Source organism: Coptis chinensis, chromosome 2 (genome assembly GCF_015680905.1).
Source record: "Coptis chinensis isolate HL-2020 chromosome 2, ASM1568090v1, whole genome shotgun sequence".
In the NCBI taxonomy this organism is placed as follows: domain Eukaryota; kingdom Viridiplantae; phylum Streptophyta; class Magnoliopsida; order Ranunculales; family Ranunculaceae; genus Coptis; species Coptis chinensis.
Genome location: NC_141457.1, coordinates 66,007,635 through 66,079,723, shown reverse-complemented (window position 1 = coordinate 66,079,723; position 72,089 = coordinate 66,007,635). Strand labels below are relative to the sequence as shown.

The 72,089-nt window shown below is 37.5% G+C and overlaps 3 protein-coding genes across 3 annotated transcripts; 1 reads left to right on the top strand and 2 right to left on the bottom strand.

The window, feature by feature from the left end:
- Positions 1-20,912: 20,912 nt before the first annotated feature.
- On the bottom strand, positions 20,913-22,163 carry LOC147517235 (uncharacterized). Its single transcript, XM_086593528.1, has one exon. It carries the CDS (start codon positions 22,161-22,163, stop codon positions 20,913-20,915), a length of 1,251 nt encoding a protein of 416 aa, XP_086449654.1.
- Positions 22,164-29,780: 7,617 nt separating this feature from the next.
- LOC147517234 (glutathione S-transferase F13-like) lies at positions 29,781-31,288 on the top strand. Its single transcript, XM_086589559.1, has 3 exons — positions 29,781-30,062; positions 30,195-30,243; positions 30,575-31,288. The coding sequence occupies exons 1-3, from the start codon at positions 29,916-29,918 to the stop codon at positions 31,024-31,026; spliced, it is 648 nt and encodes a 215-aa protein (XP_086445685.1). The 5' UTR covers positions 29,781-29,915; the 3' UTR covers positions 31,027-31,288.
- An 11,830-nt stretch (positions 31,289-43,118) lies between these two features.
- LOC147517233 (ran-binding protein 1 homolog c-like) lies at positions 43,119-43,997 on the bottom strand. Its single transcript, XM_086593527.1, is given in 5 exon segments — positions 43,119-43,184; positions 43,269-43,469; positions 43,558-43,655; positions 43,657-43,683; positions 43,837-43,997. Coding segments are annotated over 4 exon segments (387 nt in total). The 3' UTR covers positions 43,119-43,184; positions 43,269-43,368.
- Between the last annotated feature and the right edge of the window lie 28,092 nt (positions 43,998-72,089).

Below are 72,089 nucleotides of genomic sequence, written 5' to 3'. Positions count from 1 at the left end.
GCCACGTGTCCATCCTCTTTCTATTTCCTTTCTCGCCTTATGCCTGTAAATCATTTCAAATATCCCTGACATTTATCGAGATATTGGCCCTTATGCCAATATCTCAAGTTTTAAAATATTGAAAGAAAACATATCTATGAGTACGATATTTGCCCACTACATCGCCCCCTCTCGAAATCTTGAAATTTTTATTTGAAATTTCAACTTTTCGAGAAGCGGTTATATCAGATAACGGATATGAGAACTATCGGGCCCAAATAACCACCCAGTCCAATGTTTCAATATTATAAATTTAAACCTGAACCGTTTCTCCTGCTTTAGGTTCTTCAATACGCTTCCAAACACAAAAACTCTGGTCTTCTTCTTCAACTTTCCAGAAAGCTAATCTCGTTATCTTGAAAACCCATCACTCTTGCAACTCATAAGGTACATTCTTTCGTCCTGCACTTTGTTAATCTTTCTAAAGCATGCACTAAAATACTTACTTTAATAATAATAGATACGACAATTTGTTTTAACTTTAGTTTTCAATTGAATCCCTTAAATCTGCATGTGCTTGTGTGCTAATGCTTATGCAATGACATATAGTACTACCTTAAACTTCAAAACATGTAAAAGTTCGAATCTTTTTATTCATAACATTATTTGCTACTTTTTGTTCATTCTGGCTTAACTATCGGCATATATTAAGATATTTTTGAGATATATCTATACATCGGTATTTTCGATGATTCAACTCTTATATCGACATTGCCAATACTATAATATTATGCTGGTAATAATATTTTGTAAATTTTGAATTGACGATATTAAAAATACCTTTGTCATTCCTTCTTTGTGTATAGTCGTTTCAATGGCCAGTGAAGATACTCTCTCTGATGCTAGTCTCCATTCTGATACCATATCGGATGATATTCTTTCTGACGATATACTTCCTGATGATAGACCTTACAGCCAAAACTTTGCTTCGACTTCCACCAATAAATCTCAGCCCCAGATTTCGTGGGACCTATCTTATGTTGTAGAAGGCGTTCCCTGCCATCCCTTTGAAACCACTAACTCTGAATCTGAGTGTGATACTATAGAAGATACCAGCCGATGGAGCGACGGTCTTTGCGGTTTTTTCATTAAGCGACCAAACCTAGCTTTAGTTCAAATCGCCTATCAAATTCCCTCCACCTTTTATTTACAGCATTATGCTGGTACTCGGGCTTTTACTCAATGTCAGAGTGGTACCAAGAATGGAATCATTGTTACTATCGGCCAACTCGCTGCTGGATTGAGATTTCCTTTATCCAACCTTGATCGTGAAGTACTGAACCATCTGAACATTTCCCCTGGTTAGGGTACGGGTAACTTCTGGAGGTTAATGTTTGTCTGTAATTAGTACAATAGCCACCTCTATCCCGATAGATATGAAGCCGATCGGATTAGGCTATCCGATATTCTTATGCACTATAGATTTTGTGAAAAGATTATCAGATATTTTTATCCCAAAAAACATACCCATAGAAACATTAGGGGTATTCTTAGGAAAAACCGTAATAGCGACAAACAGTGGACCCAGTGTCCGATTGATGTTATAGGTGATTGGGATTGAAGTACTGAGGCTTTTAGAAGGGATTGAAGTAGATGTCAATATTAAAACTGGGGCTGATAAAGAAGGGAATCCAAAAATCATTGTTCCCCTTCATGATATCTCCAACTATTGCGCACCTCTTCATGTACTCAAACACTGAGCTCTTCAAAAAATGGGTCAGTCGCCAACTTCCACTCCATCTCCTTTAAACAATTCCTTAGACGATCTTTCCTTTCTCGTATCTTCCTTTGCCTCGCATGGCTTGCCTCCTAAACTTCCCAAAAGTTTCTATGACTATTTAGATAACAATTGTACCATGACTCCATATCTTTTTCCTGAGATTAAAGAAGAGGTTCCTGACTTTTATGAATATCCGATATTGCAAAGTATATTTAATGAGCATCTTTTATTGTATACAGATATGGCTCCTCGAATTCCAATGAATGCCAACGTTGGTCGCTACTTATCTGAAAAAGGGAAAAAGAAAACATCTGCACCCGTCTCGCCACCAATTGCTGCTGACAAACCCTCTGCCCCTTCTTCCATTCCTGATCAGCATACTCCTACTGCTACTAAGGACCAACCTCCTACTTTTTCTCATCAAAACACCTCCATCCCTCCCTCTACTACTACTGTTCATTCTAAGAAAAGAAAAACCCATGCATGGGGTGAGAGTGGACTTGCCGATGGTCAAAATCTTGATTCTATTCCCTCAGCCGATGTCAGCCAACCCTTCAGTCCTGTGTTTCTCTTCACTGATGGTAGCGATATCCCTTTAACAGCTTCGCTCTTTGAAAACACTAATAAGGATGAGTTGGGTGACGCATTATCTAGTAGCTGTATCCTTCCCAAAGACAAGGTAGCTGCTATGAAAGTAGATCCAACCGAACGCCTTACTCAGTATTGCGATCATATGGAGAAGGTATTCATGTCTTGTCTTCTCTCATTTCTTATCACTTTCGCCTTTTTACTTTGTGCTTATCTGCTTTTGATATTTTTATAGGCGAAAGTGCTTGCCATGGCTCAATTCGATCTGCTTCATAAGCAAGAATGCGAGATCGGGCGTATTAGAAAAACCCTGACCTCTTAGCAATCAGAATTCAATAAATTGACCCGAGAAAATAACGACTTCAAGAAGGAAATCCATCAATTATTGAAAACTGATATGAAGCTGTAATCTGAAAAAGCCGAATAAACTGGCTGAGCATGCAGAGGTTGTGAAGAAGATGCTTGAAGACTTTAATTCCGAGAGAAAGAAATGCGCCGACGTCTCTGAAGCTACTGATGCTGAATTTAATGCTGTCATGGCCTGATAAAACATAAAAATAATAGTTTTACCTACGAAATAAAGCGATTAAACTTACAAACGCAAGTAAAACTAAAACTTTCTTATGAGCCTATATTTATCAAAGTTTCTACTCTCAAATATATCGAAATAAAGTGGAGTAACAAATTCGTTCCACTCCTAGTTCTCTAGCATGTGATGTTTTCTAGTTAACTAATCGATCAGTCTTAAGTCAAATGAGAGCTTTACGAAGGGTGTTATACTACGATACAATATGAAATTGATTATTTGAATTTAAACTACGAATGCTATGGAAATATGATTGTTTTTGAATCTAGATAAAGGATTAGAGGGAATTGAATCCACCTCGAATCCAACTTGATAACCTAGTATAGATTCTTGTATCTCGATTCTTACGTTCTTACGGCAAGAATTTCGAGTTCTAATCCCTAGTGTTCATGACATTTCTACCAAATACTAACTAGCATGTGAGGTCGCCCACCCATTCTCATGGCGAATCACGACCTTCTAGAGTGGAATAGATTCTACAACGCTTCTACACTAAACCACCAAGTTTTCATCAAAGCTTCATCAACCCCTCTAATGGAGGTTTTAGCCTTGAGTCATCAACCCATCATTTCCCATTGAATTATAACTACACATCATATCAAAATTCTAACTTTACTAATCTAAATTAAACAATAATTGAAATCTAATTAATTAACTAAGAACGAAATAAGAACAAGAATTTAAACTAGATCTATAAATGCAAATGACAAAAATTGAAATTGAATAATAATAACTATTTTATTTATCTAATTAAATGACGAACAATCATTCAAGGAATTAAATAAAAACAAGATATGAAACTAATTAAATTAAACTAATTAAATCTAAGGAAAACTAGACCTATAATTAATTAATGGAGGCTACTAATCTAATATTTAATCTAGGTCTAACTATCTACCATTAACAAAGAGTGAAGCTTTGATTTTTATACATTCAGATCCAAAAATCGTGCATGGGCTTGGAGCCATGTTTTGGGCCAGAGAATCAGGCCCAAAACCCAATTCTTTCAGTCTAAAAAGGCATCTTCAGCTGCAGTTGGCTTCAACAGACTTTTCGTCCACTTTTGCTCCTCTGATTGGGTCAAGGCTTGGACAATTGGAAAGCTCTTTCCGAGCCGGTCGTTTTGACATAAGGTAGGCCCCATTCCGAGGTCTGAGTCCAAAGATACGGCCTTCGGAAGTTCTACTGACTTGTGTGTTGTTTCTGCCCGCGTCGACTTTTCAGCTTTTGACCGGGCTTTAGAAAGGCTTTATCTTCTTGAATCTTGGCTTTTAATCACGGAACTCCTTAGTAACCGACCTTTGCTCCTTTATCTCGCTAAAGTGGCATATTTCTACACATAATGGACTTTGAAGCCTGAAATGCATAAAAACACGTAATCAGTGTTAACTCTTAATTATTACTCACATAATTGGTCTAAAAGTATGATTATTAAGGGGTTAAAACTACAATTTTGGGCTCTTATCAAACCACCCCCAAACAGCATTTTGCTTGTCCTCAAGCAAAGATGAGAAATTAGAATAAGTGACAAAAAATGGAGTTCTATCTACTCTCGTTTTGCTGAGTGCGATTGCATTGACCATATGCAACAAGGCCTTAAACCACTAGGAATTCCCTAGTGGACGAGTTATAGCCTCGTGAGAGTTTTCAAGTGAAGGTACTCACAAACTTCATCTATACTACAACGACTAAGAAATAAAACTATTGTTTCCTCATTCATGTCTCAACTATCTATACATCTCACTAGCAATTGAATAAGAATAACCAAGTCAAAACCTAAGCTAATATATGCATAATAATCAATCATCTACGAATAAACATATATACAATGAGTAATGCTATGAAATGCAGTAACAGGTTCGTTTATGAAACTTTGGAATAGCGTCCTTAAATAGATTCTCACATAAAAGTCAAGACAAAAATCACTCTGATTTTTCCACTCAAGTTTTGCTACTCCAGTGTGCAGTGGGCATACTTTACCTTACAATCTCAATGACACACAAGGAAGCCGAAGTTGATCAAACACATCTGCCACTTACTATCCCACTAACCTATTCTTAATTGAGCTAAAGGTCTTTATTAGGTGTTGCGGGGATTAGGAGATGGTTTAAGAAGGAAGGAAATGGATATTCAAAAAGGACAAGTCTAAGATAATAGAGTCTTCATATTATGTAACTAGAGAAAACCTTGTTATTTACTTTTGCTTCTACACTTTGTTTCCATCCTTAGCCATATTTTTTTTTTCTTTGGCTTTTGACTCCTTTTATTCTATTTTTTTGGAGTTTTTATTTTATTTCTATTTTTATTTTTCTTTTCTTTGGATGAAAACTTCTTTTCTTTATTTTCTGAAGCAATTAACTAACTTTTCTTTACACAGGTTTTTCTCTTCTTCTTTCTTCCTCATTTTATTCTCAGACTTATCTAAATTGGATACGTTGAATTTTTTATTTTGTTTTGTTTTGTAACAGGGTAAAGGATTTGTGGTTTATGAAAGGGCTAATGAAAGACTTCGATTTAAGGCTTAACTAGCGGAAAATATACTTAGGTCGGAATTTCTAGCTATATCAATCCAAAAAGGGCCTAAATTCTCTCTTAGGACATGGTATAATGGTCAAGCAAGTGGACGTGTGATTTCTCTATTCGGAATATACTTCTCCCTTGTGTCATTTCTCAAATGTTTCACTCATATAAGGCTTTAGGCTATATTCTCACAGGATTTGTAGAATAAGTACTCTAGCCTAGATTTCTAAACTTACTTGCCAAACAATCATAGATACTCATGTAATATATTTATAGATAGATGCAAAGATTATTACTTACATATTAACCTAAGTTTCTAAAAACTATTCTAATGCAAAAGCTACATTGAGACTTCTAGATTATTAAGAGTATAGAGAAAGAAACAATACCAATATTCCCAAGTGTATAGCATAAACTTTTTATTTTTATTTTTATTTTTATTTTTATTTTTTTAAGACAAATAATCACGTAATATACAACCTAATATGTGCTTAACATTTACATCGTGTTTCTATACCACCCCAAACAATTTGGGAGAAGGGGTTCATGAAACAATTCAATAGCACAATTAAATTATGTAACTAACTAATTTTTATAATTTTTAACATTTTATAAATAAAAGTCGTAATTTACATCCTAAAAGTGTCTAATTTTTGCAATGTTTCTATCCCACCCCCAAACAATCGAACGCTTTGTCCTCAAAATGTAAAGAGATAAGGAAAGAATTTACCATAGAAACGTGGCAAAAATTGGCGCGCACTGTAATAAAATATTGTAAAGATGATATGATAATATGAAGCACAATTAAACCGGCGTGCTAATTAACACAAACTCTACCGGAGTAAACATGACAGGGCTTAGGGTGGCAACATGATTTGAAACGAATACCAAAATCATTTCACCCCCAAACAAAATTGGAAAACTCTTTTTAAGTTTGAAATTTTTGTTTGGCCTATACTCCGTAAAAGTTGGTATTGTACTGAAAACTTGGGTCTTTTAAGGTCGATTCGAGACTTGCTAGATTACTATTTTTATAGCTTTAAACTTTTTTACTTTTTATGAATTAGGTTTAATATAAAAGAAAACAATAAGCAAGAAAGACATAATTCATACCATAGAAACATGACTCAAAACCAAGAAAATATGCAAGAGTGGAAAACGTGAATTATGTGAATCGTGGACTTAGGATCCGGTACTTACAACCACACACTCCATAGGGAGGGCCCGTTTACTGAATGGTGCATTCACCAATATATGGAAATGAAAGGAAATGCACCAAACACAAAAATTGAGTCGTTTTATATAGTCGGATACTTTCGAGACTTTATCTAAATATATGTATGCATATGTAGTTTATCATATATCAACAACCGAAATAGTTGTGGATCGTTCCATAAATAAATATCACAGAAAACATATCCAAACACAATCAAGCACCAAGATTTCCTACGACACAGCCTAGTGGAATGAAAGCGAAGTCGGATAGACCTATAACATACCCGAGCATGCACTTTATGTTTCATCTTTGAACGAGAGGGTGTCCTAGTGAATAAGTGTGGAAAAGTGAATGGTTGTGGAAAATATGGTGGATTGGGATAAGTTTTAGAGGGAAAGCATGGAAAAAATGAGGATGTGGGTTTAGCACAAAACTCATTCATGGTGTAGTTAGGGGACCGCCTCAAGTCTGAAAATGAAGGTGTCAAGTGGTTTATCCTTGGGAAGTATTTGTTTACTAGGTGGATTTAAAAAATCATGAAGCACGGGAGAAACTAAAGGATCGAAAGCAAACTCGAGGTTCCTTTGAAAAGGTGGAGGGTGGGGAATATTGGTGATGGAAGGTGAATGATTCTCGCCTAGAGCTCTCAAGTCCATATCATCGAAATCTTGATATATGCAAGACATTCCTCAATAGGTGGGTCAAAAGGATCACCGGGATAGAGATTGAAAAATTCATCTTCCGTCATAGCATCAAGGGATGAATGGTTGTTGGCAAGGGGACTCGCTCGAAGTGGTAAAGAAGCCGTGCAAAAGAGTTCGCGAGGAATTCTTCTTCGATTTAAAATCTCTACTACCGTGGAGTCATTGTTAAAGTCGGAATTTCGAAGGAAAGGAATTTGTTAATCTGTTTCTCCGAAACATGTTTTTGAAGTAATCTTGAGCTAAGCTCGATCATGCTAACCTCTCCATTTGTAGATGAATCGGGATATTGTGTCCTCGTTTTGAAAACATTTACCTCAACGAAAGATGGCCAAAGGACAAGGACATCGAACTATCGCAGTTTTATGAGCGTTGGCGAGTAGCCAAGAAGGGACGCCCTAAAATGATAGGTACAGAGTCGTTAGTGACTTACGTATCGAGGATAACGGTCGGCCGGGTAGTAAAAATTTTGGACTTTAACCAAAGACATTTTCAACCACACCCTTAGAATACTTAATAGACCGATCGACTAATTGCAATGTCATTTTAGTAGGTTGCATCTCGCCTAGACCTATTTGTTTATACAAATAAAATGGGAGTAAGTTAACACTAGCCCCCGTGTCTAGTAGCGGTCGTCGTGTGAGAATCTCCTAAGGTGCATTGTACAGTAGGACGACCAGGGTCCTTGTACTTAATAATTCCATTATTTTCGGATAAAGTTGGGAACTGCTCAGTTAGAAAGGCATCTTTAGGTATGTTGGTCTTACGCCTAGCAGAGTACACAACTCCTTAAGAAACTTAAGCGTGGTTAGGTAGCTTTTTATAGCTTCGAAAAGGAAGGTTTATAGTTAGATTTTTGAAAACGCGTTCCTAATCTCCTCAAAGTTAGTATCCCCGGTTAGCATGGCTAATTTCTCGAGGGAACGGTGGTTTCGCTCTATATTTAGCGTATGGCTCGACTTGATGTGTAACCTTGGCTTTCTGTTTCTTAGGTTGTGGTTTAACTGGTACCTCTACAGTGGTAGGTTCTTCAGTTTCTATTTCGGTATCTAGTTCGATATTCGGTGTAGGGAGTACTGATGGGGTAACTATAGGCATAGTTACTTTGTTATCAACAACTCTTCCAGAACGGAGAGTGGTGATGGCATTTAGCTGACCTACGGATGTAGTTTCCGTACTAGTATTATCGTCTACCTCAAAGGCTGTGTTTGCTGTTCTAGGGTTGGGTATCGTTTGGCCTGGAAACACGCCTTTTGGTTGGGCTTTCTCTTGGGCTAACTGTTGGTTTAAATTATTAACGGATTGTAGAATGTGTTGGTTAGATTGAGCCATGGTTTGGAAAAGTTGTTGGCTCACTTGTATGAAGGTGTCAAGACGATCCGGTTGTGTGGGTGTAGTAGTCACGGGTGATGTGACTGGAACTATCTCGCGTTGATTATTTATGGGCGGATTGTGATAGTTATTATTTACCTAACGATACCTCTATTAGCATTAAAATTATTATAACTACATTGACCTTGTGCTTGACTTTGTCGAGGTTGCACTTGGTTGTTATAATTATTATAATTACCCCGATCCTCGCCCTTGTTGTGGTGGAGCTTGGTTATAACTGTCGTTGGCCTAACATATTGATTATTGTACCACATAGGTGTGACTTGTTGGTTATTTCTCCAACCGAAGTTGGGGTTTTGTCTCAAGGGGCTTAGGTTCACTATTAATGGAACAAGAATGTTCATAGGCTATAGGACGATGGGAGTCGGGATGCTCGTGACTCCAAATGAAACTACATGGATTTGAATTTACATTCATGACGGGATAGATAGGCTTTTGTTGTACGTAAAATGGCCTCTACCTTTTAGTGAGGGATTCAATTAGAGTTTTAAGCTCGGGATCTGATTTAACCTTAAACATACCGGTAGCCTTTTAACCGTTGAAGAAGAACTAGCGGAGCGGAGTAATCGCCACTACCCCCACCATTATTACGCTTTAGTCGATCTTCCAAAAATTTATATGCCTCGAGGCTCCTTTACTTAGGAAACTACCCCCATTCATTATGTCTAGGACTTCTTTATGGTGGTGTAGAAGTCCTTTGAAAAAAGGCACGAACTAACGTGTCTTTGCTAGGTGATGGTGTGGACACTCTATAAGGAGATCGGTGAAACGATTCCAAGCCTCCTCAAAAATGATTCATGAGGATTCTCGAAAAGAAGTGAATCTTGGAAAGCATTTCATCCGCCTTTAGGGGTGGGTAAAAATGTTCCATAAACAAATGAACAAGTTTGGCCCACGAGTCCATTGCATTAGGCTTTGGGCGTTAACCAAGACGCCTTTATCGATTAAGGTGAAAGGGAATACCCTCAATTTAATTTGTTCCGCACCAACCGTAGGATGGTGGAATGTTGTAAGGACTTGTTCAATCATACGCGATAGTCGATATAAGGTTTTTCATGGTCTAAACCATGAAAAAACGGGTAACAAATTAAATATATTTAGGGGATGCGAAATCCCCAATCGGTCCGGTCTAGAACGATGCAAGATTTAGGGCTATCGCTCAAGGCTTTATAAAATCAGAGAGAGGAGTCTTTCTTTCTTCATCCATAATATCAGGTGGTGTGTGTGAAATAGTAGCTAGAGGTGTAGTGGGTGGGAAACTAGATAGACTTGTTTGTTGACGCTTGTTAGCCGTAATTACGTTAGTTGTTTTTCTTCGACCAGACCTTAATCTCATGCAAGACTAAGTCGAACTTAACTAAACATGCAACACTCCAAACAATTCTGATATACTAGTAGAAACCTCTAACTGGAGATGCGAGGTGTGGAAGAAAGGAATACCTGATTGCGTCCGTGTTCCAGTAACTTAGCGCGGGTCGCGCTCTGTGTTCCAGTAACTTAGCACGGGTCGCGCTCGGTATGGGCGCGGTCGCGCTCCGTGTAATTTTTCGCGAAACTTTTCAATGCTGAAACGAACAACCACAGTATGAATCAAACAAGGGTGGGTGGGTGAAATGGGACTTAAAAATGACTAATTATACTATGAAAACAATACTAAAGTGAAACTAAGATGGCAGCGGCGCCATTTGATAAAACATAAAAATAATAGTTTTACCTACGAAATAAAGCGATTAAACTTACAAACGCAAGTAAAACTAAAACTTTCTTATAAGCCTATATTTATCAAAGTTTCTACTCTCAAATCTATCGAAATAAAGTGGAGTAACAAATTCGTTCCACTCCTAGTTCTCTAGCATGTGATGTTTTCTAGTTAACTAATCGATCAGTCTTAAGTCAAATGAGAGCTTTACGAAGGGTGTTATACTACGATATAATATGAAATTGATTATTTGAATTTAAACTACGAATGCTATGGAAATATGATTGTTTTTGAATCTAGATAAAGGATTAGAGGGGAATTGAATCCACCTCGAATCCAACTTGATAACCTAGTATAGATTCTTGTATCTCGATTCTTACGTTCTTACGGCAAGAATTTCGAGTTCTAATCCCTAGTGTTCATGGCATTTCTACCAAATACTAACTAGCATGTGAGGTCGCCCACCCATTCTCATGGCGAATCACGACCTTCTAGAGTGGAATAGATTCTACAACGCTTCTACACTAAACCACCAAGTTTTCATCAAAGCTTCATCAACCCCTCTAATGGAGGTTTTAGCCTTGAGTCATCAACCCATCATTTCCCATTGAATTATAACTACACATCATATCAAAATTCTAACTTTACTAATCTAAATTAAACAATAATTGAAATCTAATTAATTAACTAAGAACGAAATAAGAACAAGAATTTAAACTAGATCTATAAATGCAAATGACAAAAATCGAAATTGAATAATAATAACTATTTTATTTATCTAATTAAATGACGAACAATCATTCAAGGAATTAAATAAAAACAAGATATGAAACTAATTAAATTAAACTAATTAAATCTAAGGAAAACTAGACCTATAATTAATTAATAGAGGCTACTAATCTAATCTTTAATCTAGGTCTAACTATCTACCATTAACAAAGAGTGAAGCTTTGGTTTTTATACATTCAGATCTAAAAATCGTGCATGGGCTTGGAGCCATGTTTTGGGCCAGAGAATCAGGCCCAAAACCCAATTCTTTCAGTCCAAAAAGGCCTCTTCAGCTGCAGTTGGCTTCAACAGACTTTTCGTCCACTTTGGCTCCTCTGATTGGGTCAAGGCTTGGACCATTGGAAAGCTCTTTCCGAGTCGGTCGTTTTGACATAAGGTAGGCCACATTCCGAGGTCTGAGTCCAAAGATACGACCCTTCGAAGTTCTGGCGACTTGTGTGTTTGTTTACGCGCGACTTTTCAGCTTTTGACAGGGCTTTAGAAAGGCTTTATGTCACACCCCGAATTTCGACAGAATTCGGAAAAACATTATTTGTTCCCGACTCTTCGATCTCCGAGGTGTGACGCACTCTCCACTTCCAAAAGCCCATAAACAGTTTAAAATATGCGGATAATTAAAACCAATAAAAATTTTAACTTAAACAAAGTCCTCTTCATTATAAAACAATTTACAAATGAAAATGCAAATAATATTATCTCAACTGAAAATCTATATCACCTCAAGGGAAAACAAAACACAACCTGAGATGCAATGCTAACGCAAACCACAAGCAGCAACCAATCTTCTTCATCACTAAACCCGCCAAAACTTATCAACTATGTTCATTGAATGAACACACCATAAGCAAACATGCAAATCGGTCAAGATTATAAAAATGCTTTGGTGTGAGTAGCTCTAAAATACAACATATATTTATATCAATATATACACAAACCATAATGGCAGCTTAGTTCCTCCATCGAGGCCTTTAACTTTCAACGACTAATACAACATCCTTAAGTTCAATAACTAAGGCGGTAGTTCCTCCAATCGGAGGCTTTTAACTTCCCACTAACCACACAACAAACTATACTCATAATAAATAAGGCATGTAGTTCCTCCACCGAGGCTTTTAGGTTCTAACTAAACTATAACCAAATTAACCATATACAAATCATCTATCTAGAGATATATCATTTACCAACATATTACCATAATTAGATTATTTCAGGGCTTTCTTTGTGTGTCCCTAAAATCACGTCAGATCTATGTCTTACCTAGTTTCCGGCTACCACAATCGCAAACCCAACGCCAACATGTACATCCACATGCCTCCCTTACATAATGAGCCACTCCGTATGAACCACCTGAAAGGGATGCCGCGACACCGTAAATCCTCACACGGAAGCCAAATCTATGTAAGCACCGCCACTATTCGCATAAAATATTGCGATCATCGCTCTATTTTGCTTAAACGGAATAATCAAGCCACTATTCGGGTACGCCAGGAGGGTCGCCGAAGGCCATTCAAATTTTAACCAAACGCCGGAAGGTCACCAAGGCCATTCAAATTTTAACTGAACGCGCCCGGAAGGCCAATCACATGAGTTGTGGTAGTCGTTTCTAGGATTTTCGTTATGTAATTTATTCAGGTGTCATACATTAATGACTCATAAACATTTCTACTATATCACGCGTGTCAATTACCTTATTGTACTAAGCCATAATATCTAGAAACATCTCAATTATATCTCATAGTCACTTTCGCTTCTTTCACGTACCAATATATATTGCACAACGCCACACTCCCGTGGCAAATATTCACCAGATTTATACTAGCATCTCACATATAAAATAATGGAGTGTATATACATTTCTCCAAGATATTGCATCAATATATTATAACGTATTATATCATGTCATGTCACAATGCTTCCACGTGATCGCATACATTATTTATTATAACGTTATTAGGAATATAATATCTCCTAACATCTCAATATCGTCACGCGGTCAAAAATACACAACATCATCATCAAATCTTTCTTAGATAAAGACTAACCAATTATCGCAGGTTTCGCATTCATTTTATTTTATGGCTTGTCCATACAATATACAACATAAAACGTAGCACAATTAGACAGTCAAAAAGTCTACAATCAAAGCCCAATATTTATATACTTTACACACTACTCACGTCAAATCTTAATTAGATAATGACCAACCAAGTTATACAATATCAATAATATTTTCTTACTATATATATCCATATGATCAAATATGTGAAAAACTGGAAAAGTCAACGGTCAAAGTCAACCGTCAATGGTCAACGGTCAACACGTCATGGTCAAGGTCAAAGTCCACATGTCCTGGTCAAAAGTCAAAGTCCACATGTCCTGGTCAAAGTCAAATTGTCCTGGTCAAAGTCAACAGGTCCTGGTCAAAGGCAAATTGTCCTGGTCAAAGTCAACATGTCCTGGTCAAAGTCAAACTGTCGTTTTCGTGTTCGACAAGTCTAGGGTCATAGCCATGGTTCATGGCTAAGGTCAAAGGTACATGGCTCATGGGCTCATGACCAAGGTCATGGTTCGGACCCAACTGGCCAAGCCCAAACCTTAAAACCCGAAAGTCTAAACATTGGAAAACCCATATAGATCTATTTTAAGTCCAATGGACTGGTCCATGCAATATTAGAAACGGGCCCAAAAACAGTTAAGTGGTTCGGTCCAAAAATACAAATGAAATGGGCCATAGACTAATATTAGAACTGGTCCCAAAACTTAAGTTAAACTGGGCCCAAACTAGACTTAATTAAACTGGTCCAAAGATTTCAAAACAAATAGAAAAAGGCCCAACCACTTAAATTAGATTTCAGCCCACATAAAACTAAAACTGAAATTTCGGCCAACCACCATCGAAATTTCGGCCAAGCCACTAATAGAATTTGGCCCAAACCAAACCTTGAAATTTCGCCCAACAATCTAAAACAAAACAAAGGTCGGCCAAACCAAAACTAAACCGCCCAAAACAAAAACTTAAGGTTTTGGCCCAAGGCCCAAACCAAATTGAAATTACTTGCTCATCATCCCTCCACCAACAAACCACCAAAAATCCGCCACCACTCCTCCACACAACCACCAATCTAACCAAGCGGTTTTACTCCCCATAACAACCCATACCACTTTAAAGAAACCGAAAATCACCAATCCTTAAATCCAACATCGCGTAACTAGATCCGAACTAATTTCGCCTCCATTAATGGCTTTCCCCCTAAGCTCCCCGGATTTCCGTTTTAGCCATCCCCTCAAATCCCGTGATCCGACCGCCCACAATACTAGTACGACCATCCATACAAATTTCATCAAACCAAATCACATCCATATTCGTAATTAATGAATAAGAGCTAGATCTTCACTCTTAATGTAATCATGCATGCTTTTTCCCCGCATGATCGCTTTGACTATATATATAGTTAAGTAAAACTCCTATTGCGTATAAAGCAAGCAATTGATTGAAAAATTCTTTCTAGTCTTATCAACCATCAAGAATTACTTAGTTCCAAACAACCCAAGCTTCTTTGAGGATGATCCAAAAGAAAATAATTAAATTTATTGTTTCAACAACCCCACCAACAAAGAATTTACTTAACTTGTAATGTCCACAAAAACGAAGAGACTTAATGTAGTGTTATGTAACAAAGAACTAAACAATAAAACAAACTTTGTGGAGAACCAAAGAAACACAAAAACCACAACAAGAATTACTACAAGATGTATATAGGAAAATGCACTATACCGTAAAAGACTAACACCACAAAAAGATCTATGATTATTGAAACTCCACAACAAAAGAAATATCCAAAAATATAATAAGCTATCAGATACCGTGAAGAAGTAGAAAACTAACTACTCACAATAATGAACGACTCCTACTTAATTTCTCCGAAGTCCGAAATTGCCGCTCCCACGCCCAAAGAAAACAAGCTTCAAGCTCTGCCTCCATTTTTAATATATTTTATTCTTCAGGAACCCTATTCTCTAGAAAAATGTGTTTATATACTTGGGTCCGAAACCCAAGCCCAACACCGACTCGGGCCCAAAACCAGGCCCACGTATCCCGAGTCCAATCCGACGAATTTTGAAAATAAATAATTTAATTAATTACTAAATAGGAAAAATACGTATTTAAAAATACGGGCGTTACACTTTATCTTCTTGAATCTTGGCCTTTAATCACGGAACTCCTTAGTAACCGACCTTTGCTCTTTTATCTCACTAAAGTGGCATATTTCTGCACATAATGGATTTTGAAGCCTAAAATGCATAAAAACACGTAATCAGTGTTAACTCTTAATTATTACTCACATAATTGGTCTAAAAGTATGATTATTAAGGGGTTAAAACTACAGTTTTGGGCTCTTATCATGGCCGCAGTAAACTCCCTGGGCGACAAGCTGGATATTTGCAAACCCTTTGTTCCACATAACATTCTTGTGGAGAATGGGATGATTTCTGATAATGAAGAAGGAAATATAGCATCTTCTAATCCTGATGTGCCTGATACCACTACCTCGCAGCTTACTCCTGATGCTGCTCTATCTGATGTGGATGCCCTTCTCAACAATCCACTTCTTTAAACTACCATCTTTTTCACTTAAAATATTGTATTCTCCGAACAAGTAATACTTTTTGATTGATATAATTTCTAACTTCCATTGGTTTTTTGCCATGACTGTTTGCCATTATTTGTATTTTTCCTTTGTCTGTACTTACAACCATCGAAAATCACATTTTTCGATACCCTCAACAAGGAGAGAGTATCAACAATATAATATTAACAGAAAATTATATTTTCGATACCCTCAACTAAAAAGATAGTATCGGCGATACTTAGACTTGTATCAAATAGAAAATATAATTTTCGATGCCCTTAACCAAAAAGAGAATATCGGCGATACTTAGACTTGTATCAAAAAGAAAATATAATTTTTGATACCTTCAACCAAAAAGAGAATATCGGCGATACTTATACTTGTATTAAAAAGAAAATATAATTTTCGATACCCTCAACCAAAAAAAGAGTATCGGCGATACTTAGACTTGTATAAAAAAGAAAATATAATTTTCGATAACTTCAACCAAAAAGAGAGTATCGGCGATACTTAGACTTGTATCAAAAAGAAAATATAATTTTCGATACCCTCAACCAAAAAGAGAATATCGACGATACTTAGACTTGTATAAAAAAGAAAATATAATTTTCGATACCCTCAACCAAAAAGAGAGTATCGGCGATACTTAGACTTGTATCAATCTGACACTTTAACTCTATTTTAGTTAATATTAACAAACCTAAAACATTACAACATACCTTTATTATCGAATGATCTTTAATGCCTCATCCTTTGCTGATATCTTGCTTGATATTATCATTTCTGTATTTCTATGAACTTTTCATGCCTGATATCTGTCCCTATTTTTGATATCAGGACTTTTTGATAATATGCCTGACATCAACATCTCTGTTAATCTCAAGACTTTTTATACCTGATATCTGCCACTATTTTTGATATCAGGACTTTTTGACAATATGCCCGATATCAACACGTCTATCGATATCAGGACTTCTTACGCCTAATATCAATATTTCTGTCAATACTAGGACTTTTGACAATATGCCTGATACTAACACGTCTGTTGATACCAGGACTTCTTACGCCTGATGTCAATATTTCTATCGACACCAGGACTTCTTACGCCTGATATCTGCCATTGTTTCTAATATCAGGACTTTTTTACAATATGCCTGATATCAACATTTCTATCGATATCAAGACTTTTTATGCCTGATATCTACCACTGTTTCTGATATCAGGACTTTTTGCTGATATGTCTGATATCAATATTTCTATCCATACCACGACTTTTTATGCCTGATATCTGCCACTGTTTCTGATATCAAGGCGTTTTGCCGATATGCCTGATATCAATATTTCTATCGATACCAGGACTTTTTATGCCTGATATTTGCCACTGTTGTTGGAATTTTTGTTGATATGCCTGATATCAATATTTATATCGATACTAGGACTTTTCATGCTTGATATCTGCCACTGCTTCTGATATCAAGAATTTTTGCCGATATGCCTGATATCAATATTTCTATCGATACCAGGACTTTTTATCATATGATAACACCATATATTTTTACACGAAAATTGAAATTTGAAACTTGAATCCATTTATATTGAATTGAAAATTCATGCTACACATCTTAATTTCCCATAAAATTTGAAAAATACATTATTAATATAATACCTTCAGATTATTGACATTCTGAGGCTTCGCTAGCAATTCTCCATCACTCTTCTTTAGATAGTACGCTCCATTTATCCCCACCTTGTGGACAATGTATGGGCCTTCCCAATTTTCCAATAACTTTCCAGCTCCCTTTTCTTTTGTCGCCTGTGTAACCTCTTTCATCACTAGGTCACCCACTTGGAAATTTCTTTCTTTAACTTTTTTATTAAATGCTTTCTGAGTTGCCTGTGATAAGAATCAAGCTTCATTCTTGCTTGCTCCCTTCTCTCTTCTAAATTCAAGACTTCTACCTGCATCCCTTGGTCATTCAACCCTTTTTCTACAAGCATTGTCCTTGATGTCGATACTACCATCTCAGCTGGAGTCATTGCTTCCATACCATAAGCTAAGGTAAATGGCGATTCCCCCGTTGCTACTCTTGGAGTTGTTCTGTATGCCCACAACACACTATTTAACTCATCAACCCATAAACTTTTCTTATCCTCCAGCTTCTTTTTAATGTTGTCCATAATGGTCTTATTTGTTGCTTCAGCTTGCCCATTCCCTTGAGCATAGTAAGGCGCCGATGTAAAGTGCTTAATCTTGTACGATTCTAAAAATTCTTTCACTGTACCACCAATGAATTGAGGACCATTATCCGATATGATCGCATATGGCAATCCATATCGACAAACCACTCTTTCAAACAGAAAACCGATGATGTCCTGCTCTTTGACATGCTGCAAGGCTATCGCTTCTACCCACTTAGTGAAATAGTCAGTTACTGCTAACATGAATCTTTTCTTCCCTTTTCCAGGTACCAGAGGACCCACGATGTCCATCCCCCATAATGGGAATGGTCATGGGTTCGAGACACAATGTAACTCCTCTACTGGCACATGAATGGCATGTCCATGCTTTTGACATTGGATACACTTTTTTGCATATCGCAGACAATCCCTCCACATTTGTGGCCAGATATATCCCTGCCTTGCAATCTTACTCGCCAACGATCTTCCTGCCGAATGATTCCCACATTCCCCTTCATGCATTTCTGTAATAATTTTCTGAGAATCTTCTGCCGATATATATTTTAAATGTGGTCCTCCTAGATTTTTTCGATATACTTGATCATCTATTAATAGATATCTTTCAGCTCCTCCTTTTATCCTTCTAGCCTCATTTTTATTTGCTGGCAACTTTCCTTTCGATAAAAACAGCATATAATCGCTCAACCATGACGCCCCCAGCGTGTTTATTTCCATCACTTCTGTATGTTTTATATTAATACTTGGAGTTTGCTAAACACCGATATGCAACAAGCGACCTTCCTCATTCTCGAGCATTGCAGCTACATATGCCAATGCATCTGCATGTCGGTTTTCTCCCCTGTCGAGATGCTGAAAAATAATCTTCCTGAAATCCTTGAGCTTCACTTTCACCAAATTTAGATAATCTATCATGTTATCGCATTTTACAGCATATCCTCCATTGATCTGGCTTATCACCAATTGTGAATCGCTGAAGACCGATAATTCTTTGACATTTAATGATTTAGCCATCTCCAAGCCTGTTATTAGAGCCTCATATTCAGCTTCATTGTTAGAAGTGTGAAAACCTAAAGTAATTGCTGTCTCGAGTCTTTGGTTTTCTGGAGTTATCAGAACAGCGCCAATACCACATCCCTTTTGCCCTGATGATCCATCTACAAAAAGCCTCCATCCATTTGTACCCACCTAAGGATCATCCTCATCCATTGCATTATCATGCTCTTGTAACAATAAAAGATTTTCTTCTTCAGCTTTCCAATCTTCATCTTCAACAGGAAAATTTGCTAAGAAGTCAGCTAGAACTTGGCTTCTCTCCGATACTCTACTCCTATATTCAATCCCAAATTCATCAATAAGAACTGACCACTTTGCCATTCTCCCTGATTTGGCTATTTTAGCTAAGGTTTGCTTCAGAGGAAGATTTGTTATGACCACCATTGAGTGGGATTGAAAATAAGGTTTTAGCCGTTGAGTAGAATATAGGAGTGCTAACGCATATTTTTCTAACATTGAGTATCGAGTTTCCGCGTCGAGCATTGTTTTAGATTGAAAATATATAGGTCGCTCTGCTCCATTTTCCACTTTGACGAGTACTGAGCTGATGGAGAAATCCGAGACAACGAGGTATAAGAATAACGTATCGCCTTCTTCTAGTTTTATCAGAGTTGGTACTTCTTGCAGATACTTTTTTAACTCGGTGAACGCGAGTTCGCATTCCTCACCCCATACAAGCTTTGTATTCTTCTTCAACAACTTGAATAAAGGTTTACATCTATCGGAAGTTCAAGATATAAACCTATTCAATGCTGCAATTCTGCCTGTAAGCTTTTGAATTTGCTTCCTTGTACTAGGTGAAGGCATCTATTTGATAGCTCGAATCTGATCTGGGTTAACATCAATTCCTCGCTTTGTGACGATATATCTGAGGAATTTCCCTGAACTTACCCCAAAGTACATTTCTCAGGGTTAAGCTTCATATTAAACTGTCGGAATATTCGGAACACCGTATCCAAATCTTGAACATGATTACACGCCTTCTTTGATTTAATGACCATATCATCTATGTACACCTCCACAATATGCTTAATCAGATGCTTGAACATCTTTTCTACCAATCGCTGATAGGTTGCCCCTGCATTATTCAAACCGAATGGCATTCTAATGAAACAATAAAGACCCCCTTCAACAACAAATGTTGTCTTCAATTGATCTAATATTGACATAATAATCTGGAAATAACTGGAATGACCATCGCAGAAACTCAACAATTCAAACCCAGCTGTTCTATCCACCAATTCATCAATTCTAGGCATCAGATAGTAGTCCTTCGAGCATTGTTTGTTAACGTCTATAAAATCAACACATATCCGAACCTTGCCATTCTCTTTTGGGACAACCACAATGTTTGCAACCCATTCTGAATTATCAATCTCTTTGATGATTCCACATTCTAGCATTTTCTGAATTTCATTTTGTATTGCTTGCGCGTATATCGGCCTGACCCTTCTATGTCGCTGATGAATTGGGGTCCCGCATAATCAACTTATGGGAACATATCTGAGGGTCAATACCAGGAAGATCAACCATCGACCAAGCAAATACATCTTTATTTTTCTTTAGAAATTTGATCAAATCACTCCTGATTTCTGAACTCATCTCTGTTCCAATGAAAGTGAAGCAACCTTCATTGTCCTGCCCGATATTGATCTTCTGTACTTCTTCCATTGTCTTACTTGGGATTATCTCGGGCTCTATCTTCATCTCCGATGTGAATCTAAAATCCTCCTGATGACTTTTGCTATCGGATTCTAGGGATGAACTTTCCATTAATTGCTATCTGGCGACTTCCGAGACTCCCCCAGTGTCCACTTTCTCCCCTTTCATCATACCCTTTACTGTAACAAAATTGCATTTCTCAGATTCTGACTGGTCACCTCTTATCTCATGTGGCCCGTATGTTGTCGGAAATCTGATCACTTGATAAAAAGTACTCGGAACTGCTCTCATAGCATGTATCCATTTTCTTCCCAAAATAGCATTATGATCTGAATGATGCTTTATGACTATAAATTTAGTCATAATAGTCTGTGGGCTTGCCCTTACTGGCAACTTGATTTCCCCCGCCGGTCTTGTTGATGTTCCATTGAAACCAAACAGATTAAACTGTGGTTCTTTTAAATGGGATTCATCAAATCTGATGCCTGTATATGCTTTCCAAAACAGAATATTGACAGAACTACCACAATCGACCAAAATCTTCTGCACATCATATCCTGATATTCTTAATGTAATCAACAAAGCATTATCGTGAGGCAACATTACCTTTGACAAATCATTAGGTACAAACATAATAGCTCCAGGTATACTTGTCGATATGAGAGCAGGGTCTACTGGTATCGGCTCCACATTTCCTTCCAGCACCTCTTTGACTGTCGATATCTTTTGAATTTTATCCCTTATGATTTTCTTCTGTGGGATAACCCCCTTATATATCATATTAATCACCCCTAACGGCTTATCATTCATCACCGCCGCTACCTCTGGTCTGGCATAAGCTCTAAACTCCCTGAGCTTTCCATCTCTCATTAATCGATCTACTTCCCTGAGCAATTGAAGACATTTGTTTGTCTCATGATTCTTTACCTTGTGAAAATTACAGAAGGGTTTATCTTCTATCTCCTGAGGCTTATGAGTCTGATGTTGGAAATAAGGCTCTTTCCCAACCCTTCTCAAGATGTCTTCCAATGTAGTATTAATAGCAATATAATTGGATGGATCCAACTCCTTTCTCAATGACCTATCGAATTTCTTCTTCTGTGAAGGTTGACCGTCGGATTTCGAATAAGAATCATTCGCCTTTTGCTTATCTGATTTATGATGGGTCTCTTCTTTGACTGAGTTGCTTGCCTCAGATACTTGTAACACAGGTTGAACTAAAGCTGATAGAACACCCTCTTCAACTTGCATGTCTTTCTCGGCTTTATCATAGAGCTCTCTCAAAGTCTTAATATCCTTTCGAAACATATACTTGTGCATATCGGACGCAGGAATGAGCCCTGTTTGAAATGCCATTACTGCTGTCATCTTTGACTCATCCAGATGTTCTACTAACTGTGCTTCTGCTTTGAATCGGGATAAGAAACCTTTTAGACATTTCTTTTTCCCTTGCTTCAATTGGAACAAAGCCGACACCTACTTTGGTTTCACTCGTTGATGCCCATAATTGGTCAGAAATTTTTCTTCAATCTCCCTATAACCTGATATTGATCCCTCTTGTAAAGAACAGAACCACTTTAATGCCTTCCCCTTCAAACTTGAAGAAAAGGATTTGCATAGCAATGAATCAAGATATGCAGTTCCCTTATATATCGAAAACTGATGCCGGTATGCAAGGAGATGGTCCATTGGATCCGATGAGCCATCATATTGAGTGAATTTAGGCAGTTTAAACTTCGGCGGAACAGGCATAATTTCGATACTTTGATGTATCAGATTCCTATTAACATAATCTGCCAATTTCCTTATTGACGTTGAAGTCTTCTCAAGCACTTGGTTTCCCAATTGTTTTAACATCATTTATTGTATCATCTCCTTAGTCATGGGATATGGTATCAACAGTTCGTGTAAATAGTTTCCTTATGTCCTTTGTTCACGCTAGCAGCTCCTATGGTCTCCGCAGAGAACTATGGCAAGATCTTTCCTAGTTGTGGACGAATAATGAGGCATGGGCAGTTATAGGAGATTTCAATATAGTCAGTTCTGTGGTAGAACGAAAAGGGGGCTGCCGACCTTGTCTTACGGCTATGAATGAGTTCAACTCTTTCATCCACTCTAATGCACTTATAGACTCAACCACTTTGGGCTATAAATTCTCATGGTGCAATAAAAGATGGGGAAGTAGGTGAATGCTCCAGAAGCTGGATAGAATGTTGGTAAATCAAGAATGGCAGCAGGGGAATGTGGGATGGCGGAGCAAAATTCTCACACGAAAGCTTTCTGATCACAACCCTATTGTGGACTGGAACTCCTGCATCCCCAAACCCCACAACATCCCTTTTCGGTTTAGAAAGGCTTGGACTCACCATGAGTCACTAAAGGCAGTGGTAGAAGCTAGCTGGAACGAACCTCTCTATGATGTGCCCATCAGGAAAGTGGTCAAAAAATTAAAAAGACTCAAGCAAAAGTTGAAAATCTGGAGTTCTGAAATTTTTGGAAGTCAAGCTCAGCACATCAAAGTCCTTGAAGATGAACTAGAGCAAATTATCAAAGCTCAGGAGAGTGATCCTTCACCAGAGGGAATTTGACAAGGCCTCGGAAATTGAGGAAGCTGTCAAGATGTCCACAATCTCGGCCAAAGAGAAATCCAGAGTATCAGATGCATTAGAGGGGGAACAGAATTCAGCCTACTTTCATGCCATTATTAAAATGAGACTTACGAGATCTCAGATTACAGAAATTAAGAACCGGGAAGGTACTATTCTTAAACGACAAGACCTCATCAAAGAATACATAGTGGAAGCCTACCAAGAAAAGTACAAGCACCAAACAGTAGAGATGGATGAGGGCCTCATGAATCTGATTCCTAAGCTGGTAATAGAGGATGACAATGCCTCACTCTCAGCCATTCCTTCTTGTGAAGAGGTCAAAGCCGCGGTTTTCTCTATGGATCCAAATAGTGCCCCGGGGCCAGATGGATTCCAAGGCATATTTTACCAGTCTTTCTGGAGCATCATTGGACGAGATGTTAGCTACACTGTTATCTCCTTCTTTAGAGACAATGTTCTCCCAAAAGGCATGAATTCTAGTTTTCTTGTTTTAGTGCCTAAAGTTACAAATACTATTGATGTAAATCATTTTCGGCCTATATGTTTAAGTAATTTCCTGTTTAAGATCATTACTAAGATTTTATCCTTGAGAATTAAATTCATTATAGGCAAGATCATTAGCGGGGAACAACTAGCTTTTATTCAAGGTAGAACAGCACGCGGTGGGGAATTGCTCGCCCTCGAGATGATCAACGAATTGGATAAGAAGACCGGAGGAGGAAATGTGGGCATAAAGCTAGACATCACTCAAGCTTTTGACTCTCTCACCGGAGTTTTGTTGGAGGTCCTCGAAGACTTGGATTCTCGCGGACCAATGGTGCTCTTGGATCTCTACTATCCTCCCTCGGTGCCAACATCTCCGTTATGATAAACGGTGGACCTTGTGGATTTTTGAAGGCGAAGAGGGGGCTACGTCGGGGGACCCTTTATCTCCCATTCTTTTGACATAGCGGAGGATGTGCTAAGTAGAGGAATAAACATGCTTTTCCTCTATGGCAAGATCAAGCACATGACGGTAGCTGGATCTTGCCCTAGCCCCACACACATACCGCTTATGATGATGATGTGTTCCTATTCACAAATGGCGCATACGGGGACTTCGACACCTTAAGAGATCGCTTCACCGCCTATGAAAGCGGCCAGGGCAAGATTTTCAACAGCCTCAAAAGCAAGCTTTTCCTAGGAGCTATGAGCAGAGAAAAAAGAAAGAAAGAGTAGCAGAGTTGCTTGAGTACAATCGAAGGAACTCTTCCGAAAAGGTACTTGGGGCCCCGATCTTCAAAGGGAGGGTCACTAGAGCATGCATACATTAACCGGGTTGACAAAGTCAAAAGACGAAATGAAGCGGTCAAGGTGAAAGATGCTCTTTTTTCAAGGAAGGGTGGTCATTGCCCAATCCATCCTCGGTAGCTTGCCGCTGTATAACATGTCGGTGTACAAGTGGCCTTCAAAGTGTATCAAAGAATGTGAAACAGCTATAAGAAACTTTGTGTGGTCGGGAACCCCACGGTGAGAAAAGGTACCACCCTTAAATGGGAAAAGGTGTGCAAGCCCCTAGAGGAAGGGGTCTCGGCTTAAGGAAATTCAAGGAGCTGAACTTAGCACTTCTCATGAAGCTTGCTTGGGTTTTCATTTCGGGGACCCGAGTGGAGCTTGTTTATCCGTGCAAAGTTCACCATGGCATCGTGAAAGCTGCTTACCTACTTCAAAAAGTCAACTATTTTGCCAGGCATAAGATGGGCACTTGAGGAGCTGTCACCTAACTTGGGATGGATAGTGGGCCAAGGAAAGGACATTAGGTAGGTGGCAAGGCAAGACGATCAAGGGCTTGTGCCGCTTCTAGCAGATAAAATCCAGGGGGTCAACTGGAAAGGCCTCAAAGCGAAAGTATCGGACATCATTACTGAGGGAGAATGGAACATTCCAGCCCAAGTGCAACAAGTGTTTGGCCGAGCGGGCATAGACCTTCTCTCCTTGCCACCACCTTCTGGAGATGAAGAGGATGTTAGAGTCTGGAAATTTGCGACAAATGGTAAATTTACAGTAAAAGCTGCTTTCGAATCAATCAGAAGTAAAGGACAAGTGGTGGCTTGGCACAAATGGGTATGGAATAAATTTGTGCATCCTAGAACTGCTAGTACCGTCTGGAAGCTCATTCACAGCGCAGTGCCGACTGATGACAGGGTAAGAAAGCAAGGCGACAACATGGTCTCTAGATGCAGACTCTGTAAAAAAGAGGAGGAATCGGTAGCCCATATTCTTTGGGAATGTGAAGTTACTAAAGAGCTTTGGTCATGGCTGTTTGAAGCTCACAAGTTGCGACCAGTTCTTAGTTTGGAAGGTGTCCTAGCTGCTCCCAAGTTGCTAAGCCCTATCAGAAAAGAGCTTTGGAACGCTGCTGCGGCACATCTCATGTCCCAGATTTAGAAGACGAGGAATAGAATTTTTTTTGAGGACAAGAGCTTGAACAGAGACTACATAAAAAACGAAGTAACCAAAGGTGTTCAAGCCTCGGGCAGAATAGCTTCTGGGTATATGTTTAACTCTGCAGAAGACTTGGAAGTGCTTCACTCTTTTAACATCAAGGGCAGAGCACGTGATAGATGTATACAAGAAGTCAGGTGGAATTCACCGGTCGGTGAAAGTCAAAGCAAATACAGATGGTTCTTCGGCTGGAAATCCTGGTAATGGTGGAGCAGGGGTCATCTACAGAGACCACTCGACCCAGGTTATCGGAGCCAAGGCCTATGGGCTTGGGATTACCACCAACTTTGTAGTGGAGTGCTATGCCATAGTTATGGCAACGGAACTAGCAGTGGTAAAAGGTTGGAATCATTTATGGATAGAAAGTGATTCACTAGCTGCTATCATAGCTCTTAGTAGGGATAACGCTCATTGGGTGCTCAAAGCAAGATGGCTTCGAGCAATCCATAAACTCTCTACCTGGAGACTGTCCCACACCTACCGAGAAGCAAATTTTGGCGCTGATGCTATTGCCAAGATGGGAGCAACTCTAAACCAAGGTGAGGAGTGGTGGAGCTCCGGCAGACCCAGCTTTGTCTCTAGCCTAGAAAGTCCCTACAGGACTTACTACCGGTTTAACTAAACTAGGAAGAATTTTTTTCCTTTTTGTTACCTTTGGATGTAAGCTGTCTACTCTTGATGTAACATTCTTTATTAGATAAATAAAATATCCCTACTTGCGTGCAAAAAAAAAAAAGGGATATGGTATCAGCATTTCAGCTACTGGCGATACTTCTGCCCCCCTTTCTCATTTCTTATTGATACCTTTCCCATATCATGACTACCCAATTTCGAACTACATTTCTCCTCTTCTTCCTCCTGAAAATTCCTAACCACATTACTTGGACCTCCTCTATTCAACACTGATTCTCCTTCTTTCATCTCTTGATTCTCCTTTAATAAAATAGCATTCTGCCTCTCTAATTCTTTCAATTTTTTCAACACTTCCTGAAATGATACCTCCACATTCACATTTGTTTCCACCTCCCTTCAACTTACTGAAGCTCTAGTGTTCCTTGTATCCGATTGATTATCATTCTCCATTATTTTGCTGTTTTCTTTCTTCCTCGGAGCCATTGTAACCGAATTCAGATTCTTCTAACACCCCTCCTTCACTCAAATCTGTAGAAACCCTATGGATTTTGGCTCTTAGAAGAAGAAAATCGGAAATTTTCTTGTTCTAGATAGACAGACGGCGCCAATGTGATTGCCAAGAACAACTTAGGTTATATGTCGTTCTTAGATCACACAATTCATAATGATGATATGAATGAAAGACTCGGAAGAATCAAGTATAAAACAATGTTTTTATTGATCAATGCTAAGAAATTTTACAATCCCTCTAGTTCTCTTTTTCTCTCTCCTGTTTTATGATTTTTTCTCAGAATGAATTGAATAAATCTTTTTCTTCCTCATCCAGCCTTTTTATAGTCTTCCCTAATGCCTTTGACCCAACCTGCTTTCGCCACGTGTCCATCCTCTTTCTATTTCCTTTCCCGCCTTATGCCTGTGAATCATTTCAAATATCCCTGACATTTATCGAGATATTGGCCCTTATGCCAATATCTCAAGTTTTAAAATATTGAAAGAAAACATATCTATGAGTACGATATTATTTGCCCACTACAGATACAACAGCCATGGAGTGGACTCAGCTTGGCTCAAGTACCTTTAAACTTTTAGTATACATGTATGCTTAACTCCTCTTCCACTTCTTCCATGGATAAAAAAAAAATCAATTTCTCTTGTTATGGTATGGATTATTTACATCTTGTTCTTACTTATATTTCGTTCCACAATGCACCAAAAACGTCAAGTGGTTGGAGTTGTTGCTTTCCAGAACAGACGACTTGCCATACCACAAAATACCTGTCCCGAATTGGCGTCTCTCATGGAGTCTTGCTGGGTTGAGTAAGAACTGAAAATATTTAAATTGGAAGAGATTTGTGATTCTTATAAGTAAAAATATAAATTTGGCCATAAAAATGTCGAATTTTGCAAAAAGTCTGTAAAACTGAAAAAATGGGATGGCCTCATTCCTGGCTTCAATATTCCCTAGTGTTGAGAGAGTTGTATCTTAAACAATCATCGTGTCTTAGAAAACCTAGCAAGACATATAAACCTTTTCCAGCCATCATGTGTTTAAATAATTTGCTACGGAACTTTGGGTTTACATGGAGTTATGTTGCAGATATTTAGTGTCTGCAAGGTCTTTCCCTGCATGGTTAGCAGAAAGCGCCTGCTTGGAGCAAATTGTTAAAGACCTGTTTATTGGACTGAAAATCTAAAAAAAAAGTTCACACAACATAAATAGAGATCAGGATATAATAATTAATCTGTGTTTGCAAGGTAAGGCTCGTAAGGTTTTTTTATTTTTTTTTAGAAGATACAGCGAGAGGGATGAAGAAGAATGCGTTTACTAAAAAGCGGTATTTTGTTTTTTGTTTTTTTATTCTTTTGCCTCCTGCCCTTATTGGAAATACCCCAAATTATTTGGGAGATATTATTAGATTTAGGCAATTATTGGGGTATAACAAAAATTTATATTAGTTATGGGGTACGGGAGTGTTTTTATGGGTATGTCTAAGATCACCCAAAAACTATTCGGCAAAACCAACATGCAAATTTACATTGTGTATTTACATTGTCTGAAAATTGAAGGTATTCAACTAAATACTCTCCTGGGTAGAAAATTTTGTATGTTGGTAATTTTGTATGTGGGCCAAATGAGATATTGCCACGTGTTACCATGATCTAACCAACGTTAAATAAAGTTTAAGAGATTTAGTTATTTGATTCTTATAATTTAGGAAAGGTCAGCAAAAAAATGACAATTATAAGTGTAAATCAAAACTTACTAATTAAGGTCATTTAATTATTCTAATGCCTCCATTCGTCATTTCGTCTACCTCTTTTATCATCTTTTTTTGTTAAAAATATTTTAAACTTCAACACAATAAAATTTATAAAAATGGCAATTAAATTTGGGTTAGGGGTAAAATTGTAAATAAATACAGTGAGTTGGTCACATTCCACTTCACATTGTTTTGTTTCGATTGTTTTGCCCCTATTCTTTTACTATAACGATTTTACGACGATTATTCTCTAAACTAGAAAAATTCCTATATTCTCTCCATTAAAATCGGAATGGAAATAATTATCTAACTAATTAATTAAATTATGTTTCTAAAATAAAACTTAATTCTACAATCAATTAATGTAAACATCGGCTTACGGCTACAAGAAAACCAGAAAAAGGAGGGGAAAAAAACTATCCGTCTTTTTCTCTGTTTTTTTTTTCTTTCAATCTCAAAAAAAAAAAAAAAAATGTATGTATGAATCGGTTTACAATTTCTTTTCCATAACGTCGACAAAAAAAAAAGTTCGGGCTGTTGTGGTTATTTTTATGCACAGGGCCTTGTAAATCTCAGAGCTGCCCCTGCACGCTTTGATGACATGCTTCCATGACGTACGTGCTTCCATCTAGTAAAGCAAAAAGGGAAAGAACTGGTCTTTCTATAAAGTAGGGCAGGGAATCGAATCGGGTTGGGTTCGGGTCTATTTCCATATTTGTTTTTGTATTTGGGTCGGATACGGATATGAATTCTAATACTGGTTTTGGGTAAATTTTCAAATTTATAGTGTTATTAGATCGGATATTGGGTTCGAATTCGGGTTTGGATAGAAATATTTTAAGAAATTCGGATACAAGAACACAATTCGGATGCAGATTCAGACGCAGCCCCATATCCGACCCGGACCCGAACCCAACCAGTTCCCTGCCCTAGTAGGAAGGAACCAGATCATGCTTACTTAATCTTATTGATTAGTCAAAGGGGACACTTGGCACCATAAGCTTGGCCACCTAAGTCTTCTATAAATCAAGAGCCAGTGTAGAAACACCTTCATCAACATTAGAAAATTAGATTAAATCTGGTGTACCCTTAAATCTGTCTCTTGCTTAGTAATTTTCTCAAATCTCTTTGCCATGGCTCTAAAGGTGTATGGATTACCCATGTCAACGTGCACTACACGTGTATTGGCGTGTATACATGAGAAGGGAGTGGAGGTTGAGCTTGTACCTGTTGATTTCAAAGTGGGTGAACACAAACAACCTCCTTTCCTCGCCAAGAATGTATGTTTTATATTCTTTATTCCTTTTCATATTCTTTTCCGTGTGGTGTGTATTATTTTTTGTACAAAAAATTTCATTCATAGTTTATGAATAAAACTTTGTTGTTTGTGCTTAAACTGTTTATGTCTGCAGCCCTTTGGTCAAATCCCGGTGCTGGAAGATGGCGATCTCACACTTTTCGGTATATTTCTAGGCTATATTAATTTTGGAATCGGATACTAGAATTTATTCAAAATTACCATAGAAAAGAAATGAAATCATTGATCGACATACTTTTTTTTTCGATATTTAATGGATCGACAAATTTATAATCTATTGATCCCCGTTTTATAATTTCATCTTATACTAAAAATTAGCCTATTTTAAAACTTTTCGTAGTCATTAGATGCAAAGACAGTATGAAAGCCTACCTTGCACTTATGGCTTAGGACCAAATGCACACTATTGAACGGTAGATAACTATCAAATCGGTAATCCATATTCTAATAACGTGATCTTAATTTAATGGCCAGAATCGCGTGCCATCACCGCATATGTGAGTCACAAGTACAAAGACAAAGGCGTCGATCTCCTACGATCTGGGAATATTAAGGAAGCTGGATTAGTGAGTGTATGGACTGAAGTAGAAGCACAGCAATTCAATCCAGCAATATCGCCAATAGTCTACAACCTCTTGATTGCACCTGCTTTTGGAATGCAAGCTAATAATGCAGTTGTTGAAGCTAATGTAGAGAAACTTGGAAAAGTGCTTGACGTGTATGAATCAAGGCTAAGTAGCAGCAAATATTTAGCTGGGGACTTCTACAGTCTTGCCGATCTGCATCACTTTCCTTACACACATTACTTAATGCAGACCAAATGGGCTTCTTTGATCAATACTAGGCCCCATGTTAAGGCCTGGTGGGAAGATATATCAACCAGGCCTGCTTTGAAGAAAGTTGCTGAGAAGATGATTATGTCCTAATGAAGTGACTTAATATTTTGTTTATCATCTTGTGTGTTCGGAACAATAAGTCAATAATGACGACTAGTGAGTTGTTTGTCGTATTTATAAATATGTATCACCGGTTTGTTATGAGGTGTTTATTATGTCCTTTGTGGCATTAATTTGGGTACACCTAACTGTTTTCAAATGTGTGGCCTATGTGGGAATTTGTAGACATTTTGTTTTGAAGTGGTTGTTTATTTTGGTGGATGCCAACATGTGAAAATTGTTTCCTTTGATAGTTGGAGCTTTGGAGGTATTTTACATTAAAAAGTTGATATGTGTTGGAAATAAGGCTGGATAAACGCCCACCAGGATAAGGATAAACCACCAAGATAAGGATAACAACCAGGTATTAGGATGAGTGTAGGACTCTATCATATCTGATATTAGATGAGTATATGATTCTATTCTATCTGATATTAGATGAGTATATGACTCTATCCTATCCAATATTGAGGAGGTGGGAGAGTTCTATAAATAGACCCCCCACCCCTCACATATTGATCATCCCAACAAAGAAAAGCTCTCTCTTCTTTAATGGTGGCCTCTAACATTTTCTAAAGAAGAAGCTAGTAATTTGTGGAGATTCCATAGGTGTCTAACCTCCATTCTTACCCATTGTCGGTTCTTGGTTCTTGGTTAGAATGAACAAAGGTTGCTTTCGCGTTAAGTGGTTGGAACTTGACTCAAAATAAGTTGAGAAGAAGAAGATCTTGAGTGTGCCAATAACATCATCTTCTCTTGTAGATCAAAGCTTGAAACTTCAAATTGAAAGTTTGTGACCAAAGGTATCACGATCTTCCTCATTTCATTTATTATTTTATTTTATGCATGTGATATAGTGTAATTATACATATCGTAGGAATCATGCATGAGATATCGGTAAAAATCCTACATTGGTATCGGAGCTAGGTTTTCTATGGTTTGCATGCTTTTGTTTGTAGTTTTGATCTTGTGATCTATATTTTTTTTTTGAAAAACTACGTTTTTTTTTCAAAATATTTTAATTAATTTTAAATAATTAGGTTGTTTAAAATTAATTAGAAATTGCTTAAATTTTTTTTTGCAAAATAAATTATTTATGGGAAATAATTTGGCTATTTTTAATTAAAATTTTAGTGGAAATTTTTTCTAGGAATTTTTACATGAAAATTTATTTTCTGAGATTATTTCTCTAGAAATTTTAGGATTTTTCACATGTATTTTTTTCACGATAAAAATTGACATTAAGATGTTTAGTTTTACCATGCAGTAATTATTTAAATCTAAATTTTTACTATTGCATGTAAATAAAATTTAAGTAGTAGATTTTTTGCATATTCTATGTTATTGATAGTCAAATGCATTGATTTTATTTAATGGCTAGAATCGTGCTAGTAGATTATCATTATCAACTCATATGTAAACATGTGGATTACTTAGATTTATTTTAAAAGATGATTCTTATTCGTAGTATCTTATTTTTGGAATTCAAACTTGATAGAATGGCACCCGATGGAAAATCCCTATTTACCATGCTACCTGAAAAGGACTTGTTAAACGATAAGAATTACGAACTTTGGTCTAGGAAAGTTAGGCTAATTCTAGCAGATAGGAAGGTCATTGACGTAATAACTGAGACAATGAGCGAACCTACCGGGCGGATTAACACAAGCTGCTTATACTACTGCACTTAGGAAGTACAATGAGTATACAAGCAGAGACAATGTTGCCCGAATTGCCATACTTGGCACCATGAGGAATGACTTCATGATGCGATATGATGGCCTTGGATCGGCTAAATATCTATGGGAAGTAGTAAAGGCGGACCTTGGGGGTACGACTACTGCACAGCTGAGGAGGCTACAAATGAGCTTTGACAAATTTATCAAGCTGCCCCATACCTATATGACACAACATTGCACGGTGATGAGGAATATGGTTGCTGACTTAGCCCAAGCAGGACAGGTCCTGTCAAATGAACAACAAATTCAAGCTGTCATTAGGTCTTTACCTAAAACTTGGGAACAATTTCGTCTTATCTTGACGCATGACGACAGTATCACAATGAAAAGCAACATTTGAGCTTGAGGAACAAAGGCTTCTCAATGAAAAGCCTGTTGTTCAAACTGAAGCAAATGTTGTCAACTCCAAAAAGAGGAAGGCTCCTTGGAACAAGAAAAGTGGAAAAGGGAAAGGCAAGGAAAAGGCCAAGCCTGACCCACAACAAAAGAAACCTAGGAAGTCGATAGATATGACTAGTGTTGAATGCTTCCGTTGTCATCAGATGGGACATTATGCTAGGGCATGTCCTTCTCCTGAGGTAAGTTTTACTTTAAGTACTGTCAATGTGATAAGAATCTTGTCATCTTCTTCTCGATTCATTCATCAATATTGGATTGTAGATTCAGCAGCGACAGACCACATAAGCCGGGATAGGTCCCTATTAGAAGATTTCCGGAAACTTCCACAAGGAACTCAGAGAGTCCACATGGGAAACCAAAGTGTAGTTGATGTTTTGGGCACAAACACTTGTAGGTTGGATTTTGTGAGTGGGAGATCCATCCTTATTGAAGAAGTACTCTTTGTACCCTCAATTAGGAGAAATCTTTTATCAGTTTTGAAATTACTTCAAGAATCCTATGTGTTTAATTTTTCCCAGAACTCACTTGAGATATCTTTGAATAATAGTTTGATAGGTCATGCTTATTTAATAGATTCTTTTATGACATTACACTTAGCACAAACTGAAGTTTTTACGTCTAAAATGGTTGGTTGCCAATTGTGGCATGCTAGACTAGGACATATTGGACACAGTAGGATAGACCGCTTAGCAAGGGGAGGGTTGTTAGGTAACTTAACCTCTGTTAAAATGGAAACTTGTGAAAGTTGTCTTGCTGGAAAGGCCACCAAGAACCCTTTTGGGAAAGCCCAAAGGGCAACTTATCCTTTACAACTTATTCACTCAGACATCTATGGACCAATGAATATAACATCAAGGCATGGGGATTTGTATTTCATTACCTTCAGATGACTATACACGCTATGGGACCGTGTACTTGATGTCTCACAAATCAGACGCCTTGGACTATTTTAAAAAGTACAAGAACCTTGTTGAGAATCAACTTGATAGGACAATAAAGGCCTTAAGAACCCGACCCAGGGCGTGAGTATCTTTCCTCGATGAGTTTAAGGAACTTTGTGAAAATAAGGGTATAGCTAGACAGCTAACTATTCCTTATACCCCCCGCCAGAGAATGGTGTCTCTCGAGAGAAGGAATAGAACCCTGCTGGACATGGTTAGGTCTATGATGGCTCAGGCTAACTTGCCCATCTCATTTTGGGGTGATGCATTGTTAACGGCTACGCACATACTTAACCTAATTCCTTTAAAATTTGTTGACAAAACACCCTATGAACTATGGACTGGTAGACAACCCGTTTTGAACTACCTTAGACCATGGGGGTGTGCAGCCTTTGTCACTTCTCAAAATCGAGAATTTGGGAAGTTGAGTGCTCCTGGAAAGAAGTGTGTCTTTATAAGATACAGTGAGACTTCTAATGGGTATGTCTTCCTAGGGGAGGATACTCAAGGGCATGTCACAGAAATAGAAGCACGTAACGTTAGATTCTTAGAGGATCAATACCCAATGAGGGGTGAGGTTGATAAGGATCTACAACTTTACGAAGTTGATAACCTTATAACTGCTGTTGAACAAGGCAAAGATGAAACTTTCATGAACCTTGATTCCAGTGACAATGGCATTGGTCAACTGATTGATCAATCCCAACCTTGCAAGAGTGTTAGAGGCTATATCCCCAAACGTCGGTTTGAGATTGAAGGGGAGATAAATATGACCAATGCACTTACAGAAATATCTGATGAACCTAAAACGTTCAAGGAGGCTATTTCTGGGTCCAATACAAGTAAGTGGATGGAAGCTATGAAGGAAGAATTGGAGTCGATGAAGAAAAACAAAGTATGGGACTTAGTAGATCTACCTCCAAACAAGAGATCTATTGGGAACAGGTGGGTTCTCAAGATCAAGAAAAATGCAGAAGGGAACATAGACAAATTCAAAGCCAGGCTTGTTGCAAAAGGTTACACCCAAAAAGAAGGAATAGACTATGAGGACACCTTCTCACTAGTAGTGAGATTTGCCTCCATACGTCTCCTCTTGTCAATGGTTGCCCACTTAGATTTAGAGCTTTACCAGATGGATGTCAAAACTGTTTTTCTCAATGGAGAATTGTAAGAGGAAATCTATATGGATCAACCCACTGGTTTTTCAATCAAGGGTCAAGAACACAAAGTGTGTAAACTGAACATATCCATATATGGTTTAAAATAGGCCTCTAGATAGTGGAATCTGAGATTCCATGAAGCTATGTTTCAAGACAAATTCGAAATGGTAAATGAGGACCATTGCGTATATGTCAAGACATCTAAAAATGGTTTTGTGATTCTATCTCTATATGTGGATGACATTTTGTTAGCAGGTAACAATAAGACATTGATAAATTTCACTAAGGAGTGGTTGTCATTAAACTTCGAAATGAAGGACATGGGTGAAGCTAGTTATGTCTTAGGAGTTAAAATAACTCGGGATCGGCCCAAACACTTGTTATCTTTGTTTCAGGAGACATATATTAAGAAGATTTTGGAAAGATTCAACATGACTTATTGCAAGCAAGTGGATCCCCCAGTAAGTCTAGGAGAGTCTTTGAGTTCTAAAATGTCTCCCAAGAATCTTATTGAAACTCAGGCTATGAAAAATGTACCATACTCAAGCGCAGTCGGAAACCTTATGTATACAATGTTGTGTACAAGGCCAGACATCTCCTATGCAGTTGAGTTAGTATCAAGGTTCCAAACAAATCCCGGGGTCGCACACTGGAAGGCTGTCAAGAAGATAATGAGGTATCTTAAAGGCACCGTGGACTACTCACTTGTCTACCAAGAGAAAGATCTTAAGCTGATTGGGTACTCCGATGACGATTGGGCTGAAGACCTTGATGAGAGGAAGTCAACTTCAGGATATACCTACATAATGAATGGAGGTGCTATATCCTGGAGCAGCAAGAAGCAAACTTCCATAGCACTTTCAACTATGGAAGCTGAGTATATTGCATGCTACTCTGCCACACAGGAGGCTGTGTGACTTAGACGATTCATCAAACACTTGTCAGTGTTCTCAAGAGCTGCTGAACCAGTTCATATCTGGACTGACAGCATGGTTGCTCTTGCATATGCTAAAGATCCAAAGTACCATGGAAGAACCAAGCATATAGAGTTAAAGTACTACTACGCATCGACAAAATGATAATCTTGAAGAAAGTGGTTCTACAACATATATCCACTGATCAGATGGTTGCGGATCCATTGACCAAACCTATTCCAAAGGAACTCTTCCTTGCACATGTAAAAATGCTTGGGTTAAAAAGGATGTGATTATGCTAAGAACACTTTGATGGTTTAATGAATAAACATGCATTCTTTCCATATCGATTGCATTCTCATTATACTGTTAATCATCTCATATGTATGTCAGTAGGGTTGACTGGTTTACTCACATGAACAGTCACTTCCATTTTAAACAGTGGGAGTTTTAGCTTGACAAGTCACTAAACCTTATAGGAAGGGTGGACCTAGTGCCGAGTCATGCCCCTTCTTATAATTGGATAAGAAGAAACATGCTTCATAGGGAAGATTCTGTCTAAACCTACAAACGGTTGTTGCCAAGTGGGAGCAAAGTATCCTTGGAATTGTCATTAGGGATGACAACACTTGCATGGTATGAGTGGACATACATATATCTATTGTTGAGTAAACAAATTAGATACTCTTTCCATGACATGTTTTCACACAACATATGTATAGTTGACCACCTAAGAGCAAGAAAATAAATATCCCTAAAAATTCTTGCTATGTGAGCTCTATTGATATGTTTTTTGTTTAAGACATATCGAATGGTACCCTCCTTGAACTTTTGACCTTGTCAAGAAAATAAGAGGACTACTCGTAACTTTGGTTTGCTCCCCACAAGCTCTTACTAAAAGGCTGACTGGATGCATACTGGGAAGTTGGTAGAACTCTGACGACAATGACTTGCGTGCAAAGGGTAAAAGAACTGAAGGTTTATCACACAATCACTGGGATTCTACCTGGCCAGGACAATTGATGATAATTGTTAATCATGTGATACATTTTTTGATTTTATGGTGTGGACTCATAGGGATGAGTGCTATTTGTCAAAGTAATGAAACAAACAGATCTTGGGGTATACACACACTCTCCAGATATTAGGTTTCCGGATTCGTCTTCTTTAAGATCACTTTCATGGTAGATCACCGTATGGTCGTGCTTTTCATTGCGACTTGCTACTTCACGAGATATCATGATATCGCGTGCTAGGGTCACACGAACCATTTGCCGTGTGAGACACACAAATGGTGAGCATTCTACTTAAATGCTTCTCTTAGAAACCTTCTTCGCCGTTGTGGGCGAGTGGGAGATGTTGGAAATAAGGTTGGATAAACGCCCACCAGGATAAGGATAAACCACCAAGATAAGGATAACCACCAGGTATTAGGATGAGTGTAGGACTATATCCTATCTGATATTAGATGAGTATAGGACTTTATCCTATCTGATATTAGATGAGTATATGACTCTATCCTATCCAATATTGAGGAGGTGGGAGAGCTCTATAAATAGACCCCCCACCCCTCACATATTGATCATCCCAAAAAAGAAAAGCTTTCTCTCCTTTAATGGTGGCCTCCAACATTTTCTAAAGAAGAAGCTAGTAATTTGTGGAGATTCCATAGGTGCTAACCTCCATTGCTAGCCATTGTCAGTTCTTGGTTCTTGGTTCTTGGTTCGTGAACAAAGGTTGCTTCCCGTTCGTGGTTGGAACTTGACTCCAGCTAAGTTGAGAAGAAAAAAATCTTGAGTGTGCCAAGAACATCATCTTCTCCTGTAGATCAAAGCTTGGAACTTCAAATTGAAAGCTGGGACGAAGATACGATTTTCTGTTTCCGCTGCGCTATTTTATGCATGTGATATAGCGTAATTATACATATCGTAGGAATCATGCATGAAATATCGGTAAAAACCCTACAATATGGTTATACAATTTCACTTTTTCTAAATGCATCTACTTCTTCGTTTCTGGTTACAAAGCTAAATTGTAATGAACTGAACATTTGAATATTGATATGTGCAAAATAATTTAATTAGTCAGACACGAATGATAGTTGTGTATGTATATTGTACCTGATCAATATTATAGAGTCTATGTATAAATTATTTGGAAAAAATGAACAAAAACAACTGAAAGTCTATTCTAAAAAATAAAATAAAATGACATAGACATTGTCCTTTACCGATGACCGCACCTTTAACACTTTTTAATGAATTTGTTCATAACTTCATATACAACCATATAGACGTTGTCTTTTACCACGCCTGCACACTTTTTAATGAATTTGTTTATAACTTCATATACAGCCATATGAAACAATGTCCAATACATCAATTGTGGAAAAATGTTAAACAATTGTCGCTTTCTCGAACGATGGACACATAAATATTGATTTTCCAAAACAATTTTCTAATCTTCAAAATAAAATTACATTGACTAGTCTGAGCACACTGTGAGCCATATTCTCAAGTAAAATGACACACTCACATAACCAAACAATATATATGAATAACCTATTTGATTAAGGCAAAACCTTAGGATTATAAAAAGAAGCTTTTTTAGTTGTTTTCAAGGCTATCCTTCAGCAAGCAAGAACTAAGAGTACTACTTTTCATGAGATAAAATATAGTAATTGTAGGCTTGTCTTCGTAGCCTGGACCTCATATTGAATTAGCCCGATTATTTTCTTTGCATGTTTTCAAATGTATTTACTCAAAGTAAAAGACTACATGCACTGAAGCTTTGACCCAAAACCCTGAAAATTTAACCCCAAAATTAATAACATTACAAAGTCATTCCACCATTATTAATGGCTTAATCCCAACTAAAACACTTTTTCTTTTAAATAAGGCATGACTAAAATATTATGTGAAGTTTGTATTTTTTCAGCACCACTGCAGATCTGGCATGATGTCCATTGGCTCACCTAGAACTAGAGCACATGTCTCGGCTGTTACACCCGCCAACTCTTTGACTAATGAAACATTTTCCACCTAAAAAAATATCAAAATTAAGCATCGATCAGTAACATATAATATGTTTAATATGTGAGAGTGAGTTGGGAACACTTTCCAACATACTTACTTTTTCATTTCTAGTCGTTAATTAGGAAGTCCAATGAGGTCCTGAAACACAAAGTCCACACAATCCTTCATAACACTCCTTGTAAGTGTCACTTGCACGTGGAGTATGGAAATATGCAAAACAACATGCAACTATATCAGAATAAAGAAAAATCAAATGAATGCATATCAACTCAACTCGATAGAAGGGGGGGGGGGGGGGAGCTGGTTCACCAATTTTTGTTGGTTTTCACTGAATCATATCATCCGGCATTGCATATACACTCAATAAGCTATCCATGTTGGTTGGAGTTACTATAAGCTCTGGTGAATTTGAAGCAGCAAAAAAACTAAACTTAGTTGTCATTTCTTTCAATATACTCACAAACCAAGTATATTTAACACCTCGGTGACCCGTGGTTTATAAAAGTAAAATGGAGCACACAAACTGCATCATCAATTCTCAATATTGTACTCACAGTCGAGAACACCACAAAAACAAAAAATCTGCTCAAATATTTGATCCCTATAATGGTCTTTACGAAATATACGTAAACAGAAAACACAAAACAATCTACATCAGATTAGTTTATTAGTTATCCAAGTTGAACGATGCAATCTAAAACCATTTCGCAACAGTTTCATTCAAACTAAAATGGCTGAATTCGAAATGAAAATGAAAACTTACCAAACGTGATTGAATTCGTTGAACTTGTTAAATTGTAGAAATCGGAAAATAGAAAACCTGCGTAGTGAATTGGAATTGTATAATTGTATCCCGTTAATAAAAAGAAAAAGAATGACCCTTACCAAACTTAATTAGAATCAAGATTCGCCCAATAAATGAACAACGACTGAAAAAAGTTCCAAGAAATTGACGAAGATAGGAAGACTTAGACAATGATATTGGAAATAATTGTAGTTTCATATGATACACCAGAAAATGCGTTTACTAACGGTTATATCCGTTAACTCTGGGGCGTCACTGTCACTTAGGCCAAATTTAATAACGGATATAACCGTCACTGATAATAATTTTAGTAACGATTTTATCCGTTACTAAAATTCTTTGTAACAGATAGCCATTAGTTGATGCCCCGATTAAATTTGTCATTTCTAACAGATATATATCCGTTAGTAATTGATGTACTATTTACTAACTATTGTTTGTAACGGAAATATCCGTTAGTAATCTATAGCCAGTAAACAAAAAAACAATACGAATTAAATTTCCTGGGTCAAATTTTTTTCCCCCTGCACATCTAGTTCTAGCACATACGATTATTCTCTTATAGAGATATCACATTCGACAAACTTGATCAACAAATGAATAACCAGAAACAAAACCACCAATCAATTAAATATCATCAATTAAGCTAGTATTATTATGAGAACATAGCCACCAATCCAAATCTCAATTTACAAATCAAACTTACAAAGAATTGAATTCACCAAGACATGTGGGCAAGACCCCCATTTTGAGACACTAGAAAGAATCCTTACTCCACTCTTTGTTGGGGATGACGTACAATTTCTAGAGAAAATGCATGTGGAATGCGTGTTTCAATTTGTTGTCGGGTTCCAAGAGTCATATCTTCATATTCGGGTTTGTTAATGCACCCTTGGCATGCACAAGGTTCAGTACAATATATTCCAGCAACAAAGCACCCACAATCACACTCACAAAAAAGAATCATTCAAAGGCATTAGGCGCCTAAATATCTGCATAAGGCACACAGCAAAGAACGTGCAATAAACTTGCACCAAAGCTTATATGAACAATGTAATGCAAATGAGAAAGAAGAAATATCATAAAACCATAACCCGATTTTATAGGTTGTAGGTCTACCCAGCCCAGTAACAGTTACCCATGAGTCTCCACAAAAAAAAAATCTGACCTCCAATAACAATTGCTACCTAAAGCGTGTAAAAGAGGTAGTAGATGCAGAAGTGCAAGGTGGAATTGTACATAGAGGATTTTAGAAGTACCTCTACACCAAGGCGACAAGCAATTGCAACTTCACTAGAAATCAGCAAGGCCACCTAACAATATAAGGAAGAAGTTCAAGCAACATTTTATAGGTTTACTACAACCACTATAAATTGTGAGGATGAACTTAGACTTATGTAGTATGAACAGAAAAAAGGCTTAGAATATACAATAATTAACATTGATTTTTTTGTTTTTTAACTCAACGGGAAGGCGAAAACTTTGCAAGGTTAAAGCCAACCACATAAGGTAAACTCATCATCCTTCCTAACTTCCAAGGTTTCCCACAGTTGTAATGCCCAAAGAACGAAAGAAGAAAAATAAGAAAAACCACTTTTCCTTGCAAGCCTTCTAACCGTCTGAGTGTTTATACATACTTTGGTTTCATCAATATGGAAGAACTACTATAAAACATACACACGAATGAACAAGTTAGCACAAATGAAGGGTGGGCATGAACTGTTTTGAACAACTAGCTATTAGGACTTTTTGGTGGTAACATATTGTCTCGACTCTCGACACTATAATTGGTAAGAACGGCGAGTCGATCTAAGATTTTTGTGACGAAAATACTTCAGCTCCACAGTAATAAGTTAGTACATAAGACTATACGAGAGTTAATGCAGTAGTACCATTACCATGAGAAGTGGGATTTACCTTTGGTATGCGTTTGGTTATTTAGAAGTGGGATTTTCATTGGTAAGTAGTAAATCGGGAATCTTGACCAAAAGCTCCAAGCACACTATATGCTACTTCCAGCAATTTTCCTGTAGAATAAAATAGTAAAACTAATTAAAATATATTATGACAGCAATAAAAGAACATTAATAAACCAAACTCTGGTTAGTTTGAGATATAAATGAATTAATTTTCTTGTAGAAGAGAATTTTAATAGTGGATTATATACTATTAAAATGTATTATTAATAAAACAAAGGATAATTGAAACTTGAAACCAGATGATATATGGACCTAGTGATATAATCACCCAAGTAAAAAAGAGCACTACCCAATCATTATCCACAAAGATAAAAAATCAGATAGCTATGAAATTGAAGAAAAGCAATCAAACTTGAGTACTTACTACTTACTAACGAATGACGACAAACCATAATTGAAACTAAGTACTATCAAACTAATGTCGGTAGTAGTAACAATAATGTATATAATATTGTTACTCCTACGCATTTGTACGTATACATGTCATTGCGTCAAAAAATCTATGTGGAGCCAAGGTACACCAAGTTTGCACCCAGAGTCACCCTCAACGAATAGTGAATACATGACACCCCATAGGACTAGGTCCTATTCATTCCTCTCATGGTGTTTGAGATAGAACTTTCCAATAGAATATAAGAAGTCTTCACAAGCACATCACGTGCAAGTTCTTCAGCCTAAACTTAAGGTTTTGATTCTTCCATTTGTAGCTAAATTTAGGAACTAAATATGGATCACTGTTGTTTTAACGCCTGCCCATACTACTCAAACATTTACAGGTCAGAAACAAGAATTTCCATTTCTCTTTGACTCTGACTAGAGTAATGCGGGTTAATCATCAACAAACTCCTAATATCTTCTTAAGATTCTATACTGTCATTCAGACTGTCTTATATACTAAACAGATAAAACACTATACATGTTAACATTTGAAAGCATTTCCAAAAACAAAAAAAATAGAAACAAACCTATGCAATCCTTCTTCAGGTGGTGCATCCAATGACGAAATCACCTGAGGCAGCTGCTCTAATACCTATATATAAACAACCTATAATCAACATAAACTATTACGATGAAAAATTCCAAAGAACACAATTTACACTAACTCATTCACCTGTGCTGTATTTCTTATAGTAGATGTTTTGGCCACGAGATTTTTCGGGAGCTTCATTAGGCAGGCCTGCAAAAAAGATATAATAACGCACGACCACATTAATAATTAAAGTTAATTATATTTGGTGTGTGGGTTTATTATAGTGTGGACCTGAGAAGGAGAGGATTGTTGCATGAGGTGTAGAAGATTAGAAGTGGATTGAACTGCATGTGATATGTGATCAGCTACCATTGCTTTTGCTGTTCCATCTTTACCATTGCTCCTTCAATTCCCCATCAGAGAAATCAGTAGCATGCCAAACACATGATTTCTCATTTCCAGCGTGCTCTTGAATTGAGGTAGATGGAATAACTGCAAATCCAAACAAAGAAAACATCAAACACTGGGCTACATATAAACAGAATAATATTGCAATCAAGTTAAATAAAAAAAATCAAACCAAACTTCTTAAACGTCTTAGATTGACGGATAACCAAACGAACTTTCCCACTTTCCTTGTGCTTAAGTAGCTTGACAGTTCCCACACCTCTTTCCTTCCTTATCGAACCGATAGAGTTTTGCTTTCCTACAAAATATCAATATGACAATCGAGCAATAAAAAGATCGCCTTTTTTATTTCCACTACAGCACAAACAATTAACAACAAGAGACATGAACAATTAACAACACGTAGAGAGAGAGAGAGAGAGAGATCTGAAGAAGTGGTAAAGTGGCTTAAAAATCTAGAAGAACGTCTTCGTGTTCTTCACCAATAGTGACAGCTACTTCTTCGAGCTTGATAATAGGAGCGATCTGTGCACCAGTGTCTTTTTCCTCATTCGTTGTTGTTGTTTCTTTCTCTTTCTCAATTACTAGATCTGTTGTTCCTAAACTTGCCATCTTTTATTATTTTGGAGACTGCTACTGTGTACCTCTATTCTTTAGAAAAACGAGCCTTTCCTCTTCTTCGAGTGATAGATTAGGATGGTAAACATGGTTCGCCTAATTAAACCTAGGTTTCAAATTCGAGATTGTGAGAAGCTTTTGGCTTGTGGCTTTTGCTTTATTTTACTTTTTTCTCGGTAAAACATATTAAAAGATGGGTCAAAAAAATAAATTGGGATATATACTAACAAAAAATTTAAAAAGTAACGGATATATCCGTAAGAAAACTAGTAACATATATATCCGTTAGAAATGAAAAAAAGGGTCTGTTAGGAATTGACCTTTATGGTGTGGGTGTTATACCTTATAGAACTTTTATGGAGTTCTGGGGAATGGTTACAACAAGTGAGTTTGAGCAAATCCAGGAACCTGATCTTGGAAGAGAGAGTGGGGAGTTGGGGTTTTATACAGGAGTTGTGGTTTTAGTGAATAATTGAATTGAATGGGAGAGGAAAATAGAGAAATGGAAGAGGGATAACGACTATACTAATGGTAGTCTTGAATAATCCAATTAATTTTCTGGTGAAGAAAAATGTTTGCTAGTCTTTCTAAAGAATTGAGTGCATGGTCCTTCTAAAGTACTCTACCATTTCAATTTTCATTATTGTAAATTTAGTGAATGCTAAATGGTTTTCATTTTTAAATTTTGGGTAACTCCTCTTCACATGATTTATTGTTTGATGTTTAAAACTAAATTTGTGTGTGTGAGTGTGTGTGTGTGTGGGGGTGTTCACCAATTTTTGTTGGTTTTCACAGAAGCATCCGACATTGCATATACAGTCAAAAAGCTATCCATGTCGGTCGGCGATAGTATAACCTCCATTGAATTTGAAGCAGCAAAAAAACACTAAACTTAGTTGTCATTTTTTCCAATATACTCCCAAACCGAGTATATTAAATGAGATGGAGCACACAAACTGCATAATCAATTCTCAATATTGTACTTACAATCGAGAACACCATGAAAACAAAAAATCTATGCAAATCTTTGATTCCTATAATGGTCTTTATGAAATGTACGTAAGCAAAAAACACAAAACAATTTGCATCAGTTGATTAGTTATCCAAGTTGAACAATGCAATTTAAAACCATTTCACAACCTGAAATAAGGCTTGCATAGTTTCATTCAAACTAAAATGGCTGAATTCGAAATGAGAAAAATGAAAATGAAAATGAAAACTTACCAAACGTGATCGAATTCATTGAACTTGTTCAATTGTCGAAATCAAAAAATAGAAAGCCTGCCAAGTGAATTGGATTTGTATAATTGTATCGTTAATAAAAAGAAAAATAATGAAAAACTCTGCAAGTACCAAATTTAATTGAATTCTGAAATTGGAATCAAGATTTGCCTAATGACTGAAAAAGGTTTCAAGAAATTGATGAAGACAGGAAGATTCAGTCAATGATATTGGAAATTGCAGTTGTGTTATACCTTATAGAACCCTTATGAAGTTCTGGGGGATGGTTAAAACTTGAGCAAATCCGAGAACCCGATCTTGGGAGAGAGAGTGGGGAGTTGGGGTTTTATACGGGAGTTATGATTTTATATGGGAGTTGTGGTTCTATTGAATAATTTAATTGAATGGGAGAGGAAAACAGAGATATGGAAGAAGGAGTAACGGCTATCCTAATGGCACAGTTTATTAGTTATCCAAGTTGAACAATGCAATTTAAAACCATTCCGCAACCTGAAATAAGGCTTGTACAGTTTCATTCAAACTAAAATGGCTGAATTCGAAATGAGAAAAATGAAAACTTACCAAACATGATAGAATTAGTTGAACTTATTCAATTGTAGAAATCAGAAAATAGAAAACCTGCCAAGTGAATTGGAATTGTATAATTGTATCGTTAATAAAAAGAAAAATAATGAAAAACTCTACAAGTACCAAATTTAATTGAATTCTGAAATTGGAATCAAGATTTGCCTAATGAATGAACAATGACTGAAAAAAGTTCCAAGAAATTGATGAAGACAGGAAGATTCAGACAATGATATTGGAAATTGCAGTTGTGTTATACCTTATAGAACCCTTGTTAAGTTCTGGGGAATGGTTACAACAAGTGAGTTTGAGCAAATCCGATAACCCGATCTTGGGAGAGAGAGTGGGGAGTTGGGGTTTTACACGGGAGTTATGATTTTATATAGGAGTTGTGGTTCTATTGAATAATTGAATTGAATGGGAGAGGAAAACAGAGAAATGGAAGAGGGAATAACGGCTATACTAATGGCAGTAGTCTTAAATAATCCAATTAATTTTCTGGCGATGAAAAATGAAAATTTGGATTTAGTAATGGGGGAGAGGAAGCCAAAGAGGGAGTAACGACTCCAACTAATTGGAGTTTTGAAAAATCAAATAATTTTTTGGGCAAAGAAAAAGGAAACTTCAATGCCTCCATTTGGAATACAAACGAAACACGTTTGCTAAGCTTTCTAAAGAATTGAGTGCATGGTCCTTCTAAAATCCTCTACCGTTTCAATTTTCATTATTGTAAATTTATTGGGCGCTAAATGGTTTTTATTTTTAAATTTTGGTAACTCCACTTCACATGATTTATTGTTTGATGATTAAATGTTGGTGTGCTATTAATTAGGAAGGTCATGGGGTTTCAAAATTAAATATATACATTTATGGCCCTACTCAAAGTTTTTCTCAATGCCTCGTCACAGATGTTCTTGAATTCACTGAATTTCGATAAATTCATGGTGCATCTTTTTTTGAAAAATATAAGTGTTATGTTATGGCAAACCCAAATCTGCACGGCTTATAAACCATAATCGAAGTGTCATGTCCAAGTTATGTATTTATTTTTAAGAATTTAAGAAAGATTTATTTCAACGATAATAGAAAGATATATAAAGAAGAAAATTCTAACACTACCCCGTTTTAATATTCGGAAAAGAGTAACAAAATGTTAATACAAATATATATGAAGGTGATTGCCTCCAAAATTCATCAATACCGTACCTACTTAAGGCACCATTAGGCCAGTACATACTACATAGCAAAGAGTCTATAAATTTGAGGGTGAACTAGTGTTACCCCCCTACTAGATGAGCCAATTAGGATTTCCCCCCACTAGATGGGAAATTAGGGTCTTCCCCCTAAATACATAAAAAAAAATTCGGTCAATCCAATTTGACTTTTTTTGTGTGTGTATTTAGGGGGGAGCCTTCCTGTAAAGTCCTAGTTATCTTCCCATAGAATCTTTTTCCCAATACTTCATACCATTTGTAATCTACCAAGACTTTATACCATCCGTCTTGATAACCATTACAATGGGAAGCACATTTAGCCATTAAAAAAAAAAAAAAAAAAACACTGAACCCTTATGCATGGGCACCACTAACCGGGTGATGATGAATCCTAGATATCGCTCCAATCCAATTCCACACCTTTATATACCTGGGTGTCATTTCGAGCTCCCGTCAGCGTTTATCGAAGCAACATTCTCTGCATAATAGGTTTTATGTTAGGTGCTTTACTGCATAGATAGGTTTTATGTTGGATAAGATATTGAAATTAGGAATTAAGGATGGCATATAAATTTGGAACATATAAAGGTTTGTTATAGTTGGCATACACACAATGGAGCTGACGCTATATAATTGTTGCAAAAAGCCATTAGTATTCATGACTTGTTTTCTCTCACATGAAAACCAATCAACTGAAAAATTAGGGAAAGAGTAGATAGTATAGTAGTAAAAACTAAAAAAATTACCAAGCCGACTACCACATATTGATATACAACAACAAAAAACTTAAAACTCAAACAAATCATTAAAACTTCGACCAAACTTAAATGTATTGTTTTCGTCTTTCTTGCCTACCAAATTCATGATATTGCATGCAATTATTGCAACCTTGACCTCCAGAGTTTCTAATCACAATGTTCATGGCAGTTATATAAACTAAACTCTTAGTATGTGTACCCAACGTTCTACTCTATACAGATTGTGCAAGGTTCCAAAGAAAAATGAGTCTAAAAGAAGCAAGCCGGAAGAAGTGTACCTTAATTTGAATTTCAGCCCAAACCAAACGATGAAGGAAATGAAGAAAATATACCTGGTTCATATAGCAGTCCTCATGACTTGATTTTTTCCCGCATCCTGGCTTGAACTACATTGCCTTCTAGTTCAATGCCCTTTCACTTTTGCAAATATATTGGTTTGTTTTTAATAGGGAACGGGAGGTAGTTACAACCTTGCAACATACCTTAGCACAATAATACCTATCAAAACCCAAAGGATAAAAGATTTGGATAGGCAGGCAACAATGAGGCGACTGACTGTGGTTCACTTTAGCAAACGACTTTAGGAATCATAGAAGGGAATGAAGTCACCCATCCTTACGATATGGATCTAATAAATAAGGAGCGGATGACTCCAATGGGTAGACTATATTTTTGAAACATTGCTTCTGTGTTAGTTGTTCATATGCACACTGAACAAAATCATATGTGGTATTGACGTATTGTAGAAAGAATCCGGAGCAAAACCATCCTTCTTTCCTTAGTTCCTTAAGTGCCCCATATTAGGATTGTCCTATCAGTCAGCGATAGCTGGCCGATAGCTCTTTCGCTGCCGATACGGTGATACCTATTAGAATAAGTGAGCATTGGGATCCATAAAAAACAATTGCTATATTATTATTTTTGCTAAAAGGTAATTGATTAACTTGAAAGAATAAAGGTTACAAGGAGAAAAAATAAGAGCATTATGACATGACTAGACTAAGAAGGATAAATCATATGTGTACCTTTCTCAATACAAAAGTTCTTAATGAGTAAATCTAAAGTACGTAGTGTTGTGGTTCTCAAGATGTCTTATGAATGGAGGACGAGTCTGCCACCATACACTTTGTCCTTTAGTTAAACCTGCTCCATGTCTGGACAACAATCTGCTCCCGAATTAGTTTCCCTCCAGATTGAGGTGATATTAATCCATGTTGCTTGCGAGTTTAGTAGCTGCCATCGTGCCCTGACTCTCCAGTGCATGTTACCTTTTTGAAAAGCTTGGACTACTGCAGAAGAGTCGGATTCCGCCCATATATGTCTCCATCCCATTTCCAAAACTTTTGTGACTCCTTCCACAATTGCATAGGTTTCAGCCATGTAGTTGGTGATTCCCCAACCACTCGCTGCTGCGCTGCCCCAAGGAAGGCCCCATTATGGTCTCTATAAACAACACCCTACCCTGAGTTACCTAGGTTACCCCTGGAGCTTCCATTCGCATTCATCTTTAAAATTCCAGGCGGGGGAAGATTCCAATAACATTCAAATATATTTGGAGATTTTCAAAGTTTGTGGTGAAGTTAGAATGCGCGGAGTATCTTCAAATCTCTCATCGAATTCTCTATGTGTCCTGAGGACTTGTGATAAGCCCTTACTGTTGCCCAGCCCTTCGAATCAAGAAACAAATTTCTTTGAAGTTGGAAACCTTGTTGTCATACATTACCTTGTTCCGATTCTTCCATAGACTCATTAGACTTGTCAGGGAACATGCCTTCCACCTATCCAGAATTAATGAGCTGTAGTGCTTACACTGTTGCTGGATGTCGTTCAGTGATTCCATGCTCTGATTGAGATCAAAGCAATGACCTGCATACTGCCACACCCTCCTTGCCAGCTCGTATTGGAATAAAAGATGATCCAATGTTTCTTCCTGTTTCCTACAGATGCAACATCACGAGGCCAACTGGAGTTTTCATTTTTTTCAGCTGCTCATCTGTTCAAGTGGCACCATGGGACAACTTCCAAGCTATTCCTTTCATCCTTGGTAGGATATGTGCACCCCATATGAATTTTCACCATACGGGCTTGTGGGCCTTGGTTCTTATATCTTCATGTGCTGCCGAGACAGTGAATTGTCCATTATTCGTTGATATCCATATTCTTTCATCCTCTATGGAGCTGTGTGGTTGCTGAAGTTCTGCGGCTTCAATGCCAATGTGATTTAACACTTGAGTCATGTTAGTAGAAAAATTCCAATCCTCTCCATGGATGCAATCAGTCAGAGTTACTTGAAGCTTCATAAGATCATTTCTTTCCTCCTGAAAGAATTCGCAGATAGGTTTCCTCAGTAACCAATTATCCCTCCATATGTTTATATCGTTGCCATTGCCCACGATCCATCCATGCAGTGGAGCCATTTCTTTGAGGGCCTATCGTATTCCTAGCCAAACTATTGAGGACTTGGATTTGGACCATCCCCTAACTCTATTAGTGTACTTGCCCTTCATAAATGTTGACCAATCACCGTCTTCTGTTAGTAGACACCAAGCTTGTTTCATGAGCATTGCAAGATTAATGTCTTGTAGTCTTCTTATCCCTAGACCTCCTTCCTCCACCGGTTTGCATGTCTTTTCCCAAGAAACTGTTATTGTTTTTCTCTCGGCTGTATTGCCACTCCAGATGAAGTTTCTTATGATGGTCTCACATTCCTTCAGGACTGATTTTGGCCATCTATAGATAGTCATGTTGTGGACCGGAATGCTATTAAGCACATGTCTTGCAAGAACCACTCTGCCCCTAAAAAGATAGGATCTTTCCAGCCTACCCTGAAGCCTTTCTTCTGATTCTGTCCACTAGAGGTGCAAGAGCAGCTTTAGTCACTTTTCCTGTAATGAGGGGGACTCCAAGGTATTTTTCTGGCAAGGTACCTTCATTTATTCCCAGAGTCTCTTGGATTCAATCTCTCCTGCTTTGAGTCATAGGGCCTAAAAAGATTTTGCTAAATCAAGATACTCCATTTCATAGTAAGGCCTGTGCAAAATCAAGAACAAAACAATAACAATATGTGTTTACTTCCAATTTCATAGGTGTTTGCACTTGCACGTAATATTTGAAGTACACACAATGAACAATGAGTACAACACAATTTTAGCCAATAAAGCAAGTATGTGTTCATTGATAAAAGACAAGTTTATGTAAACTAACTATCTATGCGTAAACAAAAATAATCAATCAACTAAACAAGTGCTTAGATCAATATTCCTACTTTCAAATAATAATGAAGTAATATAAAGAGTACGGATTCGTTCCACTCTTAATCTATCAAGACTAAATAGAATCCAATTAATCAAACATAAAGAAACAATGGTGAGAGTAATATTATATTGAGAGATTTCTATTCTACGATTATACTACGGATTCAAATAAATCTAAATTAACTAAACTAATAGAAATAGGGTTTTGATGGAAGAGAAAGTTATAGAGAAGAGTAATCAATCCACCTTAATGATTAGTTTCAAGCAAGAATAGAATTATTCATTGAAAAGAGATCATCTTTAGGTTTTCACATAATGATCCAACCTAAAGCCTCAAACTTTATCATCCCTAGCAACAACCTATATCTCTATAGTCATTATTACTAACATGTAGGATTATTACAACCAAATCTCTCAACTTAATTACAACAATCCCTAGTTTAATTTACTATATACTTATTTTGGAAGTCATACAATAAACTAAATTCATTGAAATATATACATAATTAAATAATTCTACTAAACAATCTATTCCTCATTAGGCTTCATAATCACTCCCTCTAATGAGGGGATTAGCTTAATATTATTGGATTAATTAAACTAAAATAATGAAAGGAAGACATAATTTAAAGAAGAAGTAATTAAATTGAGTAAACTAAAGTTTTTATTAAAATGTTCTAATGGTGGCTACAAACTAAACTCATAAACTAAAACTAAAAAGGAGAGAGAGAGAGAGAGAGAACCCTAATTTATTATAACTAATGGGGAGGGAGGGAGAGAAAAAGTTTAGGGTTTTTATTCTCTTATATAATGATACAAAATTGTGCATGGGTTTTTAGGTTAGGTTATAGACCCATAAATCAAGTCTATAACCCAATTGGTTGAATCCAAGACTTCTAATTCTAGTTGTGTTACTGTAGCACATGTTTTCACTAACTTATACTGCTCTGATTGATTCAAGATCTAGACCATTGGAAAGAGCTTTCTGAGACGGTCATTTTGATATAAAATAGGCCTAATTCCGAAGCCTGAGTCCAAAGATATGGTCTTTTGAAGTTCTGTTGACTTTTCTTCAGCTCTCTAATCCGGTTTGACTTGCACTTAACAGTGTTGACTTGGACTTTTTAAGGGCTTTTTCTCCATTAAACTTGGGCTTTCTTCATGGAAATTCTCTAGCAATCACTTTAACTCCTTTTAGCGCCTAATTAGTAACGAATTGACATTTATTCAACTTCGAAGCCTAAAATACTCAAAAATACGTAATTAATGATAAACCTATATTATTAATAACATAATTGGCTAAATAGAAATACTATTAAAGGGTTTAAACTACAATTTTGGGCTCTTATCATTCATCTTTACCAAATACTTGATGTAGAAAATGGCATAGTCATCATCAAAGCCTTCGAATTCCCTGCCATTGGAACATGTAGTTATCAAAAAAATATCAAGTTCGACATATGACCTAATGTGCCAATGAATAAAAATGAAGCATCGAATCAGAGAAATTAACACACATGGTAGTAACAAAGCAATTGACAAAGATTTTACAATCTTACACATGCACCTTTCTTGTTGAAAATGTAACCATAAGAAAGCATAAACAATAATAAAGAACACGATAATAAAAAAAATAGATAGAATAAAGAGAGAAGTGATAACAATACTGACCTGAGAAATGTGAGAACAAGTAGGGACATTCATGCATGCCGACCTGAGAGAACATATCCGTTAGGCTTTCTCCACCAAAATCTCCTCGAAATATATATAACTTTTCAATTTATTAGCTTAATTAATAGATAACCTAACGATGAGCTTTTTAAATGATTATGAACCTCCATAAATATAGAAAAATGGGTGTTCTTGTAAATAGAGGAAATTAGAGAGGCAGGAAGACATGAGTGTAATGCATTCATTATAGAGGGGTATGTAAGAAAGCCAGAGAGTGCAAGAGATGAGAACCTTACCATGCCTCTCCTATTTTCGGTTACAACTTTTCCTCTCCCATTATACGCATTGTGGTGAGAAAGGGGAGGTTTCTTTCTTTAAAGACCGATGCCCATGAGGTATTATTTAAAGACAATGCTGTTATATTCTCAAAAATAAAAATAAAGACACTGCCATTATTTTGAAGCTCATACTTCCAAACCCACATTTATGGATTAATAATAAAGGCTATTTAGCTTGTGGGCCACTTTTTAATTGGATAATTTGGGTCACCAATTGAAAGTTGACTATGTTGACCGTCTTGTTCCATCTATATTTTCCTAGAAATGGCTAAAATGCCCTGCACATGCCATACACGTGACTTACTTGTGGACCAAACACAAATATTACTATTAACAATATGACCAAATACTAAAAATTTCAAATAATAGTCAGACACTTAACAAGATCTAAGATTTGATTCAATGGCCATATAAGAATCTTTTTTGCGACCACTACTTAACCAACTTACATCCTACACCTAAACCAAGTTAATTAACATACACACGCAAATATGACCCAAAAATGATGGGTGGAAGCCAAACAAAATGCATATTATTAATTTTTGCATAATTGTTCGAAATAAATAGTCTTGATCATTACACTATTTTTTTTTTTTTTTTATTTTTTTGGTAGGAGCAAAATGAAACTTCACAAATATTATTATGAACATGTTTGAAGTTGTGATAATTCAATTTATACACTTAGAGGTTAGAAGGTGTTTGCTTTTCATTAACTTTTATACTAAAATAATTGTGAGGTATTGTTCAAATTGGAATATCTCAAGCCTAAATTTGAACAAGATTCTTACATCTATATAAAGATGACCGATTGCAAAACACCTCGTACGGTTTATTACCAGTGTTAGTTATGGAGTTGAACAATCTATTGTTGATTCAATTAGAGAGTGAATATTTAAACTAGAAGATAATAAAGGTTGGTAGAAAAGAGCGAATATTTGAGTGGCCAGTTTATCCAATTAGAGAGTTTTAACTTTCAAGGAGGCGGTGGTGAGCTTATGCTAATGGGGGAGCTAAGTGGAAGAATAGAGGGGTATAATAGATAATATAATTTTTTAAGGGTGAGTTTATAGGCGTAACAAAGGGAGAATATTAGCACCCTAAAGTTATTGTTTAATGGTACTAAGAACATAAAATTATACACCCTAATTAGCGGCTAATAATTTGATGTCAATTTAGAGTTGGTCATTGTATTTAACTACCAATTACATGAAAGATCGATGCATCATAATTAGAGCATACAATCGCAATTAGAACAAAATTATGCCTTTTATTAAATGCCCAAGTTTTATCTCAAAATTAGAGTTTGGTCCTCAAACTTTAACTGTAAATTAGTCATAAGGGTAAATATGTCAATATATAAAATATGGATGGGCAATCGTCAATTTTGACCCAAATGCAAATAAATGATTAATTGGTGACCAATTGCAAATCATCCTATTAAAAAGTGGCTAAAAAGCTATATAGCCCTAACAATAATTCATTGAAGGTCATTTACAAAAACAATTAGGGGGGGTTTCAGAACGATCTAACCCATTCATCTCATTTCATTTATTTACAAAACATTTAGTACCTTTTAAATGTCATTGAAAATTAGCTTCAAAGGAGTTTCAAAATGATCTAAGCCATTCATCTGCCTCTATCAAATGCAGATCCTTATGAAATCCCCACCACCCTTTGTTTTTCCCTTGTGTTTTGTTATAATAGACTAGGTATAGTCTATGCCTATGACACGGTTTGTTATGAGATGCTTATTATGTTGTTTGTTGTATTAATCTTAGTAAACCCTATTATTTTCAAATGTGTGGCTTATGTGGGAATTTGTAGACAATTTATTTTGAAGTGGTATTACACGTTGGATGCATGACATATATACTTCTCTGCCGTTGTTTATTTGGTGGATGCCGGCCAGTATGGATTAATGAACTCAAATTTTAATTTGAAATAGTGTAGATCTTGTTTTACTTATAGACTTATTTACAAAACCCAATTTGAAGTAACGAAGGCAATTTCATCAACTATATTCTCACCAATGGATAACAATTCATATTTAATATATTTTTTATGAATACTATAAAGACAATATATAAGATTAATGTCAATCATCAGTGTGTAACTTCACGACAGAAATTGTTCACAACACCTTTTATTATTGCCTTACTAATTTATGAAATTCAAAGAGTACTTAATCAATGCTTTCCATGCATTGTTAATTGTTAGAAGACTCAAATTGGTTTGGTTGGCCAAAAAATTAACGACACAGTCATTTTGGTTATGTTGAGACCTTTTCTTCATTTTTTTTCCAATCGTGATAGTCGTCTTTAAGTGAGCTTTGTAAATGTTGTCGTATAGACATTTCTAGTCTTTGTATTCTATTTGCAAAAGTTTAGTATCCAAATCAATGGGAATGATATGATGTTCCAATTCAATGCTAACTGTAATTAACTCATGCCTCCATTACTCCCAAACAAATACTTTTGTATAACTATTATGTGTTTGTTTATACCCATGGCTCCCATGGTTCCTCACATTGTTTTTCTCACCTTCTAGACAATTATAAAGTTTAAATTGGATCCTACCCAAAAAATCAAATAATCATCCCACAATTATTGAGCTCACAGTGCCTTACAAAACTTAATTTTGATGTTCATACAAATGAGACAAATTTTCTACCAATTTCAATATGCCTTTGGCATGCATTCAACATATTAACAGCGAATGCTCCTTCACAATTTAATATTTAGAGTGAGTAGATCAATTAAGCAAAATTCAAAGGAATTAAAACTTTCTAAGATTAAAAGCAGAAAGAACCTGAGATAGATAGATTTTTCTCAAATATAATTGTTTATACCTTATTCCCAAAATAATTACAATCCAATTAAAGATATCTCACATTTAGTGCAATCGTTTGAAATTAAAACAAAAAAAAGTTATGAATGTTTTAACAATAACATGCAGAGCTAATTCATTGCTTTCAGCCCATTGATGTGGTCTTCAAAATTAAAACCAAAGTAATGAGGTACACATACACTTCCGTAGAAAATTAAAACAACCGATTTTTATAATTGATGGACAAGATTGTTTTAGGATTTTAGACGGTAATTTCAAATGAAAAAGAACTTTAATTTTTTTTGAGACGTAGAGAATCAGGTGTATTTGTATTATTGTTATTTTGAATGGTGGACGATGAGCTAGCTCAAGGGAACACTAAAGGGGAACTTTCTCATGTCAAGGTATTTCGAAGAAGGCCTATTGGTCTTTGTTGATTTGGAGTTGCAAAGTAGAGTACGTTCTCTTTTTATGTTGAATCTTGTGTTTACTTGGTAATAGTTATCATTCTAGGTTCTAGAACACCTAACTGACACAAAGGGTTGAAGTTTTTGCTGCTTTGGTTCAATCAGTGATACTTAGAGAGGTATTGAATTCGATCATTTTTATTTAGGTTCATGTACATTAGTCAACAAGCTAGAGTTTGACAAATGCAAGTTATTTTAACTCCATTCTTTGGTTATAGCATAGTCCATACTTATGAACATTTAGCTGGAAGTATGTAATGCCTCGATTTATTTAGTTGGTAGTTTATTGTAAAGGTTATTTTTGGTTAACCTTACAGATGTAGGAAATCTTCGGAGAGAAAGGTGTTTGTGGGATTGAATTGACTGAGTTCGTTTGGATGACCTGCCTACGTACCAAGTTCTCTCTATTAGGGGGAAAATTTAATCAGGTTAGACATAGTTCCTCCTCTTCTTTATATAAGCAAATGTGACCGCGCCTTCTCCTCTCTCGCGTCAGGTTAAGTTCTGGACTTGATGACATTTAATGAACCATGAAGGCGTTTTGTAGTGGAGTAATGGCAAGTGTAGCTGAAGCTTTGGTATTGATGATGCTAGCTGCAACATACATTACTAGCCGTTAGGGTGCTGGCTAGAGTTAGCGCTCTAGAAACTTGACGTTCGGGATGCGGGTGCTCTGGGAGAAGGACGTTTGGGGTGCTGATGAGGTCGTTTAATCTGTATGAACTGGTCATCAATGACTTGGACATGTGGATGAGTGTGATCGTCCTGGTGTGCTGGACATATGGCTAATATTCAATGGAAGTGTATTTTACTCCCTCACACAGCCCCATCTCAGCAGGTCGTTAAGTATTGGATAGCAATCTGGTGAGAGATTTAAGTTGGCACGTGGGACAGTTGATTTGAAGGGTCGTAAGCCAACCGCCTCATTTTGTGGAGCGACGTGTCACGCTAGGGTTGAATACATGATTGTGTTTCTTTGGGAAATGGACCAGTGGCTTGCAATATATGCCTGGAGAACTGAGGAGTTTCTCATTTCTTCCTTTGAGTTCAAGAGGCTAAGGTTAGTTTCTGCCATTTTCCTTTGAGCTTTTCTTTCTTTTTATTCTTGTTTTCCATTGGGTTCATTAGATTTAGCTGTAGTTACTTGTTGTCGTGAACTTGTATTAGAAGAGGAAGTATGTTTGATTAAGATGATACTTGGTCTGATAAGATTCGAGAGGTTTCATTGAGTGAGAAAGTTGAAGATGTTGGTTCTGACTTTGTGCTCGCTGTGGCGAGCAGTTCTAGTAATAGGTTTTTGTCATCCTCTAGTGGTTTACCGCCTAGGGTATTAGATAAGCGTGCTGCTAAATAAGCTTTTGTAGGGTTAAGGGAAGCTTATGATATACATGTAAGTGACCTGGAGATACACGAACTTGGGGAGGATGCAGACATGTTTAGCAATGGTTACATACCGCTAGGTTTTGGGGTAGTTGTCTGTGAGGGGCAATTACGAGCTGGTATGAGGATACCGTTCTCGAAACTTACTTGTAGTTTTTTGAACTTTTGTAAGAAAGCACCATGCCAGTTCGTTGGCAACACCTGGCGGTTACTTAGAGTTTTCGATCTGTTGAACGATAGCGAGGAGTACCGTATTGAGGTTGTTGATATTCTTAAGCACTTCGCTATGAAGCGATCTCGTGCCAATAATTTCAGTTTGCAGATGCTAACGGGGAGGTCGAGCGTTCTGGATGGTGTGAGCAACAAGCCTTGGGAGAGAAGGTCGTTGTTGTTAATTGGAAATTACTGTGCTAGTGGGTTTGCAATTCATACTAGGGTTTGCAATTTTGCTGGTATGTTTTTGTGTCCTTTGTTGTATATTGAGCAATATTTGTTCGTTTTGAACTGACCTTGGAACTGGTTATTTTGCAGAGGTCGCTATTACAAGTCGTACTAACTGGGGAGTGATCGAGAGGTTAGCTAAGCTTAGTCGAGCTAAGAAGCAAAAGAAACTGCTTGAGGTAGCGACTTTCTTTGTGGAAAGGGGAGGTCGTGGGATAAGGCAAAAGTGGAGGAGTCAAAAGAAAAGGGCTTATGGTCAGGTAGATAGTGCGTCGTCTAGCGAGTTTGTCATGGAGAGGGAAGATAGTGGCATTGTAACTAGGGAGGCTAGGAATAGGAGTTGGAGTGGGCTGGTGAGCTTGTAGGTGGTGGTGGGACCTCTGGAGATGATGGTGGTGTGACCAAGCATTCTGGTGGGAAGGGTTACCACGTTGGCTCTGATCCTACTCCTAGGAAAAAACCTAGGAGGCGTGTGCCCGTTCTGGTGGATGTAGAGGAGCTTAGTGTTCCAGTTCGTGAACCTAGAAGCTTGTTAAAGAAAAAAGCTGGTGCTGAGGACGATAGGGTGGCCAAGGAGGCTCGTCTGGAGGGCATAATGAGGGGGGTTTGAGTAATCGCTTTGTTGATAGACCGACTGGGCGAACTGAGGGTGGTTTGAGTTCCCTGGGGAGGTCTTTCCAGAGGGTCAATTTTTGAGATATAAATCTGAATTCCCTCAAAAAGGAGAAAAATAGTTATGATGTTGCTGTTCTTCTCCCTGTTGGTAGAGGCAAAGAAAAAGCTTCGAGTAAGGGAGGTGCCAAGACTGGTTCTGGCAAGGGAAAGGGTTGTGCCCTTGAGAAGGGGGTCTCCTATGTCAATCCTGACACTGGTGAGACTCAGTTCGTGCTGAGCTCTGACTGTAGCTTCTAGTTGGCTCCTATAGTAAGCTGCTTGTTGAATAGCATTGCTCTCGATGGAGATCGGTAGAACCTGGACGCCATGGGGGACCTTGCCACGAATGTGAGGGCGATGGACCTGGGGTATTGTTTGGTAAGTGTTTGTGTCATTTGGCTTTTTGCGGTGTGTAGGTAGAATGATATATTGATGTGTGAGTGTACTGTTGTTTTATAGGTACTATCTGGATACCAGAAACTGAAAGTGCTGGCCATGATTGCTGATGCTGAAAAGAGCGAACGAGAGAAGATGAAAAAAAAATTGGAGAATGTTCGTACTGTTCAAGTCTCTCTCCAAGCTAGTTTTGACGAACTGAAGAAGTAGCACGACCAGGTCGCTTTGGAGAAAATGGTTCTGGCGGGGGCGCTGGAAGAAGTGAATGACCAGGTGGCATTGTACACTAGGTATGTGGAGAAAGCAACAGTTGTAGCCAAGGCGGCGAAGGACGCCTATGAGACTCTGTTTGGAGAGGCGACTGAGCTAGCCAAAGATTACAACGAGCTAAAGAAAAAATATTTTGCTTTACAGGAGGAACCAGATTGTGGGGCTCGAGGTGCAATAGTGATAGATGCACCTGGAGATGCTAATACTATTCTTCCTATATATGAAGGTACTATTCTTGTGAATAACTTTATCTTAGATCTAGCCTTGGATGCAGCCGCTTTGAAGGTCGCACTGGAGCCCCTAGCCACTGAGAATTTGCCGAATGTTTCTTGAATCTTGTCAGCTTTGAGTGAGTGTTCTCTTGAAAGTCTGTTCATTTTTGTTTTGTCTTTAAAAGGGTTGTCTTGATACAATAAAGCTGGTTTCCTGGGCTTGCCTGGGCAGTTCGTCTTTTATGTTTGCTATGGCTTGGGCCACATATATTAAGAGCTGTTAACATGGGGTGACCTAGGTGGGGTGACCTAGGTAGTTCGCCTTTACTTTTTGCTATAATTTTGGTATTTGGACGAGCTGGTTTCCATATAAGTGGCAGTTTGGTAGTTGTAAAGAACTGGTTTCCTGAGTATGTTCAGGCAGTTCGTATTTTGCACTTATGAAATGCATGTTTGTTTTGAAGTATTAACTTTCTTTAGTCTGAATGCTTGGTGTGTGTTGTCTTGACATATGAGTAGGAATTAGACCTAGAGATGTATATCCCGTTGTCTAGGAAGACTTAGAGTGCCATAAAACATTTGAGGTCAATTGAGCGTACTGCTTAGGAGAGCGTTTTGACTGTTATAGAAAATGCTCTGCAGTACGTTGATCCTAGAATTATAGGTCTTCAGCAACTGAGAACTGTTGTCGCTTAGTTCCCATTGAGCTTGAGTGAGCGTTTTAATGTGGAGAACGTTTAAGCCTTGTAGAGCATTTTAGTTCGAGTAAGCGTTTTGCTCTTAGAGAGCGAGTTGTGCGTCGACTTGGCAACATTGAGAGATTATAGTGCATTAATGCACAATAAAACTATGTGTATGAATGCTAAGAGTAAGAACTCATTGAAATGGTATTTTTTATTGATAAAATTTCTTTAATAAGAAAGTATTCCAAGGACATGGAAGTGTTTGTCCATCTTGGGTTTTGATCCAATATGCTCCATTGCCAACGACTCATTCCACTATATAAGGGCCTTCCCATGTTGGTGCCAATTTCGAGTCATCCTTAGTCTTTTTCAAGATGAGGTCGCCAGGTTGGAAACTTTGATGGTTAACTCGCTTGTTGTTTGTCTTCCTTAAGGTTTGGTAGTAGGATGCCACTCGAATGGCTGCTAGGTTGCGTCGTTCTTCAAGTAAGTCGACTGCTTGTGCAAGAATGGAATCGTTCTGAACAGACTCGACAATCTCAGATCAAGTCGTTGTAATAGTCAGCTCTGTAGGAATGTCGGCCTCAGTACCGTAACATAGTGAGAACGATGACTCGCCCATACTAGAACGAGCTGTCGTTCTATGAGCCCATGGGATGTTTTCTATCTACATTGGCCATTGGCTCTTGTTCTTTTCAATCTTCTTCTTTAAGTTCTCAAGGATTGCCTTGTTGCTGGCTTCTGCTTGACCGTTGCTTTGAGCATACTGGGGGGTTAAGAACGCGTGAACGATCTTCTACTTAGCCAAATATTCCTTAGATATTTTTCCTTAGAACTGGGAGCCGTTGTCCATCACTAATATGTGGGGTAAGCTAAATCTGGTGATGATGTTGGTCCAGATGAAGTTTCTAACATTAGATTCTTTGACATGAGCCAAGGGAATCGTTTCCACCCACTTGGTGAAGTAATCTGTTGTAGCTAGAATGAATCGGAAGCCTGTGGTTTTATGTGGAATGAATGGGCCCATGATGTCCAAGCCCCACATGTGAAATGGCCAAAGGCTGGCAATGTTGATGAGTTCTTGAGCTGGCTGGATGATATTGTGGCCAAATGTTTGGCACTTAATGCATTTCAATACATACTTCTTTGCATCGATCTGCATTCTTGGCCAGAAGTATCATTATGAGATCGCTTTGTGAGCCAGCGAGCGACCTCCTGCGTAGTTTATGCATTCTCCCTTGTGGATTTCTGCGAAAATCATATGACCCTGTTCTGGGCTTATACACCTCAGATGGGGTCCTCCGGGTGATTTTCTAAAAAGTTTGTCGTTTACTAGGCAGTAACGACCTGACTGATATTGAACCTGTTTGGCCCTGGTGTGATTTGTTGGTGATTTGGCAAGCTGGATATAACCTATGATAGGTTGCATCCATGTTTGACTCATCTGAGTGTTAGAGAGTGGGCATAGGTCGGTAACTTCTAGGACGTGCTCATTTTAGTAAGCAAGCTAAGTCAATCGACTACTTCGATGAGTAGTTTCCTAGGGTCACAGTTCGGTGTTTGGGTCACGAGGTACGCCAAGCTGTCAGTGTGCCAATTCTCGTCCCGTATAAAATGTTGTATGACGACTTTCTTGAAAAAAGGCAGTATAGCATAATTGATCTACAACTTGAAGGTACTTAGAAAGGTTACCTTCATTAGTGGTATACTTATGGGCGACTAGTTGTGAATCGCTAAAGAATTTGAGATCCTGAACGTTGAGCTCTAATGCTATACAGAATCCCATGACCAAGGCTTCGTACTCAGCTTCATTGTTAGATGTCGCAAAATCAATGCGAACTGACTTTTCCACCATGTAGGCATCTGGTGACACTAGGACTACTCCAATTCCGCTGCCACCTTGATTACTGGCTCCATCCACAAAGAGTGACCATACTGTCGGGTCGTGTTGTTTAGAAGTTGGGGTGTTATCTTCTGGTTCCCAGTTCAGGTCGTCAACTAGGAAATCTGCTAAGAAATCAGCAATGACTTGACACTTTTGAGAGGTTCTTCGGGTGAACTCAATGTTGTGTTCACTGAGTTATTCTGCCCATACTGCCATGCGAGTTGTCTTCTTGGATTTAAGAAAGATCTTCTTAAGTGGCAGGTCGGTGAGCACTCTGATTAGATGTGCTTGGAAGTAGGGCCTGAACTTTCTTGCTGATTAAAGTAGTGCCAGTACTGCTTTTTCAATGTGGGAGTAGTTCTTTTCAGTTGGTAGCAGTGTCTTGCTTGTGAAGTAGATCGGTTTCTCTGCTTTCTGCTCCTCTTTGAAGAAAACTGAACTGATAGCGAAGTTAGACACAACTAAGTACAGTCCCAACATTTCGCCATCAATCGGTTTTGCCAACACAGGTGGTGTTCTCAAATAGTCCTTGAGAGTAGAGAACGCTTGGTGGCATTGCTCGTTCCATGAGAATTGTTCACCCTTCTTGAAAATTTATAGGAAAGGTCGGCATTTGTCTGATGCTCTCAATATGAATCGGTTTAGAGTTGCCACCATTCCTGACAGTTTTTGTATCTGCTTCTTTGTTTTTCGGTCTGGCTTGTCCAAGAACGCTCGAATTTGATAAGGGTTTGCTTCTATCCCACGTTGTGAGACCTGATACCCTAGAAATTTCCAGGAGGATGCTCCAAAGAGGCATTTCTCAGGGTTAAGCTTCATCTGAGTTCGCCGAAGTCTGGAGAACGCTCGTGTGAGGTGATCTAAGTGATCTCCAACTTTCTTGCTTTTGACGACTATGTCATCTATGTAGACTTCCATAGTGTCACCTAACATGTTTTAGAACATATCGGTGATGAGTCACTGGTAGGTCACTCCAGGGTTCTTGAGGCTTAAAGATTGGACGTTATAATAGTAATTCCTTTACTCTATTACGAATGAAGTTTTCTCTTGGTCTTATTCTGCTAGTGGGATTTGGTTGTAACCACTGTAGGCATCCATGAATGACAAAAGCTCGTGGCCACAGGTCTGGTCCACAAGTCGGTCTATTCTTGGTAAAGGGAAGCTATCCTTTGGAGTTTCCTAATCTATTCTTGGTAAGGGATAACTTTTGAGGTCGTTGGCGAACTGGTTTAGCATTGGGGTTAACATTTAACTTATGACATGCGATATTGGGATCAATTCCAGGCACATTGATATACGACCAAGCAAAAACATCTTTATTTAATGATAAAAAGCTTACAAGTAGTGCCTTAAGAGTAGGATCAAGGTTAGCTCCTACATAAACGAACTTGGGGTCATCCTTAGTTCCTAGGTTGACCTTTTCCTTTAGCTTAGTTTGAGCAGTTACCTCAGTGGGCTGAGCGACCTCTGGGGTCCTGGTCTCTTGCGGTGTCTCTTTAATCTGAAGGGGTGGGGCAACCTCTGGGGTCTGGACTTCTGGAGAGACATTTTTGATCGAGCCCCCAGTGTTCTCCTTTGCGAGTTCACTGTCTTGGTCAAGGTCTTGACCTCAGAGATGAAGTCTTCTGCCAATTTGGTTTTGGTGATCTCTCCCATGTTTTTGAGTGAAGCCCCAGCATGCTTGTTGACTGAGAGGATCTGATTATAATTGTGGGCATCGAGCTGGTTGCTTCTGGGCTCCATCATGCCTCTAGGGTTAGGGAAGCGCAAAACCTGATGGAGTGTTGATGGCACTGCTTGCATCTTATGGATCCAACGACGTCCTAAGATAGCAGTATAGGATGAGTTAACATCTAGAACGCTGAAACGCGTATTGATGCTGACCTTATCTTCGTGCAACCTAATTGAGACAGGTAGAATGATGTCTCCTATTGGGTCGACTCGTGATCCGTTGAAGCCATAGAGGGGGGCTATTGGATTGATCATGACTAACCTGGGCATGTTCATCTCCTTAAGGGTGCAGTAGAATAGGATGTCACACGAACTGCCTGGGTCGATCAGGACGTGCTTGAAAGTCTAATCGCTGATTTTAACGTGGACCACCAAGCCGCCATTGTGTGGGAGACACACTTTGTTGAGGTCGACCTCAGTAAAGGTGATGTCTCCTGAGTTGCGGCCATTTGTGTGTGGGATATGGGCCATTTGCGAGGAGAACTGGTAGACTTCCCGAGGTGCCTACTGCTCTTTTTCCCGGAAGACGCGGATGAGTCATCCCGAAGATAATCATGTTGATGGTTATGTTGCTGTCTCTATCAGACGAGTGTTGGCGACACTCATGACGAGATCGCTCATTAGAGCTTCCTCTAGCATGAGAGCGAGCTCTGCTGTTATTGCGGGGTGGAGTTCAGCTGCATTCTCTGTGGGCCATGATTTTGTGGCACAGGTCGCCATCGGCTATATCAATATAATGTTTGATATGCCCTGCTTCGACGAGGTCTTGTAGGTAGTGGTTGAGTCCGCGACATTCGTTGGACTCATGGCACTTTGCTTTATGGAAAGCGTAGTACGGCTTCCCTGGTGTGTCTTTTGGCCGCTTTATGTCAGGTTGGTAATAGGCAGTGTTTTTTATTTTCTCTAGTATGTAACCTGGAGATCTTGTAAACACCGCGAACTCTCTTTTGGTTTGGGTTCGGGTGTAGGTTTGTTGACCATGTTGCCTGGGTCGATTCTTAGAAGATGAGTCGCTATCTGAGATCACAGAGACCTCACCTACTGCCTCCAGTCTTTCATTTTCGAGGCCTTCTACAAGCTTGATGTACTTCTCTACATGTGCATACAGTTTGGCTAGTGTTTCAGGGTGTTCCTTCATGAGCGACTTGGACAGATTAGTGTTCTTCCTGATCGTGTTGGTGAAGGCCACTGTGGCGAACGACTCCTTGAGGCCGCTCTCCATGGACAATAGCTCTGTCTTGAAACATCCCAAGAAGGTGCAAATTGGTTCGTCACTCTTTTGAGACAACTAGAAGAGTGAATTGAGGTCGACTGTCTTACGTCTGTTGTGGAGGTACTAGTTGCCGAACTGGTCGGTTAGTTTTTCGAAGCTGTCGATTGAGTTCGGTCCCAGTGAGTAGAACCAATCGAGAGCTCCATCTTTTAAGCTTGCTGGGAACAAGCGGCACTGTTGGTGGTCGAAGTCCTGTGCACTGTATAGTGCGACTCTTTGAATGTAGTGAACTATGTGCTGACCAGGGCACGTGCTGCTATCGTACATTGCAAACTGAGGCTGAATGAAATAATTGGGGGAGGGTTTATTGAGTACTTGGATTGTGAAGGGTGATGCATGGTACGTCTTCAACATGTTTTGGATGACCTGAGTGGCGTCCTTCTTGCCGGTGCTCTGTTCGATCCGCTGGGAGAGGCTGTTGATCTGCTGGTTGACCTTATTGATCCCGTCCTCAATGGTAACTCTATTCAGGTTCTGGGACTCGACCTGGGTTTTGAGAGCTGCATTCTCCTGTTGGAGCTCGGTGATGTTGTCGTTCATCGTGCCCAGTTGGCTGACCAGGTCCTTGACTTGTGCTTGGAGGCTTTCCATGCTTCGTGGGCTTGAGATTTGTTGGTTTGAAGATTTGTTTGAAGGTTTGTGAACTCAAGAAATCTCCCCACAGACGACACCAATGTAAAGGTTATTTTTGTTTAACCTTACAGATGTAGGCAATCTTCAGAGAGAAAGGTGTTTGTGGGATTGAATTGACTGAGTTCGTTTGGACTAACAACCTACGTATCAAATTCTCTTTACTGGGGGGAGACTTGAATCAGGTCAGACATAGTTCCTCCTCTTCTTTATATAGGCAAAGGTGACTGTGCCTCCTCCTCTCTCGCGTCAGGTAAAGTTCTGGACTTGACGATATTTAATGAACCATGAAGGCGTCCTGTAGTGGAGTAATAGAAAGCATAGCTAAAGCTTTGGTCTTGATGATTCTAGCTGCAACATACGTTACTAGCCGTTGGGGTGCTAGCTAGAGTTAGCATTCTAGAAGCTTGACATTCTGGACGTGGGCGCTCTGGGAGAAGGACGTTCGGGGTGCTGATGAGGTCGCTTAATCTGTATGAACTGGTCATCAGTGACCTGAACTTGTGGATGAGTGTGATCTTCCTGGTATGCTGGACACGTGGCTAATATTCAATGGAAGTGTATATTACTCCCTCACATTTATCATAATTGAAATCATAGTCGAAGTAATACGTGTTGCTTCATTACCAAAATCATCTTGTGTACATGTATAACTGTATAAATGTATTATTTTAAAAAAAAAAATCATTATGAAAATCTAAGTTTCTTTTAGTTTGACACAATAAAGAGCTGAATCTAGGATCGATTAATGAAATTGAACGTGAAAGAACCAAAAATATACTTTTTGGTATGATGCCTATTACCAGATGCTCCATGCATCCTTGGCCATTTTGATATGACCTCTATAAACTGCTTTTACGGTTTTACTGCTCCATTGTGATCTCTAATATGGCCACCAAATCCAGTTGAGCCTGCTGTAACGGAGACATCAATATTGGGTGCAACATCATCTTGAGGTAGCTTGAATTTGCTGATAGGTAGCTTGAATTTGCTGATACCAATGTGCAAGGGATAGGGATAATCTGCTAATAGGTAGCTTGAATTCCAAGCCTCTCTAGTGTTGCTATTCAGATGCGCTTTCTATATGCTTCTTTTAGTAGTGAAAAATATGTTGGAGAGAAGATTTTCTAGTTTTTTCTTGCTCTGACAAATTCCTTCGTTTATCTTTGCATCTTCTTTATTTCGAGGTCAGGTTGCCAGAAACCCCAATCATTTGATGTATTGTACGTATTTCAAACCATTCTAATGACTTCTAAACTTCGTATTTGTTTTCTGTATGCATCATTAGGTATTCAACTTGGTTGTACGTATTCTGGACTATGCAGTAAGGGTAACGTAGGATTCAACTCTGGTTCTGAGTCGACTAGCAGTTCCATAAGATTTTATTTATGTTTGCACTATTTCCTCATTCCCTTTCCACGCTAGTATTGTTTAAGTTGTCCCATATTTAAATGTTTTTCACATTGTTACATGTGTCTTATACTTCACTAATAATAATAATAAAAAAAAAAATCAAAATATGAATCTATTTTCAATATTAAGAAAAGAGAGATGATAGTTATTTTCCAGTCATGCTGAAAATTTGAATGCCATACCTATATATCAAGGGATATTGATCTCCCTTTGTTGGATTTTGTGCATATGAAAGTTTGAGTTCCATGTGCTGGTTTTGATTGGCTAATAATCTGTTGCTTTTATCGTTTACGACTATAAAGTTATGTTAAAACTTTCTAGCCGACCATTACTTTTGTTATGACATGCCTGGTTCTGCTCATAGATACATAGTTGTTTTTGACTTCTTGTTAAACCTTTAGTCTCATTCTCTTATGGCTTCTCATAATTACTTTGTGCCTAGCTAGTTCCAATTTTTGTTTAGGCTGCTAGGTGTGTATCCTGCTGTTTGATAAATTGTTTTTGTCATTGGTAAGCTAATTCTTCCAGTGCTAAAGGACTCGCAAAAACCTATAATTCATGTTGGGGCGTTTACTCACCAAGTATCAATATGCACCATTTGTAAATTTCCCTTATTTCACATATATATATATATATATCTATTTTTTCTCTCCGGTGTTCAACTAAAACGATACCTAGTGGTAGTTTTATTTTGTGTTATTTCTTGGTTGCTTCATAAATAAACAATATATGCTTTACAGAAAGCAAGAACGCTTGTTCGTAAGCAATATCGCTTGTTTGTAAGGTGTATATGCCAAGCCAAAGGTATATGTATGTATTGCAAAAATAATATTTTGTTTTTCTTTTATTTGCTTTGAGGTATGGGATGGCTTTAGTCAAGATTTGTGCTATAACCCTTGCATTTGTGGGGGTTTTTTTTTTGTTTTCAGCTCTTTGACAACCATGTACATGTACTATATATAAATATAGTAGTGTATATCTTGAACCACAGTCCATTTGCATGCATTGTAGGTATTTTTATTTATTTATGTACTATATATAAATGTAGTAGTGTATATCTTGAACCACAATACATTTGCATTGTAGGTATTTTCATTTATTTTTCCTTCCGTTGTGAGAACTAGGTCCCATCGCATTGTTCCTCTCATGCCATATATATATAAAATAGACTGCTTTTGGTCAGTGGCTTGAGATTTTGGTAGCAAATTTACTAATAGTGTTTCTTTACTTTGTTTCTTAGGTTTGACAACGTTTGATCAATCGATGAATAATACTTCATTTGTTGGTGATGGAGTTGATTAGAATGATTTTTAGTTTGGTTGAATGTGCTATCAAATAAATGTATCTAGCATTTTTCAATGATGTTGGATAAATGATAATAACTTGCTATTTTTTCTTGTTGAATAAATTGATGTAAGGAATAAGTATTTTCGAGTGGTTTGAAAATATATGGGGTTGAAGTTCTTGTGGATGTTCTAGTTTTATTTTTGAGAATTTTATAGTTGTTTTATTGGTGAAATAAGTTTACAGGCCAGGAATTGAATTACAAGTTATTATGTAGTATTTTTGGCAGGAAAAATATAATAATAATATAAATATTATAATTTTTTTTTTAAAAAAAAAACTAACTTAGATGACGGTTTTAGAAGAACTGTCATAGTGTAAACTATTTGTTAACATATTTTTTTTCCATAAAATGATGGTTCCACAGTAGTCAATGGGCATTTCTTGACGGTTTTGATGTGAAGTATTAGAAAATATTGTGAATTTCTTGACGGTTCTAACTATAATATATAACGGTTATATATGAGGTGTCATAATAAAATTTACATACTATGATGTTTTAAAGACTAATATATGTCATAATGGGTGGAACTTTTAATGACGGTTTTGTAGGGCTTTCAATGGGTCGGGCTAGGCCCGGAGCCTGATTGAATCCGAATTGATAAGATAGGTACTTAGAACTTAAATGTTGTCCGATAAGACTATTGGGCCAGTTATGGACATACCCCCGTTCGACTCGATAACGGCTTGGCCCGAAAACTAAGGTTATTTTTTTAGTTTTTCAAATAAGTACTATTAAATTTGTAACTACTAGTATACATACAATGTTAAGAGGTTTGATGGATTAGTGTTGTAGTACCACTGTACCACATATAAGCTTTAGGTTCAAGTCTTACTACTCTATTTCAATTTTTTTTAATTTAGAGAAATAATAAAAAAAATACACTATTTCCATGTAACCTTATTGGACCTAGGCCAGGCCCAAATCCGATCATATCCAACGGAACCTAGACCTTCTAAATATAAATATAATTTGGATGCGACTTGGACACAGGTGAGTCTTGTTCAAGTCCGGCCCGTTGACAGCCTACGATTTTGGTTGGCATTTTATGACACCCCCAATAATGACGCTAGTTTTTCAATCAGAAAGTGTCATGATATGTATTTCATGACAGCTAAAAGTTGTCATATAAAGCCTATTTTTTAGTAGAGAATGTTATCTGTAAATCTATAATGGTGGCAAGAATTCATTATGTTGGAGCTTGTATGACTGCTTGGATTGACATGAGCACTCCCAAGCAATACTGGTTGTTTGCTTACCTAATAGGCAATACAGTTAAAATACGTAAACTGCATTATAAAATAGCATATATGGTGTAAAATATCCAATTATTCGAATATGGACATGATATCAGTATTAAGCACAAATTTAACTTAGTAAAAAAAAACTCTTAAGTTGTGTCACATAATTGCTGCTTTCTTGTGAATTCTCTTGGAGCACGCACTCTAAAATAGCAGCAGCTGTCTTCAACAAAAATAAGTATAGTTGTAAGTTAAATGGCAGGGAAAAAAAACAAAACTTATCATTATAGCCGAGGAACCATACCCACCGGAAATATGTAAATAGGTGTTTATAAACTCCATTTCTGTAGCAAGCAACCTCTACTTCTTTTGTGCAAGTTGCTTTCAGAAATCGATATGGTTATGCATGCTAAAATCTCAATTTGAAAAGTTATATGACATCACGAACATTTGTAATTAACTCATAAACACAATCAAAAACATATTTGCATATACATATCGAGAGTTACTACAACAGAGAAGCTCTTTTGCAGCGCCCTATACCGTTGCTAAAGGTCCAAAAATGCGTTGCAATAGACCAATTGCGACGCTAAATAGGGCGTCGCAAAGGTGCTGCTAAAAAGTGGGTCACAAAAGCTAAATTGCGATGCACTTTATGGCGTTGCAAACACTTGTAAGCTTTTGCAACGCCATATATTGTTGCTATTACTTCATCTTCGTCGCTACTTCTATTTTCAATATTAAATTGATTTTCAAACTATTTGTAATGACTAGCGTTGTAAAAGATAACTTGTAACAACACTTTAAGCATGCCAAAAGGTCAATCTTTGGCTGTGCTTTGAGGCGTTGCAAAAAGAAACCTTTTTGTAGCACCTAATCCATCGCAAAATGATTAAATCATTAGTTGCACCTAGCGTTTCAAAAAAGGTGTTTATAGCTGCCAAAATTGATGCGGTAAAAGAGTGCTTTTAGCTGCATCAGATGTCTACGCGTTTTACGCACAATTTTGATTCTTTCTTGTTTGCCGATCGTGCCAAATGCACTTTATGTAGATATAGATATAACAACCCCATGTGAATTCACAACGATGACAACAAAATATATTAAATTCATTAACTAATATCTTCCATTACAAAAGTATTTCACACAACTACACATGTGATCGTTACCAATACAGTCTTTACAAAATTTCCACAACAGTAACTTAATTTATGCAAATTTCATAAAAATTAGCACTTAGCAAAAAAAAATCAACAAATGTCCACATTCTTTGAGATTGAACAACATCCACCCAAGTATTCTTCATTAATCATATGGCATTTGATTGTCAAATCTGGAACAAAATTTTTTTAAAAAAAACAGAGCAGAAGTGATTAAAGACAATAAAACTAAAATGCACTCAAGTATGCAATGCAAAGATATTTTCAAAAATAACACCAACTTAATACACTCTTCTTATTAGCCAAGTATGGGCTACAGATGTTGTGTTGATCTAATTGGTAATGGAAATACTCATAATACTTAATTTCAAGGCAATCACATTGTGTAAACAACAAATCCAACAATATAACCCAAGAACTTGAAACTATTATAACTGATCAAAGTTGTAACTAACACTGAACATATCAAAAAGAGTAGTAGTCAATCGTACATGCAACCAATCAATTGAATACACACAGTTCATGCTTGCAAAAACCAAGATAAGAAAGGAAACAAGAGAATTAACACAAGATCAGATACTTATATTTTTTACTTGCTAAAGTCCTCAAACAAAAGCAACTCAAAAAATTTAAAAGAATGGAAATTTGTACCTTGGTCCAAGTGGGGAAGAAATTTGTACCTTGATCCACTTCATGGTAACTCCTGTCTTAACTCTTGAGGTCTCGCTATCCAAGGTTGAACAATATCGTCAGCCACCTATTGATAAACATTTCGGTTGATTAGATTCACATATAACTAAACAATATGCCCTCACAATAGAAATTCAAAGCCAGGAGAATACTTTGCACATTAGTGAAATAAGAACAACACCGTCCTAGGCCTTAGGTTGCTTCAAGTGGAGCTTCGGTGCAACTGCTCTACCCATAGAGTGCCTAAACAAAAGGCTTGGGAGGATTTGGTATTCCTTGGTTTATGTTATCAATCAAGCAGAGTTTATAATCAGAAAGTACTTCAGTATCTAATCCATTAATATCTAC

Excerpts from the sequence above, each read along its gene's own strand:
- LOC147517235 (XM_086593528.1), bottom strand. The coding sequence starts at position 22,163 with ATGACAGCAGTAATGGCATTTCAAACAGGGCTCATTCCTGCGTCCGAT.
- LOC147517234 (XM_086589559.1), top strand. The coding sequence starts at position 29,916 with ATGGCTCTAAAGGTGTATGGATTACCCATGTCAACGTGCACTACACGT. Across the intron at positions 30,063-30,194 it reads CTCCTTTCCTCGCCAAGAAT|CCCTTTGGTCAAATCCCGGT; the intron begins GTATGTTTTATA and ends TTATGTCTGCAG. Across the intron at positions 30,244-30,574 it reads TGGCGATCTCACACTTTTCG|AATCGCGTGCCATCACCGCA; the intron begins GTATATTTCTAG and ends TTTAATGGCCAG.